At 44.4% G+C, this 72,089-nt stretch overlaps 1 protein-coding gene, 1 long non-coding RNA gene and 1 other non-coding gene across 5 annotated transcripts; 2 read left to right on the top strand and 1 right to left on the bottom strand.

The window, feature by feature from the left end:
• Positions 1-34,079: 34,079 nt before the first annotated feature.
• LOC139178097 (U6 spliceosomal RNA) lies at positions 34,080-34,181 on the top strand. Its single transcript, XR_011562521.1, has one exon. It is a non-coding gene; the product is annotated as a U6 spliceosomal RNA (small nuclear RNA).
• A 5,757-nt stretch (positions 34,182-39,938) lies between these two features.
• LOC109575052 (uncharacterized) lies at positions 39,939-61,824 on the top strand. 3 transcript variants are annotated; one of them, XR_011562401.1, is made up of 2 exons: positions 39,939-40,159; positions 58,694-61,824. It is a non-coding gene; the product is annotated as an uncharacterized lncRNA (long non-coding RNA). The 3 variants fall into 3 exon arrangements; XR_002183177.2 differs by lacking the exon at positions 39,939-40,159 and adding an exon at positions 58,030-58,186; XR_011562402.1 differs by lacking the exon at positions 39,939-40,159 and adding an exon at positions 58,349-58,450.
• A 5,831-nt stretch (positions 61,825-67,655) lies between these two features.
• On the bottom strand, positions 67,656-69,725 carry FOXD1 (forkhead box D1). Its single transcript, XM_070774552.1, has one exon. It carries the CDS (start codon positions 69,623-69,625, stop codon positions 68,204-68,206), a length of 1,422 nt encoding a protein of 473 aa, XP_070630653.1. The 5' UTR covers positions 69,626-69,725; the 3' UTR covers positions 67,656-68,203.
• Positions 69,726-72,089: the final 2,364 nt, after the last annotated feature.

The following is a 72,089-nucleotide window of genomic DNA, read 5'->3' as shown; positions in this document are numbered from 1 at the left end:
AGATTTGTTTTCAGTAGAAAGTATTGGAAAGGCCACAAAATAAAATGCTCAAGGATCTGAAAAGAGAGCCTGCCCCTTATAATTGAGACCAAAGCCAAGTTGTTGCATAAATTTAAGTTCTCACTCCTTTGTTGGAGGGGGTGGGGAGAAGCACAGTCATGAGTTAATGGATTATTTTGCCTTTTGAAATTTAAGGGATGAAGTGGGTTGGAATTTTCATTCATTTTCTCCCAGAATATCTTCCTTTTTAAAATTACTCATTGCCAGTTTAATAGTAAGTCAAATGACAAGGAATCGAGGGTAGTAGAGGAAACTGGGGGCTGGTTTCATGAAGGTTGTGTGGGAGCTTTTTCCTTCCAACTTTGGAAAAGATGGACACTTTATCTGTGGAGACATGGGTTCTGGCCTTATCTGCATTTACCCAGGAGAGGGCCTCCACCCTAATGGAATTACCAAAGATCTCTTTAACCCCTAGGACTAAAATTTGGGTCTTCCTTTGTAGAGGAGCCCTTCATTGATCTTATGGCCTTCCACAGACTCTCTGGTACGGAAGTTTAAATGATCAATGGATGTTGCTCCTCTAGTACCTTCTTCAAGTCGACCTCAGTCACATTTTGTACTGTGTGTAAATCACTACCGTTTTTTTCGTGTAACAACTAGTCCTCCCCTTGAAAGAGTAAGTTAGCATGGGCTGCAGAGGAAATGGCTAATTTCTACCAGGACACTGGGACAATCGCCCAAATAAAGGCGGCAGAGTCTGTCAACAGCTTCGTTTTCACATTCCTTTTTCAGTCCTCAATCCATGGGCCAAAGAAGCCCCAACGTCGGACTCACACTCTCACCCGGTCACCGCACCCGACGTCCTGCTCTTCAGGCCAGACCGAGAAGAAGCCTGGCGCTGGGAGGTGAGCCTGCCACCAACCCGAGGCTTTTCACCGCCAGCGTGGATTAAGTAACACCCGCAAAATCAGCATTTGCACACATGCCAAGGGCTGATTACGGGCCTCTCAGCCAAGGCAGCCGACACTACTTCAGAGCAATTTCTCCAATTACTCAGCCCCAGGACAGCCGGGGCGCGACTCCAGCGCACTCTCCCGGGCTGCGGAGCTTGTTACTAGGCCACCTCACGGCCTCCGGCGGGTCTAAACCACGAGACCGCCACCCACCCGCACCAGTGCCGGCCGGCGCTTCACGCTCCATTGACTGGATCCCTTTTCTCGCCCCGGCCCTGGGAAGAAACCGTGTTCCTCCTGGGAGCCCCGAACCATCTCCCGCGGCTCCCCAAAGGACTAGGCGGCTTGAGCCGCCTACGCCTCCAACCCAGCCTCAATCCGCGAAACAAGCCGGGAGCTGGGCGGGAAGCTGCGGATCGCCGTATGCAGAAAAGAGTCGCAAACGAGTCTGCGGGGTGCAGGGAGGGAGCTGCTGCGGGGGTCGTTCAGTGTCAGCGTAGCCTAGCCCACCCCACAAAAGTCAGAACACGTCAGAGCTTTGCCCACCGCGACCCGATTGCTCCCGGGCTGCCCCGCCGCCTCCTTCGACCCGTGCGTCTGCGTCTCTGGCCACTGCCGGAGACCAATTGGTTTTCAAATAAGTAAGATAAACCTAGGATCTAAATTTCCTTTATGGGAGACCGACCGAGAGGCTGTGTAAATGTCTCCTGACAGACGTAATGGAGGGTTATTAGCAGTACAAAGCCTGTCCGACCCGTAGCGTTAGTTCAAGGGAATATTTCGGTGTCGCACTGAAATTGCTACGCATGTAAACCAATTTCCCCGACAGAAGGGTAAACACAGACTCGTTTGAACCGCGAGATGAAAACAGATGGGATATCGCAAACAGTTTCCCAAAATACAACAGACTTCTGGGCCAATTACACGTGGTTAGCTCTGAATGGCAGAGGAAATAGTTTTCTTTGCTGCTAAATGTCACAAAAGTCACCTAAAGGCACAGAAGGAAGCCAATCTGTTTTTGAGAAACTTACTAGAATTAATCTGTGCTGGAGTCACTTGTGAAAAACAGAGTCACCCTTCTGCCCCGCCCCCACTCCCCAGCCCCGACTCCACTCCCCACGCCACCGGGTTCCAGGCCCTTGGGAAGAGCAGAACAGTTTGGTGATCCCGGCTCTAGAGTTTCGAAGTCTAACCCCCCCCCACCCCCCCCACCCCCCCGTCGAGAAAAGTGGAGGAGGGGAAGGAAATCTGGCAGGCCCTTGCCAGCCTGGTGGGTCCAAGGAGCACGCGGGGGAATTAGACCGTGAGCCCCGAGAAGGGCCACGGTCTCCTCTCCCCGCCGGGACCTGTGCGTCCCTCCTCCCGCACGCACGCCTCGGCCGCTCGAGTGAGAACACAAAGGCTCACAAGGCTGCCGTGATGCCAGCCGATTAAGCCAGGGCTGCACCACGTGCGTGAAGAACACGGAGCCCGGCCTCGGGGGCGCCAGGCCGAAACCCCCAAGAAAACTCCGGAGAGGCCACAGGACCCGGCCCCAGGGCTTCGGGGGCAGAGCCCGGACCGGGCGGCCTCTCCCCGGAGTCCGCGGCAAGCTCTGCGTTCCGGGCCCGGCCGGCGCCTCCGGGGTGGTGCGGGGCGCGGAGACTCAAGGGAGTCGCCTAGGCAGGGGACTGAATCTCCGAGGCGAGAAGCCTGGGAGCCGGCGCCCCAGCCCACCCGAGACCCTCCCAGAGGACACCCGGACGGGGCTGGAGCAGAGAGGCCGGGCAGGGCGCGCCGGCTCCCAGCTCCGCCCGGCGCTGCGCTGGGCCCGGGTCACCGCGCTCCCGGGCTCCGGAAGGCGCGCTGGCTGGGCGGCCAGGCGGGAGGAAGCGGCTCGGGCCGCGCCGCCCCGCGCCCAGGAGCCGCGTGCAGGGTTCAGCCGTGTTTCGGTTGCCCTCTGACCTGACCCTGAGCGCACAAAGGCCTCCCGGGTGCGCCGCCCTGGCCCAGGCTTCCAGTCGCTGCCAAATTAATGAGCCCACGTCAGGTTGGGTTTACAGCTCGGCCGGGAAGCAGCGGAGTGGAAAATGAGCTGGGGGCCGCTCGGGGGGGTCCCCACATGAGTGCAGAGGCTGCCTGGCGTCCCTGCGGCCGGGGACGTCGAGGCCCGCGTGGGGCCGCGCTCAGTTCTCCACGCGCCCTCTCCCACTGGACCTGAGGGTGCAGGCCGCCCCGAGAAACCTGCCGCTCTGTGAGAAACGTCTGTCCTGCTTTCTTCCCAAAACACACACCTCACAGTTAACATCCCAGCCGCACAGGCCAGGCGTGCTCAACATGGGTCGTTGGGCTGCGGCTTAGCGACCCTTCGGTGTCTTTGCGGCGCCTAGAGCTGCGGCCTCGAATCCGTGCCTCCTAACACCGAGGCTCCGGGACTCCGAGCGCGCGCCCAGACGGACTCAGGACCCACTCCCAGCAGCAAGGGTCTGGAAGGCCAGCTTGGAAGGCGTTTTTCGATCTGCGGCTGGTGCTCGGTTTTGAAAGTCAAAGATCAAAGTCGAAAAGGGATTTGTTTGTTTTGAATGAAGATCTATCTGCTAGTTCATCCTGAAATCTTGAAAACTGACTGAAGGTCTGCTCTCTTAATGAGGAATTCGGTTCAAGAAACATGATTAAATTTGAAGCTGATACATCTTTAATTGATTTATAATCACGACATTAATTTATCGTATTTCTTCCAGATTTTACAGGTATATTAAAAGAAAGTGTGCGTGCATGCGCAGTCTTGTCGAACTCTTTGCGAGCCTATGGTGTAGCCTACCAGACTCTGTCCAAGGGATTTTCCAGGTAAAAATACTGGAGTGGGTTGTCATTTCCTCCTCTGGGGGATCTTCCCCACCCAAGGATGGAACCCGTGTCTTCTGCATCTCCTGCATTGGCAGATGGATTCTTTACCCTTTGAGCCACCTGGAGAGCCTGAAAAAAAGCATTTTCATCTAGAAAACATTCAAAAGTTCAGAAGAGACATGCTCTGAAGAAGCAGCCCTCTTTTTCTGCAGCTTTGTTGCTGTTGAGAACCAAAGTTGGGAGCAACTGGTGTGACATTTACCTTGAATCATCTGTCACTTCTGCATCTTCCTCATCCTTGCTTCAAAGAGCACCCTGCCACAGACCCCTTTTCTTCTGATGACCTGAGTAAGGATAGCCTTAGGTCACCTCTCATGACACCCCAGTTACTCATTCTTGTCCCTTCTCTAGATTCCACACACATCCCTCTAGGCATTTTCTGGGCACCATCTCTTGCAGACCTTGCTGCCCTGAGTCCACACCTTCCTTTGAAACTTCAGTGTACTTGGAAGGTCAAATTGCCTTTATGATGTCAAGCAGTCACTATCTTTAAAGGTGTTCAATATCTCACAGAGTAGCATATAATACTTGATGTACTATGATTATCGTTTTGGCAAACTGTCTTCTCAACTAAAAATTTAACACATTAGGAACAATGACCAAGACCAATTGTCTCTATTGTCCTACAGAGCAGTGCTGGATCAAGAAGTGTTACTTATGTTGACTCCACAACTAATTAGAATTAATACAGTCCCCTCTAAAAGGCTAGTTACTGGAATGGTAGTGGTGGGTGTTCATTCTGAGATATGTCAATATATCTGTCAATATATATGTTGACATATTTGTTTTTCTTCTGAAGCCAGATTGAGATAGTACCATTAAAGAAATTGACATTTTGGTTGGAGGAGGAGAAAGGGAGGTGGGGGGGAAGAAATATAGGAAGGCAGAGGATCTTGAAAAATAATAGGAATGGGTATCAAGACAAAGTGAGGATACCTAAGAAACCATGAGGGCACCAAAGAATTAGGAAGCAAGAACACTCAATGGTGGGCCTGGGAGAGAGAGAGGGAAAGTGGGCCGTGCTAAGGACAAATTTCACCTACTAAGAGGGTATGGTATTATGATTTAGAGCTCATGTTCATCAACTCCTTGGACAGATTGTATAACCCTATGAGCATCAGTTTCCTCACCTGCAAAATGAGGATGGTAATAATACATAGATCACAGAGTTATGAGGGTTAGATAAAATAACACTCTTAATAAGCATTAGCAATGACTACTCTCAACTTCACCTGGGAGCACTGCATCATAATGTCATTAGGCCTTTGGCATTCCTATCTGCTCTATTACGATGTATCTTATGAGCAGACAGTGAAGTGAGTAAAGTGTTTTTTTTCTTTTATATGTAAGAAAGTGAAGAAGAGTCACTGGATACTTTAAAGAAGATATTTCACCAAAAGACAAAAACCAAATTGGAACAATAAGTAGCTGAGAAGAGTTAGAGAACTTTTTATATGTTCACACACACACACACACATCTTCCAAGTAAAATCCTTGTAGAGACGGGAAAAGGTATTGCATCCAGAAAATGTAAAAAGGATGCTCTAAAAATGAAACATTAAAAGAACAAGAAAGAAATTTTAAAAATTAAAAATAGGGTAGCAAAACAGAAATTCAGTAAAAGAGAGTTAAGATGAAGTTGAAGAATCTGTCAGAAAAGAACAAAAAGACAGATGGAAAATAGGGGGAGGAAAGATAAGAAAACTAGAAGATCGATACAGGAAATCCTACACTCAAATTAAATTCCAGGAAGAAAGTACAGAGAGAATAGAGGGAGATTTTTTCTTTTTTCAAAGAAACAGTACAAGAAAATTTCCCAGAACTTACTAAGTTCTTAGACTACAGAAGGGCCAGCTGAATGCATAGCACAAAGACTAACAAAAGACTTATACCAAAAGGCATACTCACAGAATTTCAGAAACTTGTGAATAAATAGAAACTCCAAAACCCTTCCAGAAAGAAAAACAGTCCCAGACCAAAAATCAGAATGGCATTGAACTTCTCAAAAATAACACTAGAAGTGAAAAGATAATGAATAGAGCAATGTGTTTACAATTCTAAGGAAAAATAATTTCCAGTCCAGAATTCTACAGCCAGCTGAACTACTCATGTGTGCAAACAAAATTAAGACATTTTCAGCCATGCAAAATTCTAAAACTTTTATCTCCCTGTACCCTGAAACAGATGCTGCTGACTCACCCAAAAGCCATCTCCATCTTTCTTTCACTTAATTTTTAAAGGCATCATATAGCCATGTGCTTCCGAGAAGTCAAGCCTTTCCCCAGCTCCAAGGAGTACCTTTGATTAATCTAAGCCAACATGTTATAATTCCTTACCCTTTGCCAATGATTGGCTTAGAAATAGGCATGTAACACAACTGAGATCAATTAACTATTAGGAAAATTCTACTAGGGGTCAGGGAAGATTTTCTTCACATCAAAAAGAAGTAAAAGAAAGGGACTTCTTCATTAGTATGTAGTTGTATGAGGACATGATACTCCAAGTTGAAGCAGTACCTTATCAAGGATGGAACACAAATATCAAGGATGGCAGAGAAGAAAGGTGAAAAGAACCTGCATACTTGATAATGTCATTGAGCCATTGTATTCCTCAAACCTGAACCTAGGCAATATCCAGACTTATTGTCTCAAGAATGCCAGAATGCAAACGCTGGACACTTCAGCTCATCTCTCAAGCTGAATTTATAGTGAAAGCAATAATAATTAATAAAAATGACTACTATTGATTGAGTATACTTAGGTACCGTTCTTTTGATTAATGTCTATGATAAACCTGTGAAATAAGTACAGAATTGCTTCCATTTTGCAAATGAGAGCATATTGGCTCAACAAGTACATGAATTAGCCAGATTTGTAACCATTACTCTCTGACTCTAAGGTTTGAGAGTATTTTATTCCGACTCTGTGCTCAGGACAGATGTGAATGGAGCATGGGAAAATGTTTGAAGTATGCTGAGTTCAAACATGGTCTTAATAACCATTTTTAATTCACTTAGTTATTTGCCAATAGTTCTGATTTGTGGTAACCAACCTTCAAGATGGCCCCCAATGATCTTCACTTCCTGGTATTAACATTTTTGTGTAGCTCCCTTAGTGAATAGGGCTGACCTGTGTAACCAACAGGATATCCTGACAATGTGTGATTTCCCAGGCTATGTCATAGAAGCATCATGGCTTCTGCCTTGCTTTCTCTTGGATCACTCACTCTGGGAGAAGCCAGTTGGTGTGTCACACACACTGAAGAAGCCCTGTGGAGAGGTCCATGTGTCAAGAAACCAAAATCTCCTGCCAATATCCATGTGTGTGAGCCATCTTGAAAGTAGATCCTCTAGCCCCAAACATCTGATAATTGCAATCCTGGCCAATACTTGACTACAACCTTATGAAAGACCTTGAGCCAGAACCATCCAGCTAATCTACTCCTGAGTTCTTGACCCATAGAAATTATGAGATAAGTGTTTATTGTTTTGCAACGTAAATGTCCATCAACAGATTCAAATGGATGAGGACCCTGTGGTCCTGCCCTCCCCTCCATTGTCCTCTGCCTGCCTTTTGTCTGTGGAAAAACTTTAGCCAAAGAATAAATTTAATCAGAAAAGTGAGAAAATGCAGAAACAAAGGAAAACAGTGCAACAAGACTAAATAATAATAGTTTAGTTCCTCTTCATGGGCTATAGATCATATTCTGAGCCATATCCTGTGAGCTGTCTTATAGATACGGAAACCCCTACCAAATAGAAGAAGTTAACCACATGATGAGTAGACTATAGACTATAGCCATGGTATAAGCTGCCACAGTTCCAAGAATTGACCGCAGAGAAATGGGAACAAACCAACCCTAGAACTGAAGACTAACTGTACCTAAAATAATCAACTGAGACTGGTCAGAGCACCACATGACAATTTTAAGATGACTATCAAAGCTAACTGTACTGTCTTTACCTGTAACCCCCTCCTGTCTATGAAATCTGCCCACTGATTGTCAGTTGTGGGGGAGTCAGCCCTTGGACAGGAGTTCACCCTCCCCGTGGTTGCTGGCATCCAAAACAAAGCAAATTTTCCTTTCCACCAACCTTGTCTCTTTAATGGCTTTTGAACAGTGAGTAGCCAGACTCCACTTTTGTTTAGAAGACAAATGGATTAAAAAAAAAAAAAGATGTTTTTATACATATGCATATATGTATACATAGTGGACTACTCCTCAGTCATAAAAAAGAATTAAATAATGCCATTTGTAGCAACATGGAAGAACCTAGAGCTTATCATACTAAGTGAAGTAAGTCAGGAAGAGAAAGACAAATACCATATGATGTCGCATACACGTGGGATCTAAAATATGATACAAATGAACTTTTACACAAAAGGGAAGCAGACTCACAGACAGAGAGAACAGACTTGGGGTTGCCAAGGGAAAAAGGAGATGAGAGAGGCAGGGACTGCGAGTTTGGGACTCAGCACAGCTATTTTATATAAAAGGAGTAAACGGCAAGGTCCTACCATGGAGCACAGGGAATGATATTCACTATCCTGTGATAAACCATAAAGAAAAAGAATATTAAAAAGAATGTATATATATATGTGTATATATATATACAGAGAGAGATATCTGAATCACTTTGGTGTACAGTAGAAATGAACACAACATTGCAAATCAACTGTACTTCAATAAAATAAAAAAATTTTTACAGTGTTTATTGCTTTAAGCGGCTCAGTTTGGGGATAATTTGATATATAGCAATAGATAAATTAATACACTGGGTAATTTAATAACCTTCTTCACTTTAAAGGCAAAAGGAGACTTAGATTTATCAATTTATGTTTTTTAAAGAGACATATGTGGTCCTCACACAACACCACGGAGGAGGGCATGGCAACCCACTTGAGTATTCTTGCCTGGAGAATCCCATGGACGGAGGACCCTGGCAGGCTACAGTCCCCGGGGTCGCAAAGAGTTGGACACGACTGAAGCAACTGAGCACGCAGGCACGCACACAACACCGTGAAAGGAATAAAGTACCAGCTCAGAAAACTGATCATCAGACACATGTGCTCAAGGTACTCAAGTTAGCCAGGGACAAAATTAATAGAAGAACATTCTGGGTCTTTTTCGCCAAGCCTTTCCAGTATCCCTGTTTAGAAGTTGGCTCAGGCAGAAAAACCCAGAATGAATACAAAATAAAACAAAAATGAAAGAAATCCCCAAAGAGCCCCTAATTTTAAAATATCTCCTAAGAGGCAGCCAGCCACGTGTAACACTCCCGATGCTCCCAGCCTCACTGCCCTTGTGGTTCTCATTGCACACAAGAGTTTATAGTCTTGGATCTTGCCCAAAATTGTAGATAGTCATCAGTTTTAAGAACATTCATGTATTCTGAACGGTGAAACTGTTAATGGTTACGGTGTTTATAGCTTGGGTTTAAATAGGAAACTAATAAAGATAAAATCTCTGTTTGATAAGGTGCTCAAACCCCAGTCAATGGAAAGCTTCCTGCTGCACTGTGCGTTCTTTGAGTCTATCATTGAGCCCTGGGTCCAGCCTCAGAAAACGCAATTAGGAGGGAGTTAAAACTCACAGAGCCAATGTGCTTTTCTTAGAACTAATATTGACGTGGTAAATGCTACTTTTGGACAATAATGAGTGAGTGAGTGACTGAGTGGGTCTGCTTTTTGTTAGGCACGAGCCCTATAGGGTTTGTTTGGGTTTCCTGTTTACTTTGAAAGAGCAAGCAGAATCTCTGGGGCCAAAACTGCTCTGACAGAAACCTCAGTTGATGACCTTGGCTTGAGTTGGGCAAACCCTTGCAAATAAAGTCTCCTCTTTGCTCCAGAGGTAGTAAAGTTGTAATGTATGCGGTCTTTCAGGAGTAATCATCTACAGCAGGGAACTTGGCAGAAAGAAAGCCTGAGTTTGTTTCTTAGAAGTCATTCGCATTAAAGTCTAAAATGGACTGCAAAGCACATACTCATCTGCAGTAGATGTTGCTACAGGTGTAGGATGTTGTGGTTTCTAACATCTTACATGTGTTCTCTAAACAATACCTCGAGTGTCTTTTTGTTTCTGGGCTGTGTGGTTTCCTGTATTTCTGGCAGATGATCCCCTATGTAGAAAGACAGCTGCCTGCAAAGTTTACTGAAAATTATGTATAAAGACACACATGCAGAAAATGGTGTTGGCTCTGAGAGAAGCTTGGAGCAAGAGCAGGATGGAGCCTGAGGCACTTGTCCAAGTAGCTGAAATAAGCAGTGTCATTAACGTCCAAGCCTGAGCAGCTTCCCTTTACCTTCAGGAATTCCTCCAGTTCCCAAGCTCTTGAGCCGTGCAACAGACTGAGTAATAGAAATCTGAATTCGAAACACAGGAGCACACTGGAGGGAAAAGATAAAGGAAGGCCCCATTAGATGAGAACTCTTGCCAATACTCCATACCCAAGCAGGAATGTCAAGAAGTTTTTGTGTGAATCATCCAAATCATAAATCAAGCAAGCCTCAGCTCTGGAGTCAGAGATACGGCTGGAACACAGCTATTAAATATCGAAAGCTGACAAATGCCCAGGGTGTGGAGCTTAAGATACTAGACAGCCAGGTGGTATTTTATTTTTTTGTTGTTGTGTTTTTGGCCTTGCTGTGTGGTGTGCAGGATCATAGTTCCCCAACGAGGGATCAAACCTATGCCCCCTGCAGTGGAAGGACAGAGTTTTACCCACTGGACTGCCAGGGAAGTCCCTAGGTGGTACTATAAAAAGCAAACACATAGGCAATCCTGAGGCCTGTCTATATAGTCAGTGCACTCAGACTTTCATCCCACGCTTGCCAAGCCAAGGGTCCTCCCTTCCCCCATCCCATGAACACTGTCTTGAGATTATGGAATTCCCACTTTGAGGATTCTCTCCCATTACAGCCTTGCCTGGTACTCATGTAGGTCTCATTTGCCCTACATAAAAGCATTAAGGGGGTTGTGTGTGTGTGTGTGCACATATATGTAAGTATCAACAGATAGTTGGAAGCCCCACATGTAAACTCACCTACAAAGAATCGACCCTACTGAGAGTTCTTGGCTTTAAAAATCTTTTAAATCTTCATTTTCTTTTTCCCCTTCCAAAGAAGTAATGCAAATAGAAGGCAGATAAGCTGTTTCCTTGCAGCCATGTATTTATCCACTGGGTTTCTGAGAATAGTAATCTGGCAGAATCTAGCTCCTGATTCCATGGACTGGGCAGTCCTTGGTGGATTACTGAAGCATGTGCTTCTCCCTCTGTCCTGGAGTTGTGAAGGTGACCAGGGAAAAGACAGGTCAAGAAGGGCAGCTGGAGGGGCAAACTCATGGTTATGCCATAAAGGAGGAGAAGTAGTGCATTTCTTAGAGTTTCAGGTCCTCCTCTCCCATCCCTGTTATTACTCAGTAATTGGCTGCAGGTGAAGAGAATGGCATGCTAAAATGAGAGGCTGAAATTCTTTCTAAGACTCATGTATCGTTAGTATAGGCCCAATGGTGTGGGACTGCCACAGGACTTCTGGCCAACACGGCAGGGATGTGATTCAAGGATGCAACCTACAGATCAGATATGAGAGAGAACTGATAAAGATATTACTTTCTATTTCACTTAGCAATGTATGGTAAGCCCTAGATTCTACACGTGTCAGGCACAAAAGGGAACCTTTCTCTGTAGAACATTACTTCTATTTTTCTTTAATAAATATATCAGATTACTGAGTGAACTACCAGTTAAAAATAGTTGGTTGGATACACATTTGCCTCCACTTCCTCCATAATTTCCACTAAAGTGACAACTAAGGATTCAAACAAACAAAAAACGAAAGGTAAACGAAGAGAGGAGGTGAAACAATAGCAAGTGCTTTTAGCAGCTGAAAAGCACTTGAAAGAGTGGCAATGACTTAGCAGACCCAAGAAATTCGGGAAGCCCAAGAATACTGGAGTGGGTAGCCTATCCCTTCTCCAGGGGGATCTTTCTGACCCAGGAATCGAACTGGGGTCTCCTGCATTGCACGCGGATTCCTTACCAACTGAGATATCAGGGAAGCCCAAGGAAAAGCTGAGAGGTATGAAATCCCCCAAAAGTATAAGAATTGGCAGTACCAGTTACTTCTGGAAGTGGGGATAATAACGGGGCTAATATCCAGAGGACTTGTTGAGCTTGAGAAGCAGTGAGACCAACCCCATACCACATCTCCTCCAATACTCCGAAAGAAGATAGAAATGTTTTCCCTCAAGAGGATAAGACAAAGGATCTGTTGGGCTGAGGAACACCAAGAAATCAAGGCAGAAAATGTGTCCAAAAAAAAAACAGGGTGAATAAGTGAAAGCTGACACACTGAATGTTGACATTAATCCCACAGTATTTTGACATCCTAATTAGAAGAGACTTCTTTAATAAATCTGGCCAGCTTAGGAGAAAAGACCTAGAAACTGACATCAGGGATTCACCTATGAAATGGCCTACCCAGATCACCCCAGAGTGAGGTGAAGCTCAGAGTCTGACAAGCCCTGCTTTGCATACAGAACTTCCTTTCAACTTTGTAGCATCCTACTCTTACATACCAATAGATGGCAAGATTACCAACATTTGAAGACGAATTCTAATAAGAAAAAAGAGGCCAAATCAACAATCAAGCAAATATACAACAACTTGGAAGAAAATAATGTAGGCAGATGAAACCTTTAACAAATGACTATTACCTACATGAAACAAGAACACGATATTACATTTAAAAGGGGAGAATTAAATATAGGAAATAAAAATTAAAGTCTCAATAAAAGTTTTGAAAATGAAATTGAAAAAATATCCCTGAGGGTAAAATAAAGAGATAGAAAAATAGGAGACTAGTAAGAAATATTGAGGACCAGCCCTATACGTTGATCATTGATGAGTAGGAGTTCCAGAAAGAGACAAAGAAAACAGATAAGGGGGTAGATCATCCAATAACTCATTAAAATTGACAGAGTTAATTACCTACCAGGTTCTGGCCAAAGTGGATACAAATAGATTCACACCTCAGCTCATCATTATGAAATTTTAACACTTTATGACAAAGAGAAAATCCTAAAAATTAGGTACGAAGTACCAGGAATTGGAATAGCATCTGACCTCTCAACAGCAATGCTAGAAATATAAAAGCCAAGAAGAAATGTCTTCCATTCCTGAGGGAAAATTATTTCCAACCTAGAATTTTATACCCACCCCAGCACTAATCAAGTAGAGTGGTAGAATAGAGATATCTTCAGAAATGCAATTCTCAAAACATTATCACCATTTACGTTTTCTCAGAAAACTCCTGGAGAATGTGTTCCATCAAAACAATTGAATAAACCAAGAAAGAGGAAGACATGAGATCCGAAAAACAGGGAATTCAACATAAGACAGAGGCCAAGGTAACTTTCAAGATAGTAATGCAGGGAAAACCCAAGACAACAGATGTGTAAAAAGCCTAAAGACAAAGTAATCAAGATTGGAAGGGTTTAGAAGGCTTTTGGGGTGACATCTAATGGACTATCTAAAGTATTTGAGCTTATTAAGAGGAGAGTTTCATAACTGGAAGAGAGTGTGGACTCATTTGGTGATAAATATATAGAAAACCAAGCAAAAAAGCAGTAAGGCAATTATTGATGCCAGGGAAAACAGTAAGTTGTGGAGAAAAGGAAAAGCAATCATAGTGTACTACATAGCTCAGCTGACAATAGCATTTTAAATGGTCATAAAATGGGAATATATATATACATATATATGTGTGTGTGTGTGTATATATATATATATATATATATATATCTCGGAGAAGGCAATGGCAACCCACTCTAGTACTCTTGCCTGGAATATGCCATGGGCAGAGCAGCCTGGTAGGCTGCTGTCTATGGGGTCACTAAGAGTCAGACATGACTGAAGCGACTTAGCAGCATATATATATATATATATATATATATATATATATATATAAATATAAAACTAAAAGCATGTAGAAGTATTTGGGAGTGCAGGGTTGGAGACTGATGGATCATGTGAATATAGGGGATAGAAGGGGGTGAAAAAGAGTGTTTGATCCTTGTAGTCTGCTCTAGGAAGTTAAAAGATAATAGTTAAGAGTGAAAGCTCAAAAAGTAGCAATAAAATCACTTAATTTGGAGCTAAATCATCAGATGTGAATATCAAATAATTGTTTGGAAAAATAGAGTGGGTTTGTCTTCAGAAAGTGAGAATGAGGAGAGACAGAGAGCCCAGGCTTTTCTTTTTCATGCAAGCCTTTTAACAACTTCTTGCCCTTTACAAGTGTGCACATGTACCTTTGGTAAAACATCATCACAGGGCTTCTTCATAGCACATTCTTGAAGACTATTGACTTTGAACACAGATTGATAGATGCTGCTTTCTAAAAGCCTTGGTGGTCTCACGCACCCATTTGTTTTAATTCTAGTGGGAAACTTCAATGGTTATTCTTGGTTTCCTAACCCAGCATGACACTCCTCAGAATCCTCTGCAAGGTGAGGCTGATTAATTAGAGGTAGAACTGGAAGCTACAGCACTCACTCTCTTTGGAGGACAAGCAAGAGAAAGCCTCTTCAGGAGAAAAAAGAAGACAGTGACAAGAGTGGTTGATAATATCAAACCCAGAATGTTTAGGAATTCTTTTACTTTTAGTGTTTTGTTATGAAAACTCTGACATTTAGTAATCTTACCCTCAAAATCAGTCTAAGAATTATGGCTATTTATGGCTTCCCTTGGAGAAGGCGATGCCATCCCACTCCAGTACTCTTGCCTGGAGAATCCCATGGATGGAGGAGCCTGGTAGGCTGCAGTCCATGGGGTCACCAGAGTCGGACACGACTGAGCGACTTCACTTTCACTTTTCACTTTCATGCATTGGAGAAGGAAACGGCAACCCACTCCATTGTTCTTGCCTGGAGAATCCCAGGGACATGGAAGCCTGGTGGGCTGCCGTCTATGGGGTCGCACAGAGTTGGACACGACTGAAGAGATTTAGCAGCAGGATGGCTTCCCTGGAAGCTTCCCTGGTGGCTCAGATAGTAAAGAATCTGCCTGCAATGCGGGAGATGTGGGTTCAGTCCCTGGGTTGGGAAGATCCCCTGGAGGAGGGCATGGCAATCCCCTCTAATATTCTTGCCTGGAGAATCCCCATGGACAGAGGAGTCTGGTGAGCTATAGTCCATGGGGTCACAAAGAGTTGGACACAACCGAACAATTAACACACACGCATGTCTTTTTCAAGCATTGTCAACTAGTGTCAGCAGTCCAAAATAGTTCACTCAGAAGCACAGTCCCTGTGAAATTTTCCAGTGTGAGTTGCACAGACAATACAAGTCAGACATTGTCCAGACGACAACATGGTGAGGGCTCCAAGAATGGACATTCCAGACTTATTTCTGGTTCTCTTGTGAGGAAGCAGTCACTGAAAAGCCTCCACAAGGGGAAACATGTCTTTCCAGGAAGTGGGAGCAATAGAGTAAACCATGAGAGGATCCCAATTTAAGAGGAAGGACTTGGGACAAACTGAGGGAGCACTTTCCCCCCTTCTTTTAAAGAGGAAAGTTTCGAGAGAATACATAAAAACAGAACCAGAATAAAAACTTATATTTTCTTTAAGATGTTTCGAAGGGAAACGTTATGCCATTTTCCAAAGTTTACAAATCCTATCTTCTTAACAGAATCTTCCTGACACTAATTTTGTGCAAGGCATTGTGCTAATTGCTATGGGAAATATAAAATGAACTTAAAAGGGGCTTGCCTTAAGAATTTTACCACCTCTGACACTCATGACTACCTACCTCTGATCATTGATTTTCTCTCTTGAGAAAAATCCTTTCTCTTTTCAAGTAATTAATTTAATTGTGTGTATTTTGCATAGGAATCTGTGTCACTTCTGTCTTCCTTGGGCTGTAAATTGAGTCTGATACCAGCAATGCTTAAAATATAATAATTAAGTTTGAATGAACTTTGTTGGTTTGGGAGACGATGAAGATGATTATGACCATGAAAAACAATATTTTTTACAGTGTACTAAAGAAAAAGACGAAGTTATTATTCTTCAACTGCCCATGTTATAATTTACATCTGTATAAACTAGTAAAGAGTTTTGCAGGATCATTTCTATAAACTAGCCCCTAATTTCTCCCATTGTCCTTCTGAAGGCTACCCTGTAATGCTATACAGTTGGAATGATCTCAGGATCATTTCTATAAACTAGCCCCTCATTTCTCCCACTGTCCTTCTGAAGGCTACCCTGTAATGCTATACAGTTGGAATGATCTCAGGATCATTTCTATAAACTAGCCCCTCATTTCTCCCACTGTCCTTCTGAAGGCTACCCTGTAATACTATACAGTTGGAATGATCTCAGTTGATCACTTTCGTTCTAAATTTCAAGTCTGCTGAACCACTCTCCCTCTCAGTTAAAACGAATTTTCACATTCACATCCTTATTTTTAATTAGGTGGTTAGATACAGATTATAACATACACAGTATAAGCCAGAGATGCATGAATAAACCTCAGACTTGCTGTTCTTTGCAAGGACAGGACACAACACTGTGCTGTTTTGAGGTCTAATTTGCAAAGGCAGAGCCTTCGAATATGTGGGTCAGATTCTCTTCTTCTGCCTGTTCATCTTTCCAAGATATCTCTAACTTTGTGACCTGATGAGCAGGCAGTGCAGGGTAAAAGCATCTAGGCTGATTCACCTAAAAATGACAAGTGAAAAAAAAAACCCAAAAACTCTGGCTGGGATATTTCCTGTGAAAACCAACAACGTAGAGGAAAAGAGGGTTTCCTCCGTGTTCACAGAAATTTTCTCTTACAGCCTCCACCACCTACTCTCAGAAAGGACTGCTCTGCTCATCCCCAGCTCTGTCAGCCAAGATTAGATGCCACCTGTGCCTCCAAATTATAAATGAAATGCTACTCCACCAGAGGGGTCTGGAGCACAGACTGAGACCTTCCGTTTCCAGGCCATGGTCATTATTGCTGTCTTCAATTTTAAAAGGCCAGAAGAATTCTTAGGTTTTGCTTTGTCCTCTCTCTGTGCGGTCTGAACTCAAGTTTTTCTCTTCAGGAATCTAAATCAATATTAGTCTGGATTTGTTAAACAAAATTTGTCAAGTTATTTACATTTTTAACTCACCAGTTAAAGATATGTGCCACATATCATCAGAGCAAGGAAAATGTAAGAAAATAGCATACATGCTTAGGAGTAATTCAGCATTCACTCCTAATTTTAAATGATTTCTTTAAGTCTCAAGCCTCTAACTCCAACTTGTTCTTTTGCCTAAGAGACATTTTAATCTTCTAACTGCCAGGGCTGTTTCTGAAGGACCGGAAGTTGTTTTACTAGAGTTTCTCCCCAGGTGCTATGAAAGTGAGCTGGGTTTTTACTCTCCCCAAAGCTGATGAGTTTAGGGAACTCACTTCTGCTTAGCAAGGAAGACCTGTGTGGAATTTTCTGCTGATGTGTATTATAATCTGATGTTAAAGTTTAAGAGCTATCAGAAAAAAATTTTTTTTATTAAGTGTTAACAGCAGTGCTGTGGGGTTGAACTCTCAGAAAGGAATTTTTCAAAACATGCAATAGGAAGCTCACAGGAAGTTCTTCAAGTGGACCCAGCAGTCAGGCAGCACTGACTTGGTCAGGATACAGGTCAGGATACAGGCAAGAAGCTCAGGCAGAGGCATCCGGGACAAGGCTCGGGACATGACCGGTTTTCTTAGGAAAGCTTGCGAGCAGTGCCAGTCAATATTTAAACCAACTCGTATTATTTGATGTTGGATGCTTTTTCGCAGAGATGTTATTTCTGTTCATCACACTCAACCTGAGACCTCCCGGACAAGCTTAGGAGTTAGAGAAGACCAGAGGCCTTCCTACTCCATCATAGGCAAAACAAACATCCAAACTGGAGGGACACATCTCCCAAGGCGGTCCCCCCCACCTCCCTTTCGACATGCGTCTGCTTCATTCTCACGCATGCATTCACTCATTCATCAAACACTTCTAAAGCATCTGTCAGATTCCAGACAACATACTAGGATTGGCATTCAGTGGTGATCAAAACAGGCTCAAACTCCTGCCCATAGGGCACTTAGACTCCAGTAGCATGAACTCAGAGAATATCAGAGCTGGGGTCTAGGATTTCAGAAGATACGAACTCAAAACGGCTCCAGGGGCCAGACTGGGAATAAAAATGCACCAAGGGTAGGAATGGGTGGTGGCTTCAGAAAACCAGAGAATGTGTGCCCCAAAGGCATCCGCATTCAGTCTTTTGGAACGCTGTCTAAACAAATCAGCGTCCTCTCATAGTTGCTATTCAACTCTCCAATGTCCTCAGACCAAAAATAAGGTCCAAAAGGGATCCGTGCCTTGCTCAAGGTCACACAGCCAGCAGTGGCAAAGCTAAAGCTGGAACTCAGCTGCCCTGGCCTTGGCCCAGAGCTTTTCTACTACCCTGTACTTCTTCTGGGGCTTCCCTGGTGGCTCAAATGGTAATGAATCCGCCTGCAAGGCAGGAGACCAGGTTCAATCCCTGGGTTAGGATGATCCCCTGGAAAAGGGAATGGCTACCCACTCCAGTATTCTTACCTGGAGAATTCCATGGGCAGAGGAACCTGGCAGGCTACAGTCCTATGGGGTCGCAAAGAGTCAGAAACAACTGAGTGACTAATACTTTCATTTTTCTTTCATACTACCTCTGGGCCCAGAGTTCAGCTCCTTGAGGTATCTCAGAAAATTTCTGACATGAGCTTGGTGAACAACTCATTCATTCTCTCAGTGATTGTTTATAAAGCTCTGTCATGTGCAGAACACCAAAGAAAGCTCGAGAGTGCTGAGTAAGACCCATGTCAGGAGCTTCCCTAGTGGTCCAGCGGTTAAGAATCCCCCTTGCAAAGCAGGGGATGCTGGTTTGATCCCTGATCTGGGAAGATCTCACATGCCACAGCGCAACTGAGCCCATGTGCCACAACTGCTGAGCCTGAGCATCTAGAGTCCGCGCTCTGCAACAAGAGAAGCCACCAGGAGAAGCCCACACACCACAGCTAGAGAGTGGCCCCTGATCCTGGCAATTAGAAAAAGCCTGCACACAGCAATGAGGACCCAGCGCAGCCATAAATAGATAAATATAGAACCAATCCCTTCGTGTAAAAAAAAAGACTAATGTCAGAAATGGGCTTTAACCTCCCAGAGCTCAATAGTGTATCGCTTCAGCAATCTATATATTTAATTAGTAGGAAACAATAAATTCCTTTTTTCCCCTTTGAGCACTTCTGAGGCAGTAGTTACGACTCCAGGCTTGGATATACACATGAGCTTAACCTGAACAAGAAATAAATGTAATGTTATGTAATTAATGTCATGGGTCCTTAAAATTAGCTTAGCTCAACAATGGCATAAAAAGGTTACTGTGGAATAGGAACTGGGTACATAGTAGCTGATCCATACAGTCTTGTTGGATGGAAGTGGTCACGTGCTAAGCAATCTCAGCTGCTGGGCAGATGCGTGAACTTCTTCTGCATCAGGCTGCTTTCTGACGGGCTCAGCAGTAGCACGGTCCAGGTTATCCATCCATGGCACTACCATGTATAAGACTGTGTTACAGTGCGTATGTAAGTGCTGCAGTATCCAAGATCAGTGTTATGAACCAAGGCAAGCTGGAAACCACTTTTCGCTAAGACTTTCCCAGGAGTGTGGCGAAATCCTTTGGAAATAGCCAAAGTTAGCTCTCCTAGGTTAACAGCTCAGCGAGTACCACCTGCTATAGCTGGAAGGAGAGATGTATGATCACAGTGATTCATGGGTTGTGGCTAACGGTGCAACTGAATGGTCAGGGACTTGGACAGAACATGATTAAAAATTGGAGTCAAGGACAAGGAAACATATGTGGATAACTTCTCTGAATGGGCATGGAGGGTGAGGCATTTGTGTCTCACGTGAATGTTTACAGAAAGATGCCCAGGGGGAGAGGCAGACCCTTCTGTGGAAATCAATCAGCATCCTTCTCTATCTACTCTTGGCTTTGCCCAACGGGCTCATGAACAAAGTGGCCGTGGTAGGGATAAAGGTTATGCAGGGACTCAGCAACATGAACTTCCAGTCTAGGCTGATCTGGCTACAGCCACTCCTGAGTGCCCAAACTCCCAATAGGCTTTGCATTCCTAATATGGCACATTCCCCGGGGGATTAGCCAGCCGCTTGGTGACAAATTTATTATATTGGATTATTTTCAAAATAAAAGGAGCAGAACTTTGTTCTTACTGGAATGGAGGCTTTCAATTCTTGCCTTCCTTGTCTGCCATGTTTCTACCTAAACAATTATCCGTTTAGACTTATAGAATGCCTATCCACTATCATGGTATTCTAAAAACAGCATTGTTTCTGAAAGGAATTCATTTTACAGCAAAGAAGTTGCAATAGTGGGTCCATGCCGGTAAAATTCATGCTCCCCATTATCTTAAAGCAGCTGACTTGATATAATAGTGGAATAGCCTTTTGAAAACTCATTTGAGTGCCAGCTAGGTGACAATGCCTTGCAGGGCTGGGGCAATGTCCTCCAAACGAAGATCATGGCATCCGGTCCCATGACTTCATGGGATATAGATGGGGAAACAGTGGAAACAGTGTCAGACTTTATTTTTCTGGGCTCCAAAATCACTGCAGATGGTGACTGCAGCCATGAAATTAAAAGATGCTTACTCCTTGGAAGGAAAGTTATGACCAACCTAGATAGCATATTCAAAAGCAGAGACATCACTTTGCCAACAAAGGTTCGTCTAGTCAAGGCTATGGTTTTTCCTGTGGTCATGTATGCATGTGAGAGTTGGACTGTGAAGAAGGCTGAACGCCGAAGAATTGATGCTTTTGAACTGTGGTGTTGGAGAAGACTCTTGAGAGTCCCTTGGACTGCAAGGAGATCCAACCAGTCCATTGTGAAGGAGATCAGCCCTGGGATTTCTTTGGAAGGAATGATGCTAAAGCTGAAACTCCAGTACTTTGGCCACCTCATGCGAAGAGTTGTCTCATTGGAAAAGACTCTGATGCTGGGAGGGATTGGGGGCAAGAGGAGAAGGGGACGACAGAGGATGAGATGGCTGGATGGCATCACTGACTCCATGGACGTGAGTCTGAGTGAACTCCGGAAGTTGGTGATGGACAGGGAGGCCTGGCGTGCTGCTATTCATGGGGTCGCAAAGAGTCGGACACGACTGAGTGACTGATCTGATCTGATCTGATATGCATCAAACTGATGTCCAGTATATGGTGGGTTTTCTCCTATAGCCTGGACTTATGGGTGTGGGAATCAAGGGGAGGACACGGAGCTGACTCTTATCACTAATTACCCCCTAGTGATTCACTAGCAACATAGCAACATTTTTTATTCTCATCCCTGCAACTGACTCTGCTGGTTTAAAAATGTTAGCTTCAAAAGGCACTAATGGTGGAAAATGCTTCCACCAAGGGATACAGCAATAATTCCACTGAACTGGAAGCTGAGATTGCCACCTGCACACTGTTCATGTCAATGAATCAATGAGCAGAGAAGAGGATCTGGTACTGGCTCTGGGGATTGACCCTGATAATCATGGGGAAACTGGAATTACTACACAATAGGGCTAAGGAACAATAGATCTGGAGTACAGGAGATTCTCTGGGCCACCTCTTACTATCTCTATTTCCTAGAATTAAAGGAAAACTACAACAACCCAATTGAGGCAGGATCACAAATAACCCAGACCCTTGAGGAATGAATATTTGAGTCCTCCCACCAGGAAAGGAACCATAAGCAACTGAAGTGCTTGCTTAGGGTAAATGGAATGGGTGGCAGAAGAAAGGAATGCTGTATGCCAGCAATGATCATATGACCATTGGGTAAATGAGGACGGTCAGAGTTTCTTTCTCATTTTAATATTTATATGTTTATATATAATATATATATTAACCAACAATTTTTGTTTTCTTTCCCTTCTAATCTCCATATCACCTAACCCAAAAGGTTTTATATAGTAACTAGCTTTATACAAATATTCAAAGCATAGAGATTGTGAATCAGTTAGAAGAAAAATTAACATCAAAAATCAAAAAAACTGACTTTGTATCCTCTTCTGGGGAAAGAGTCACTGTGTTTTTTGGTTGTATGTGTGATGGTTGCATCCCATCTGGCTGAAGCACAACTGTATCATGGTTTTGGAGATAAAATATGGTTTAAACAACCGTGTATAATGTAAGCTGACAAGGGTTGACTGTGGTGGCTTTGTCATGTGTCAGCGTAGCTAGGCTGAATTCTATTTCCCAGAATGTTACTCCCTGTATGTTTCCAGTTAGAATGCATCACAAGAGAGATTCTCACGTGAGATTTGGAAGGCCGAAGAGAAGCGGCAGCTGCTGTGACTAATCTCCTGGTTCACCCTGATGGTGTGATGTGGGAGTCCGGCCTGAGCTACTCCTCCTTCTTCCGGATGTGCCTTCGGCTTCTCTGACTCCTGAGCCGGTGTGTGTTGGGGCTATGATGAAGGATTCAGCTTCTTCTGAAGACGCTCGTACCATCCAGGGCAGAAACAGCCGCAACTCCAGCCGGTGCTGATGGGTTCCGCTTTATTCTTGCTCTACCCGGTTTTGCCCCACCTTCCCTCCCCACTGCCCGCCCCGCAGACTTTGATTTCTAGCGTCAGTCACAGAGCCAGTCTAACAGAAACTTCCACCAGCTACCCCAATTGCTTAAGATAAAAATCTCTGTAACAGATCCCTGATCACATTATATTTCCTTGTGCTTTTGCTTCTCCGAATGAACCCTGATTGATGCAATGGCTTAAAAAATTGGGGAGTTTATTTCCCTCTCAGTTCAAAGGTGAGCAATCCAGATGGGCAGCACAGCTCTGCTCCATACGAACATGCAGGGACCCAAGTTCCTTTCACTGTGTTGTACCACCATCCTAGGGCATTGTCTTTACCAGCTGGGCAAAGCTGAGTCTCCACATCCAAACTCCAGGAGAAGGGTATGGGGGGGACTTCCCTGGTGGTCCAGTGGTTAAGACTTCACATTCCAATGCAGGAGGTGGGGGTTCGATCCCTAGTCAGGCAGCTAAGATCCCACATGCGTCAAGGTCAAAAGAAAAAAAAAACAAAACACCCCAAAGCAATGTTGAAACAAATTCAATAAAGACTTTTAAAATGGTCCACATCAAAAAAACAAAAATCTAAGAAAAGGGGGAGGTGGGTATGAAGGAAGTATATTTCACATGGAAAGCCTGGCCCTTAAAGAGGCAACCAGTACTTCTGTTCACATTCTGCAGATGAGAACATGACCTTACCTAACTTCAAGTATGATCATAAATCTGTTCTAGTAGGCAGCCATGTGCCCAAAGGGAAAAGGCATTTTAGTGAACAACTAGCTGCCTCAACCATACATATACAGACTAGTTTTAATAGTGCGAATATGACTATGTATAATATATAATATTATATGTTACTATAAAATAATATATAATGTTATATGTTATAGTTGCTATATAATAAATATACAAACTATATATCATGCTAGATATAACTATAGTGTAGTATATAATAGGTAATATTATATACTATGATGCTGCTCCCAAAGTCCTAAAAATAGCAAACAGAACCACTAAAAATGAGCTGAGTTACCCTGCAAACCAAAGCCAGAAGCAGCCCGTGCAATGAAAAATTGAACTGAATGCTTCCAGATTTAAGAAAATTTTTGTGCCAATAAATAAATAAATAAACTACTACTGTAACAATAAACCCCAGGAACTTCCCCAACTAAAAATCATAATTGATTACAAGCTGTTGCCTACAGTATTGAGTTACATTTTGCCTTACCAACTAAATGCTTCAGTAGTTAAAATGATTTTGTTTGAGATTCACATGGATTAAATAGCCTAGAACATATCCACTCTAGACTTAATCTAAGAGAGAGGAGATTTGGTTCAAATGTTGCTTCTCAGCATGTCAGGAAATGTTTTCTTCAATTAAGTAATCTTATTTTAGAGTTAACTCTGTGCCAAGAAAATAAACAATATATCTTTCATGAACACATCCACTCTGTTGTATAAAAACTTTTATTTTCTGGGAGGCTGCTCTTGGAATTTGTACATATAATGAGATCAGAGCTGGAAAAATCCTGTTTTCTTTAGCATTTAATGGCTTTGGAAACTATAACGGAGCCATGTGACACAGTATAATGACAGAGCTCTGTGAACAAGTGAATATCAAAGATCAACAGATAATCTCCCCACCCCCCCAAAACCCTGCAGTTTTACAGGAACCCTGTATTAAGTACAGTGGGATGTTTCCACTCAATCTTGAGCTGCATAAAAATTAGTTGCAAGAGAGTCTGTTGCTGATCACAGACCAAATGCTGTTATGCTTTCAACACATTTTAAGGGATTAGGCATTACGGCTATGTACTTCCAAGATGGAGTTGCAATAATGGGAAGTCAGGCAAAAATCCCAAAGAGCCGGCTGTCTAAAGGACAGTATCATAGAAGGTAAAATGCCAGAGAGCTCTTTTTTGGAGGTCTCTGCCCACCCTCACCCCCAGAGGATGGCTCTGGATGGAGGCTTGGAGCAGAAGCTGTGTTCCCAACACCTCGGGTTATGCTCCAGCAATACCAAACGACTCCCACTTCCCACAGGCGTGCTGTGCTGCTGCTCTCTACCATGATTTTGCATGTGCTGGTTTCCACCCCTTACAGTCCTACAAGACCCAGTTCCAGCATCACCTCTTCTATGAAGCCCAGATAGTTAATTACTCTCTTTCCCACTAAGTTTTCTTCTTACTCTTTTCCCTGGTGGTGAGCTTCTTGAAAGCAAGAAGACTTATTAATATTGTTTATCTTACATTTCTGTTGCCTAACAAATCCAGATTCATGGTGAGTACATGATACATCTTTGTGAAATAAAGAAGTAAATGTTAAATCTAAAAAAGGTGGGATAAGGAAACTTTCTATTAGTCAAATTTAGCTCCCTTTCTGACATATTATGGAGAAAGTGATGGCACCCCACTCCAGTACTCTTGCCTGGAAAATCCCACGGATGGAGGAGCCTAGTGGGCTGCAGTCCATGGGGTCGCAAAGAGTTGGACACGACTGAGCGACTTCACTTTCACTTTTTACTTTCATGCATTGGAGAAGGAAATGGCAACTCACTCCAGTGTTCTTGCCTGAAGAATCCCAGGGACAGGGGATCCTGTTGAGCTGCCGTCTATGGGGTTGCACAGAGTTGGACACAACTGAAGCGACTTAGCAGCAGCAGCAGCAACTGACATATTAAGGGGCCAGTCCCACAGTTTAGTGGAAAAGAAAGGAAGAGAGACTCCTCTGGTCTTTCACATTGTCCCCTCAATCTGTACCTGAGTCAACCAAGACCAACAGTTAACTTCCAGCAGCCAAAAGACCGCTGTGCTCCTTCTATTTCCCTGATCATTCATGGAACGCATGGATGAACATTTGCCAGTAGGAACTACATGGTAGATTCTCCACCCTTAGAACCTCGGTGGCACATTCCCTTTCTGCATGGATACTGCAGCAAACACCAGACAAAGTAGCAGACAGGAGACTTCCTCAGATCTGCATGGAAGAGCTTTCATCTCTTCAAAAGGAAGAGCTGACTTTTCTCTGCTTTCGTGAGCAGAGTGTAGACGGACAATGGGCTACAGCATGCGGGCTGGGGGGCTTCCCTGAGGGCTCAGACGGTAACAAATCTGCACAAATCTGCATGCAGAGCAGGAGACCTGGGTTCACCTGTGGGTTGGGAAGATCCCCTGGAGAAGGGAGTGGCTAACTACTGTAGGATCCTTGCCCAGAGAATCCCAGGGGCAGAGGAGCCTCGTGGTCTACAGTCCATGTGGTGACAAAGAGTCGGACATGACTGAGCAACTAACACTCTCACTTTTACCTTCACATGGGGGTCCAGCCCTGATAGATTCGTCAGACTCATATATACTGTTTCATCACTCCCAACAGTTAACCCATGGGCCTTTCCCGGGCACAGAGACCAAGATGAAGAACAAAGAACCCTGGGGTGGGAAACAGAATGGTGCCTAAGGCCTGCCTCTGCCACTGTTCATGAAGCCTTCTGCGATCCTCTTAAATGCTTGAGCCTCAGTTTTCTTACCTTTTAATATTGGGGGCTACAATATCCACCCAAGCACTTTACCACAAAGTCCTAAGCTTTGAAAAAGTTAGTTTCCACAAAATCTTTTAAAAGCGGTTAGTGCAATGCTCACCTTATCTCCCTCTGCTCCCTTGTGAGTACTCTACCCGTCAGCCCACCTGGACTGCTCACAAGTCCGCAAACACACCTTGCTCACATAGACCCTTTTCACTGGTGGGTCAAGTTCCCTCATTAAAATTCTTCTTCTTGGCTGCGATGTCTTGTGGATATCGGGTACTCCCTGACATAGTGTGATAACAAAGGCACTTCTCTGTGATTCCCCCCAAACCCATAGTCTAGTCTGACCATGAGAAAAACATCACACAAATCCAGATTGGGGGACATGCTTTGGGTTACGTGGCCACTGCTCAAGACTGTCAAGGTCATGAAGACAACCAAAGACTGAGAAACTTTCATAGACCAGAGAAGTCTGAGGAGCCATGACAACCAAACGCAATGTGGTTTCCTCAAATGGATCCTGAAACGGCAAAAGAACATTCATGGGAAAACTGGTGACACTCCCAAGGGGTGGAGTATAGTTAATAGTAATGCATCGATGTTGGTTTTACTTTTAACAAGTGTTCTGTGGGAATGCAAGATGTTAAGAATGGGGGAGGGGGAACCAAGTGAGAAATACATGACAATGCTCTAATATTCTTTTAACTGCGTATATATCTAAACTTATTTCTTGGCTATGATGTTCTGTGGATTTTGGGTACTCCCTGACATAGTGTGATAACAAGGGCATTTCTCTGTGATTCCCACCCCCGCCAAACCCATAAGTCTAATACTTTGGCCACCTGATACAAAGAACTGACTCATTGGAAAAGACCCTGATGATGGGAAAGATTGAAGGCAGGAGGAGTAGGGGACGACAGAGGATGAGATGGTTGGATGGCATCACCGACTTAATGGACATGAGTTTGGCAATCTCTGGGAGACGGTGAAGGACAGGGAAGTCTGGTGTGCTGCAGTCCATGGGGTCGCAAAGAGTCGGATGTGACTGAGTGACTGGACAACCACAAAACGTATTGCAAAATTTTAAAATATATTAAATAAGATTCTGCTTTCCCTTCAAGCTTCATCCAAAGATCACCTCTTCTGTGACGCCTTTCTGAATCTTCCAGTTAGCACTTTCTTTTTTCTAAATCTTCCTAGCACTTTGCTTCCTCCTTAAGATATGTAGTGATTGTGTACTGGTCAACCCCGTCAAATACATGCATATACACATACTGGTATCTGAGCAACCTGGAGGTGATTGATGTCTTTGCTCTGCAGGTGCTAGTCGAGTCACTGACATAAGTATCCAATGAGTGTCTTTGAATGGGTGAATGAACGGGTTGCCGAAGCCTGTGCTATCACAGTGTGGAGTTACTGCAGCATGTTTACCCTCTCCAGGCTTAGTGGGCCAAGACATTTTCCCCAAAGAGAATTTATTCTGTGGGCTGAGGCAACGTCTGTTACTAGAGGCATTGCCGTACGTTTGCAAAAGACCTTGCATATCTAGATTTTTAAAGCGGTTTAGAAACCACGACTTCTTAATCTTCACACCCCCCTCACATGAAATGCTTTTGGCATAATTTAGTAATTCAAACTCTACATACCACAGGAGATTTGAAAAGTGCCTAATTAAAGACACAATGCTATCCTCACCTTATCCTGGGCTAAATCCACTGAAATTAATGGGCATTTGAATTCAGAGGAGAATTGAGGCATTTTTATAGCTATGGATTTGAAAGGATTGGAGGCATCAGTACACTAGGCTTGAAAAAGAAAACTAGGCTAAAAATCTGGACTAAATAAGACGGTTGTAAGCCATACAGGATGTCAGAATTAAGAAAAATTGTAAAAGACTGAAATTGAACTGCTAAATGAAGGGTATGGGGGAGGCCAGTGGGGGTGGGGTGGGGCAGTTTGAAAAAATGTAGGAAATGTCTTAGCCCTATTTTCTTCTTTCTAAAAAAGAGCTTTTTGAGACTTGTGTTTGCATGGAGGTAGTTTACTTTCAGAAGTGAACTCAAGCCGTAGGAATGGAGAACTGGGGGGTAAGGACTGGTTTAAGTTCTCAATGGGAAGAGAACTGAATTTTGAATACAAGCTATAGGAACTGGGAAAGCCCATGCTTCCCAGGTGGCGCTGGAGGTAAAGAATCCACCTGCCAATGCAGGAGACACAGGAGACTCAGGTTCAATCCCTGGGTGGGGAAGATCCCCTGGAGGAGAGCATGGCAACCCACTCCAGTATTCTCGCCTGGAGAATCAATCCCATGGACAGAGGAGCCTAGCAGGCTACAGTCCATAGGGTCGCAAATAGTCGGACACGACTGAAGCAACTTAGCACACATGATTATGATAAGTTGCTATCGTATTCATAGAAATAGTAACGGTTAATCATGGTTTAGCTAAATTTTGCATATTTCAAGGAAAATTCTAGAAAGCGAATTTTGTAAGTTTGAAAATCCTATGACAATGAGTAGATGGAAAGCCATCCTTACTATTCACTTTTCCAGGTTAATTAGTGCTATTTTAAAATTTTATGTATCTATAGACCTATAAGCGCTTCCCAGGTGGCTCAGTGGTAAAGAATCCGCTTGCCAATGCAGGAGACACAAGTGATGTGAGTTTGATTCCTGGATCAGGAAGATCCCCTAGAGAAGGAAATGGCAACCCACTCTAGTATTCTTGCCTGGAAAATCCCATGGTCAGAGGAACCTGGCAAAGAGTCCGTGAAGTCACAAAAGAGTCTGACACCGCTTAGCGACTAAACAACAACAATCTATAGACCAAACAGATCCAAAGGCTGTAACTACTTTTATAAAGAGCATCATTTTCTTTATTTCTAAACCAACTAAATGAAAGCACAATCTTTGGTAAAATAGCAGTTCCTAAGACTATCATGTTAGTGGGAGGGGATTCATTTGTCCCCCCAAATTCCCGTGACAATGCCCTCCTCTGTGATAGCCACCTCGTAGGTGATTTCACACATGCTGCTGCTGCTGCTGCTGCTAAATTGCTTCAGTCGTGTCCGACTCTGTGCGACCCCATAGACGGCAGCCCACCAGGCTCCCCCGTCCCTGGGACTCTCCAGGCAAGAACACTGGAGTGGGTGCCATTGCCTTCTCCAGATTCCACACATACAGGACTGTAATCATTGCTTGATTATGTGCTGCTTCAGCCTCCTTCTCTGAGCTGTTCATCCAAACGTAGTCAGATTAAGAGGCTGGAGGTTTCTGAGGTCAGAAAAGAACTCCAAGTGTAGGAAATAGAACTCTTTGGGAGGTAACTAGTCTGGACCTCACTTAGCATCACTGCTATTGTTTGGCAGTGATGGCAGTCTGGGTATGGCAACCCAGACTCTCAAAGTAGCCCAGGGCCATTACCTCTCTTTCTTTGTTACCCCTTTGCTGTCTGCCGCTGTGGTCTTGGTGTGGAGTGATTTGAGAAAGGTGCTGTGAATAAGTTCTCTGTATTCAAAACCCCAAGCCAGTTCAGAAATACAACCCCAAGATACACGCTTCAGGCTGTCAAGGCTACAGGAGTTAACACCACTGTGCCTCAGAGACCCACTTCCTCTCCCCAGAACTTTCCAGACTTAGAGTTCACCCAAGCTGCACACTTTGTAAAGAAGACTTCCCTCGGACCTCAGGTAATTCACAATTTCCCCAGACCTCAGTTTTCTCATCTATAAAATGTGAGTGGAAGAATAGAAGGTCTTTCAGCTCCAAGATGTTATAATGTAAAAATCCTCCCAAGGCAAATCTTACCTTGCATTTCCACCTCTCCCTCCTCTATACTTGACCTGCATGTGGAAAATATGTGCTGACTCACCCTTCCACACCCTCACCAGACATTTGACAAAGTTGGGAATGTTTCTTTTAAAAAGAGCTTGAGCTATACTTTCTATACTTTTGGCTCCTCTTTGCCAGTAAAAATCCATGACACCACTTCAAAACACACCAACTAAGCATTACATTAGAAAGAGTGCACATTCTCATTCCGGTTCCTTCGGTCTGGGATCAACTTTGTCTGTTTCACATGTCTTTTTCTCTGTCAATCAGGAGGTGGGCGCCTGTCTAGATATTCATCCTGACTTATACCAAGAGGATTGAAATAGGATGTCTCTCATGAGGGAAAAAATGGGTTTTGAGAATTCCTTTGCCTATTCCGTTCCAACATAATTCCAGTTGACAACCTCTGGGCAGAGTTGCAAACCTACATTTTTTTATTTTCATAAATGCTGTTCATCATCAGAAAGTTATAGAGAGTTGACTGGGAGGATGGTACTTAAAGGGGCTGCTCTGGTGGCTCAGCAGTAAAGAATCCTCCTGCAGCGCAGGAGACATACGAGATACCGGTTCAAGCCCTGGGTCAGGAAGATCCCCTGGAGAAGGAAATGGCAACTCACTCCAGTATGCTTGCCTGGAGGATTCCATGGACAGAGGAGCCTGGCGGGCTAAGGGCCATAGGGTTGCACAGAGTCAGATACAACTGAGCGACTAACACACGCATGGTGCTTAAAAACAGCTCTTTTGTTCCAGTCTTAAAAGAAAGCTTAAAGACCAACTCTTAAATGTAGCTTGCTTCATCTAGAATCCCCTGAAAGCATGAATTCTGATAGCCATGTCAGCCTAAACATACAGAAAGCACAATTACAGGACGTTTCCCAGTCGAGTGCGAAAGCTCCCCAGCTTCCCTCTGAGTTTGGTGCCCTTCTGGAAGACAGGCACTGGCCCAATAACACACGAACTCAGTTCTGATTTGCAGTGTTGTTTGTTACTTGGCTCATGTCGGATGATTGTAATTATCTTCCTGATCATGCAAGAAGAAAAGTGCCTCATTATTAAAATTAGCCATCAGTTTTCAGTGGGACAGCAGCACGGATGAAGACGCATAGAGAAGGGCTGTCAGCTCTCCACGGCAGGAGAGTAGTCATCATTTGCTTAGATGTACTGACAGCCTGGCTGTTTGGGTCAGAAGACAAGAAGTATGTGCCAGGATTCCCCGACTTCAGAGGATCTGAAAAGCTGATGCTGAAGGGAAGGATATTACTATGGCAGCCAATGTTTTTTCAAAGAGAGATGGGAAAAATCAATGTGAGGTCTTCCTAATTTGTGTTCCAATTGGGTCCAGAGCTTTCTTTCTTTTGGATTCTTTCAGTGTTTTTCTTGGCTCATTTGTGGTGCATGAAGAAGCTTCTTTTTAGTATGAGGGTGAAAAGCATTTCTCTCTGTTTAGACACTTAAGATATTAATTCTTTTTGCAATGCTGAACCAGAGAAACTGGTTCTATCCCCAGCTCCACCAGGCAAGTCATTTATTCTTTCTGGACCTCATTTCCTCATCTTAAAAAAAAAAAAAAAAGAGAGAGGTTTAGAACAGACCATCTTTTGTAAAACTAGCTATGTAATTTGCAGGTCCCAGGCAAAATTAAAATATAGGGTGTAAAATTCCTATATTCCTATATTTATATGTAAAAATATGGGGTGTAAAAATTATTAAGAATTTCAAGAGAACAACAGAGAACATTAAACCAAGGGCAGAGCTCATGTATACACAGGGCCTTGTGGGGCTGGACAGGTCACACACACAGCCTGAAGGCTGGCCTGCATCTCCTCTGCGCCTTGTTCAGCATCAAAATTCTCTGTTATCAAGGTTTTTTGGTCAACTCCACAAGTACATTCCTCATGCAAAAATCAAACAACAACAAAAAAGCAAAACCAAAAAATTTGAACTGCATTTTTTGCCTGAAGTCTATCTCACTTTTTTCAAGTTGCTTTGACCATAAGCCCTTCTTGACTTCATTTTATTCTCCAAGATGGATATTTCTTCTTTCCTGTCTAAAACATCCAAATGACCTCTGCTTTGGTCTTTTTCTAAATCACCATATGTTAGGTAATTGTGCCCAGAGGAATTACTTCCAGAGTGGCCTAAACACAAAAGAAAAACACACAGCCAACTTTTTCTCTAGAACAGTACAAACATTTCCTTAAACCTAAGTGTCTCCAGAGGAAAACTGACAGAATAAACCTTTCACGCAGCAAGTCCACTCTGCATAGGGTTGTAGCAAATCCTTCTTTTTGCATTTTTACGTCTCTGATTTATCTACTGCTTTGCCAATAAAAGCAGTCATGTCCTTTGATTTCAGTTTTTTTACAATGGAAAAGTGGTTCGAGAAAAATGACTCAGTTGAGTGTTTTATTAATGGAAAGAACTGATATGCCAGCAACAGTCCAAGTTCTTTGCCCCTTCTCTATCATGTTACACCATAATATAGCACCTCCCTGAGAACTCAGAGATTGCAAGTTAAATGCTAGCAAATCAATGGTTTGTCAGATGTTAGGTTCACTAAAGTACCAACCACAAAACATAAGGAACTTTCAGCATTGAGAAGTAAAATCTAGTCATGTAATTTACAAAGCAACTATCAAAGAAGAGAGGATTTTGTTAACATGTCTTGAGATATGTTTGATTTCCTGCATGAGTTTTTCTGCTATGTTCAAGTTACTGAAGTTTCATCCAGGTAGTTAAACTCACTGAACAAAATTTTACCATGACTTCAAACAGATGGAAAATCAGATTTATTATTGAAGTTAACTTCTAGAATTTTAAGAGGAGAAAGTGACTACTTCAAATCTACTCATGCCTGACAACTGAACCTCAAAATGAATTTATTTTCTATTATGAAATTTTGAAGTGTTCTGTTTATTATAAAAAACAAGTACATTTATTCTTCTTTAATCTTATTTTAAAAAATCAAACACCTGTTTGTCTCAAATATTCAAGATCATGTATGGTTCTGTTTTAGGGAACAATTTAAGGCAAAGATGTTATGAACTATAAAAAACCACTGTGAACATATCAGTCGGTCAGTCACATCCAACTCTTTGTAATCTGATGGATTGTACCCTGCCAGGCTCCTCTGTGCGTGGAATTCTCCAGGCAAGAATACTGGAGTGGATAGCCATTGCCTATTGCAGGCAGATTCTTTAACTGAGCCACCAGGGCCCACTGTCTAGGTCATGACAATTCCAAATATTTGAATTCCAGTATCCTTCAAAATATAAGCAAACAAGTCTAGAAAACAATAAATGCCTATATCGAGAGCTCGTCTACTTCTCTAATGGCAGGATTATTTCTGAAACATTATATTAGTCACTTAGGGCTATCACAACAAAGTTATGTGATAACAAAGTTATCACTACAAACAGTGTGCCTTCAAACAACAGAAATATATTTTCTCACAGTTCTGGAGACTAGAAGTCCAAAATCAAGGTGTCCATGGGCCTTGCTCCCTTGCTCTCTCTAGGGAGAATCCTTCCTTTTCCCTTCTTAGCTTCTTGGTGCATGCATGCTAAGTCGCTTCAGTCATGTCCAACTCTTTGCAACCCTTTGGACTGTAGCCTGCCAGCTCCTCTGTCTATGGGATTCTCCAGGTAAGAATACTGGAGTGGGTTGCCGCGCCCTCCTCCGGGGGATCTTCCCGACCCAGGGATCGAGCCTGCATCTCTTATATCCCCTGCAGACAGGTTCTTTACCGCTAGTGCCACGTTGGTGGCCACTGGTAATCCTTGTATTACTTGGCTTGTAGTTGTATCACTCCAACCTCTGCCTCTGTTGTCACATGGCTTTCTCCCTGTGTCTCTCCTCCTGTTCTTACACAGACCAGGTTTATTAATCTGCCTGAACGGCTATAACAAAATATGACAACTGTATGGCTTAAGCCACAGTCATTTTTTTTCCCTCACAGTTCTGTCTATAAGAGCTAGAAGGCCAAGATCAAGGTGCTAGCTGATTTGGAAGGTCATGAATGTGAGAGCAACACCATTCAACCTGGTACATTCCCCTAAACAAATAATAATCTCTTATGTGTTTAAATGAAATAAAGAAAATGTCTTTATAAGGTGTACCAGAAAAAGAAAGCTCAGTGAATCCCTTAAGACTCCATCCTATTCAGTCATCCATCCCATCAGTTCTCAATGTGCGATGTAAGGACCATTTAACCCAATCCAACTTTGGGAGGGGCTGATTAAAAATGTAGGTTACGTGCTTGCTCCTGCAACAAATATACTAAAATTGGAATGATACAGAGAAAGCTAGCATGCCCCTGCCCAAGGATGACATGCAGATTTGTGAAGGGTTCCATATATATATATTTTAATGCAGATTATTAAACATAGTGTAAAGTGAGAGATTTTTCTGGAAGGAGATTTCTCTAGGTGAGAAAAATGACTGTCCAAGTGAATCTTATTTTCTATCTCTATCACCAAATCTCAGCTATTTCCAGAGTTATCTTTCTCCCGTCTTTGCCATGCCTGGCCTCCTGGAACACCCAGTTCCTCCTCAGTTCAGCCTGGGCACAAGTAAACCCCCTTTCTTGAGTGTCTCTTCATGCAGCTAAGACAGGCTGGCATTCAAAAATGACTTAGCTGAATATGATGGGAAACCAAAAGAAAATATAGGCAACACAATAATAGTCACTAGGCTTTCAGGTTACAGAGAGAACTCTGAGTCAGTGTCGACAGCAATGGAAGGACTAGAGCCCTATCAGAAACACCTTCCTTCCCTGCTCCCTAGAGATCTCTGCCAGGTGGCCTCAGGCCACAGCTTGATTTCTAACCTCAGGAGCTGGCCCTTCCCTACCAAACTAGAGTTTCTAAAGACTAACCAGGGGCCTCCCTGGTGGCTTAGTGGTAAAGAATCTGCCTGCTGATGCAAGAGACTCAGGTTCAATCCCCAGTCCAGGAAGATCCCACATGCCAAGGAGCAAGTAAGCCCACGCACCACTATTGAGCCTGTGCTCTAGAGCCAGGGATCCACAGCTACTGAAACCCGCTCACCCTAGAGCCTGCGCTGCGCAGCTGGAGAGGCTACTGCAGTGCAGCGAAGAGCAGTCCCCGCTCGCTGCAACCAGAGAAGAGCTCATGCAGCAGCAGACTCAGCACAGCCAAGAACAAATACACAAATAAAAAGTACCCAGAAGTCACTCGTCTCCTAAGTCAGGCACTTGAGGTGGGGGCTTGGGGGGTGGTGGTCCACAATCATCCACTATGAGCAGAGGATAGAGTCTGTTCTTCTTTGTTGCCCCCTTGCCCAACGCCGTACCTGGCACATCCTGGGGCTCAATGTAATGTCTCTTGGGTGAGAATTTAAACCTCTGCCTCACACAAATGATCAGAGCAACCCAAAATCTTCCCACTTAATCCCGGCTTTGGATCTGAGGGCCGCACTTTCTTCAAGTTGTTGGGGTTGTCATGGCGGGCTTTGGGGATTTGGTTATCTGCCCCACCCACTTCGGGGGCACCTTAGGGCCTTTCTCTCAGGAAAGTGTAAAGTCTCTTCATGACTAGACAACTCTATTCACTAAAGCTCTTCAACCACATGTTGAAGAGTCCTCACTCTACTAGATGGGAGCTGACCCACCCTGACCTGGGATCAGCAGACTAACCTCTTCATTTTGAAAGAAGGGAGCTAAGGCCCAGAGAATGTTCAGGCACTTTTGCAGGCTCTCACAGCCATTCCATGGCAGAGATGTCCTCGGAACTCAAATTACTGAATGCCCAGATCTGGACTTGTTTCCCTCATCGCTCAGCATTCCTCTGCCCCTCCACCCGTTTTCTCTAGAATGGTGACCTCCGAGAAGCCGTGCGAGGCTGCTCTCACCAGGGGCCCTCTGTCCCTCCCCTGCCCTCGGAGTCTGGCCGGCCTCTTTTTGGTTCCCAGATGCTGTACCACACCTCTGTGTTCACCCCGAACCTTCACAGTTTAAGATGAAAAAGCAGATGCTGACCTAGCCCGGGCTCCCCTGCACAAGTCCCTTGGCGCTGGAAGAAGACGGAGTTGTTTTCCAGCATGTGTCATAAATACCAGAAAGCACCTGTTGAAAGGAACGCTATCTAATTCATACGTGTGTGTGTGTGACTCTTTTTTTCTGTTTTATTTGCTTTTATCCTCCATCGACCCACCTTCAGCTCCCTGAATAAATGCAGGCAGACCCTCTGAATAGCTGAAGATTTTGAACAGATAAACCAGACAGTAATTTGGTACCTTTGCTGAGTATGCTGAACTGAAATTAGTGCGTATCTCAAGAGGACCAACATTGCTTAAGAATAACCTTGTTAAAAACTAATTTTATCTCTCTCTAAAAATAGCTACACTTCTTGAACCAAACTTGGGGGAATGTGACAGGAGGAAAAGCAGAGAAATAGAAATATATTTTTTCAAATGTAATCTTGCCACACACACACACAAAATCTCGCCACCACTGCTAATGTTTTAGGGCAGTAGTCTTCAATCTTTTTGGCACCAGGGACCAGTTTCGTGGCAGGTGATTTCTCCATCGATTGGGGTGGGAGTGGTTTGGGGATGATTTAAGCACATTGCGTTTACTCTGCATTTTATTTCTATTATTATTACATCAGCTCCACCTCAGATCATCAGGCATTACATCTTGGAGGTTGTGTGCTAAGATACTTCAGTCATATCCAACTCTTGCAGTCCTATGGACTGTAGCCGGCCAGGCTCCTCTGTCCATGGGATTCTCCACACATGAATACTAGAGTGGGTTGCCATGCCCTCCTCCAAGAGATCTTCCTGATCTAGGGATCAAACCCCACGTCTCAGCCTCCTGCATTGACAGGCAGGTTCTTTCTCAGAGGTTGGGGACCACTCTTTTAGGATATATCTTTTCTATCTTAAAAAAAAAAACCACATAAAACTATTATATCATTTCAGGAAAAGTAATGGTTAAAAAAGAAAGTCTCCACTCACCAGAAGAGGCATAAGAAGAGGCCTGCCTGCACACCCCAGGAACTGCTGACACATGTCTAAAGATAGGAAACGAGAAAGCTACATTTTTCAACTTGGGAAAATAAAAGGTCATGTGGTATTCACAGTATCATCGTAACTGATCCTTTTCTATTAAAAAAATGATATTAATGAATTTGTGGGTGAGGATGAGAATAAGCTTTCACCGTTTTCCCGAGAACAGTCAGTTTCTGTTCTGCTGCTGATGCTGCATGAGGTATCCATCTTCTGGATCCACGTGCTTGTTGGCTGGGGCTGTGGCAGAGGCGATGGCAGCAACAGCCTGAACACAGGAAATCACCTTCTAAGGGGAAGCTCTGGGCTGGCAGAAGTGTATTAACCTTTCATCCATGTCATTGGGTTTAATATGTTAACTTCGTAGTAAAAGCTTCTTCTTTGAGTTCAGGGTTCATAAAAAGTGTTACTGGTCCTTGATGTTCCCAGTTGAGGATAGTAAGGAAAACAGAACCCTGAAAGCTCACATTGATTGAAGCAAAGACAGAGCTAGGGGGTCAGCCCAGTGCCCCAGCGCCTCCCTAGCCTGACAGAACTGAACGGCTATTCATAGCCGCTGGAGCACTTCCAAGCTGTGAGTGTAAATTTACTTGTATCATCTCTGCAGAGAGGAACTGTGTAGTCCCCAGTGCCTCCCGGTTGATTCGGATCGACTGTTTATTTGTTTAGTCCTGTAATGATATTATCCACAGGGCTAGAGCCACACAGGGAGGATGAGGAATTCCTGGAGGAGGGAGGCTGCATGTGTTTATTGCCCTGTCAGCCCTTCACGACAAAAGACAAAAGTTGCTCTAATTTGTGTGTTCCCACACACGTGATCCATATGGACAATATCGAGTATAGGTGCTGATGAAGACAAAGAAAAAAAAAAAAAAGGGATTACCAGGAATCAAGATGCCAGATGCCCTGTGAGGAATGCAGAGAAATGCTCTCTGATTAAACCCCACAGTTCCAAAGCTGGAAGGAATTCTGAGATGTTATCCATAATCAGAAGAAAAAAGAACCTCCAGCTCTTGACTGACTTATGCCCTGTGTTGTCTTGAACCTTAAGCCTAATTTCTTTTCAAGCTCAGTGGTTAGCAGGTTTCTCATGGCCATGCCTATTGGGGGGAGGAGGGACCATCATTTCCCTCATCCTCAGCACATTTATTTTTAGCTCAGTTTCAATGGAGTTCCTTGCTGTGGGCATATTATCGGCGCCAATTCTAGTTCATCTTCTCAGCATCAGACTGAAACCCCTGAAATGTGTGGCCAGTAGGTTCCTGATTGTTTTTCTGGAAGCTTGCAGCTCTGAAAGTTTTTAACCTCAGGAACGTGCCCTCTATCCAAGAAATACATGACTTGAAAGGACAGAATGAATCAGCAGAGTCCGCATGTCACTCAGTGGGCTGGCAAACCCTGATCTGCTGAGGGGCAGCAGTGCCCAACTTCTCACTGACTATGGGACCATTATGGCCCTGCCACGTGGATGGAACCATTGCACAGTTCGATCCCTGCCACCTAAGGGTTTCGCATGGTTTACTGATGCCAAGATGGCAAAGGGTGCTGCAGTAAGGGCTGACTGGAAAATAAATGCAAGTAGGATGGATAGCTGCCACAGGCCTTGAGAAACAACACTCAAGGACCCGCCCAAACCACCCCAGCAATCTGATGCAACAATCTGATCTTCAGCTAGATGTTAGTGAGGAATGATGGCACAGCGGGTCAAATCAGACTGCCAGGGCTGACTGACAGGACAAGGCAACATGTTTGAACCTCCAGTGGCAATGGTCCCAGAAAATAGCCACTTGTGGTTCCCAAACAGTGGAGACATTTCACGACCAACAAGATGGAAAGGAATATGAAGATCCATCTCCACTATCCTGGCAGCAGTATTCACTATAGAGTCCCTGCCAACTGACACAGATACTTCCAACGTATATTTAATGAAAGCTAAACTGTGCCTGGAGAAGGCAATGGCACCCCACTCCAGTACTCTTGCCTGGAAAATCCCATGGACAGAGGAGCCTGGTAGGCTGCAGTCCATGGGGTCGCTAAGAGTCGGACACGACTGAGCAACTTCACTTTCACTTTTCACTTTCATGCACTGGAGAAGGAAATGGCAACCCACTCCAGTGTTCTTGCCTGGAGAATCCCAGGGAAGGGGGAGCCTGGTGGGCTGCCGTCTATGGGGTCGCACAGAGTCGGACACATTGAAGCGACTTAGCAGCAGCAGCAAACTGTGCCTATGTAATTATAAAATAGTAGGATTAAGAAGGGTGATGCTTACCAAGTAGACCAGAGGTCCATTAGTAGTCCTCAGTGAGGGCAAACTGGTGGAAGAGGCAGCAGTTTCAAGATAGATGCTGCTACGCTTTGTATTTGGGCTTCCCACGTGGTGCCAGCGGTAAAGAACCCCCCGGCCAATGCAGGAGACATAAGAACGCGGGTTCGATCCCTGGATAGGAAAGATCCCCTGGAGGGAGGGCATGGCAACCCACTCCAGTATTCTTGCCTGGAGAATCCCGTGAACAGAGGAGCCTGGCGGGCTATTGTCCATAGGGTTGCAAAGAGTCTGAGCGACTTAGCATGAACGCATGCTTTGGATTTAACTTCAGGCGGGTTGGTACCCATTAGCCTCCAGTTTGACTTCTCAGTTCTTCTAAGTAGGAAAAAAAGCCTAGAAGAATCGCCTCACTTTGCTTATTGGGTGTGAATGGGAGGCGGGGATGGGAGATGAGGGCATAAACTTGCCCTAGAACAAAGCAAACAGCCATATTAAACAGAGGGGCTGTTATAAAAGCAAAATATAGACAGTGCATGTATTTTTAATGACCAGGACTAGGGTGCCCTGTGCAAACATAAACACCTCCCTGCCTGCGGAGGGCCAGAAACCCTCCAGGCATGGAGTTTGGGTTCCCTGCCACCCCCTCCTAAGGGTGCCTGGCCCTGCCAAAAATCATTTACAAATAAAGAGCTCTCAGAAATGTGCCCGACCTTCGGCCAAAGAGAAGAACCTCTTTTCCAATAAATATTTGGCCGGGAGCGGGGGGAGGGGAGCCAAGAGTAACAAAGGGAGCCCGCGGCCGGGTTTGTTTGGATTGCCCGGGCGGCGCGGGAGCGGCCGGGCGCAGCTGACCACGGGTACAGATAGGTTAATTTCCACATGGAGCGGCAGAAACCCAATCCGCGGGTTGCGAAGCGTGGGTCAGCCAAGGCACGTTAATCTGTTTAGCATGTGCGCCGCGCGGAGGAGCCAGACCACCGGGGCGCAGGAGGCGCGGCCGCAGCCGCGCTGCTCCGGGGGAGTTAATAAAGAGCTTAAGGCAAGTAAGTGTAGCGAGGTGGCGGCAGCCCGGAGCCGGTCGCGCCCGAGGGCCCCGGGGAGGCCGAGGTCGCCTGCTGCCCGCCGCCCGGGCCCCGCGGGCCCTAGGCTCCGTGAGCCCCGGAGGCCGGGCGAGCGCCGGGCGGGCGAGGATGGGCTCGGGGCGGGACGGGCGGGGGGCAAGGGAGCCTCTTCTCCGCGCTCGCGCCGTAGGGGAGAGCAGGGGCGCGGGGGTGGGGGTGGGGGGGGGTCGCCATTTCGAACATTTTTAACTAATCAAAATATTTGCTGATGAGTATTTATTTTTACAAGAACTCGGTTTGGCTGGAAACTTCCCGAGCAACAATACGGGCTGCCGTATTAGGTTTGTGACGCAGCCAAGTGCGGTTGGGCTTATTGAATCTGCGCGCCGGAGATCACTCGCTCCGGAGACGTTTCTCTTTTCTGGGGAGGAAGCTTTCCCAGGACATCTTTCTGCAGATGGCGTTTAGAACACAACCACATGTTCCCCCAAAGCACGGGAGGCTTCGTGTATTATGTTTTGTTTTGGTTTTTTTCGTGTATTATGTTTGGGCTGAGTGAAAAGAGGAACGCACCCCCTTTCCTATCCGAGCAACAAAAGGGAAAATAGCGGGAAATATCCCAGTCTTGAGACAGGAAAGCCAAGCTCAGAGGTTCTGTCGTAAACACTAACAACACAATTGGATTCATGCAACACGTCTACCTCACTACATCCTTCCAACGTGCCAAGTTTTCCTTCCTCCCTGTCGTTCTTCCTCCCCAATACTCAAGACTCGTTTTTAACTTCGATGAAGTACAGTTATTGAGTCTAGTCGAAAGCATTTACTGAAGCAACGACATACTTGAATTCGAGTCATTGCAAAACCACTGATGACTATCGAGGAAACCCTATGAAAGATGAAGTTGAATCAAGTTTGAAAACGGACAAATGATGGTGCATAGTAAGCAACCTAGGATTACTGGATGATATTAATAATTTTTAAATGATGTTTACTGAAAAAGAGATTTAAATCTCCTAATTCATACCAGTAATGGTCATTAAGAGAAAGACTGCTGTAGCATGAATTAATCTTGAACAATTTAACAAGGGGTTAAAGAATGTTTCCTAAAGAAGGACTTCTCCTTGGCTCTGCCTTGAGAAAGCAGGAATTTGGGCAGGGGTTCTTCTGAAAGGAGGCCTGCAGAGCATCACAGTCAAGGAGTACCTGCAGAACGTGTAAATGAGCAGATGTGTAAAATATGAAATTGGATCAGAGGAGCAGAAACTAAATTTACCTATCACAAAAAAAGAAAATGTATCAAGTGCAAGATGAGACAGGACAAGTTCAAATACATACAGAAATAAAATACCTAAAAAGCTCTAGAGATCCTAAGCCAAATATCACTCGGCAATTCGATCTGGTCACTTTCAAAAGCAAACATAATACTAGGGTAAGGAAAATCAAATGAACCATTGGGAACCACGAACCCACTTCTCCCTTTTTTCAAGCTTTTCACTCAATTTGGGGAGCCACAACTGAAGAGATCTAGAGAATTAAAACAGCTTCCCTTCTGTCCTGTACCTCCTTCACTTTCTTGGTATACGTTGGTCATTGAGTGTCCAGATCTTAATGATTTAGTGACATTTGCTACTTGTCTAATTTTGGCCCAAACACTCCCCTAGATAAACACTAAATTATCTGTGCCTCCATCAAGTGTGAAAAGACCTTGTGACTTCTTTTGATCAAAGAGATCGATGGCCCTGAATTTTAAAAGAGAGGAAAGACAGCATTAATAAAAATCGCCCACATTTCATATTATTTTGAAACCAGTTGGCAGAGATGAAGGGACTAAGGAAAGCAAAAGTTTGAGAGAGCCAAAAAAAATCATAGCTGAGAAACTTAAATTCTTTGGCATCAAAGAAGAGAACAGATTTCAATATTTCAAACTCAAATTTCCTTTACTCAGTGACCCCAGCCAAGAGAGGACACTTTGCTCCTGCCAGTCAAAAGAAAGACATCAATAAAATGCCTGGATGTCCAATAAACCAAGGAGACTGCCTGTCTGGAAGGCGACACATTCCCATGCCCAAGGTGTTTTTTGATACTCCTTCACCTCCATATGAGAGTGTCTTCACTCAGGCCTCTGTAAATAACAAAATACCACAGACTGGATGACTTACACACAGACATTTGTATCTCAGAGTTCTGGAGGCCGAGAAGTCCAAGGTCAAAAATGCTGACAGGTTCATTTCTTGTGAGGGCCCTTTTCTGGCTTGTAGACTTGTCCCTGTCTTCACACGGACATAGGGAGGAAGCTCCAGTCTCTTCCTGTTCTTATAAAGGACACCAACCCATCATGGGGGTCCCATCCTCGTGATCTCATCCAAATCTAATTATCTCCCAAAGGCTCCACCTCCCAATACCATCAGGAATGAGGGTTTGAACATATGAATTGGGGGCAGACAGTTAAGGACACAAACTTTCAGTCTCCAACAGGGAGGCACTACCTTGTTGGTTCAAGGCAGCTATAGAACTGGCAGGACAGGACTGGGTGGCAGACCCCACTTCAGGGTGGAGACCAAGCCCCCACACGGGGCCTACTTCCCACTTTGAAGCTTTGTCCATCTTCCTTTTTCAAAACCCCTTATTCCTCTGTTAAAAAGCATTTACTTTTGCCGTCCTTGTTTAGTTCCTAGCATAAGCTGCTTTGGATTAGTTAAAGCCCATGCCCCCAGCTGGAACGTTATGTCGATAACTGGTGATATGATGAGGCCAGCAGCTGACGTTGATTCAGTCTGTCTCCTGTGCGAGCGCTTTGCATGCATCATATATAATGGGTTCACGACACACCTGTGAGGTAGGTATTACTAGTGCTCTTTTACAAATGACAAAGTCGAGGCTTAGAGAGATCAAGTAGCATATTCACCAGGTTAATAAATGCTAGAGCTGGGTCTCAATCCACTGGCCTTCCAAGACTTAGCTCTTAATCTGTGCATTGTCATAGGAGCCCATCCTTAGGCACACAGTGCCCGCCCCACCCCGACCCCAACAAATGCCTGTGGAGGATGGTAATATAAAATTTCATTTCAGTGCCCCTGGGATTCAAAGAAAGGCTAGAATTTTGCATATCAACATTTTTTTTTTTTACTGAGTGGAAAAATTATATTTCCAGCCTCTAGAATGTATTCCGGAGAAGGCAATGGCACCCCACTCCAGTACTCTTGCCTGGAAAATCCCATGGATGGAGGAGCCTGGTAGGCTGCAGTCCATGGCGTCGCTGAGTCGGACACGACTGAGCGACTTCCCTTTCACTTTTCACTTTCATGCATTGGAGAAGGAAGTGGCAACCCACTCCAGTGTTCTTGCCTGGAGAATCCCAGGGACGGGGGAGCCTGGTGGGCTGCTGTCTATGGGGTCGCACAGAGTCGGACACAACTGAAGCGACTTAGCAGCAGCAGAATGTATTCATTCTTGGCCCCTTCCATTTTTAAAACTAAGGTCTTTCTCTGTCACTTATAACCAGATTCAGTTGTGTACCTTCTGAGCCTGTGTCATTGTTTGCTGCAACGAGTGATTGATAGCTTTAATTTTTAATGTATTAAACACCAGACTAGTGGGAAATTTTACTTATCCCATTTGTTGTTCTTAAAAGAAAATCTAAGACTGATGAGATATATGGGAAAAATCAGGCTTCCATGAAACTGAGTTTCCCAGGGCCCCAGGAGGTAGCTGGACTCGGGGCAGGAAGTGAACCCAGAGCGTATGAAGAGCTCCAAGGGAAAAGAGTGCAGAATCCCAGTTAAAATGCTCAAGGGGTCTGGGAATGGCTCCTGCTGTAACAGTCCCTGGGGTTAGGGTTGGACATTCATCAAGTGGAGAAAGAGAACAGGGCCTGGGATCTTGAATAGCTCGTGGGTCTCCTGCCTGCACAAGTGGAATTGGTAATAGTGGTGCTTCTCTTCTAAGTAAATATGCTGTCAAGTTGAGACGCAAATCTGGTCAAGTACCTCCGGTGCCTCTGAGGAAAGCACTGCAGGAAAGTTCTTTTTGAAAATGACACTGCGTTACTCCATCACCAGAAAGTATTTTTTCTCTGATAATGTGATTGATGAATAGTTCAGTTCAATTCAGTCGCTCAGTCGTGTCCGACTCTTTGCGACCCCATGGACTGCAGCTCTCCAGGCCTCCCTGTCCATCACCAACTCCTGGAGTTTACTCAGACTCTTGTCCATTTAGTCGGTGGTGCCATCCAACCATCTCATCCTCTGTTTTGATGAACAGAATTGCTTTCAAATCATGATGGATCCGTGTCATTTAGATAAGGCTCTGGGGCTCCAAAGGGAAAAGGGGACCAGTCCCCCCAGAATCCCTCAAACACCAGGTGCCCATATATGGGCCAGACTTGCCTGAAAAGGAGAACAAAGTGATGCTGCTGGTGAATCCCCCAGGCTTCACATTCCAAAAGTGTCCAGTTAAGTGAGTCTGAGCAGTTGCTTCTGAAATCATAAATTCCAAAGACAATGAGCATTGCAATCACAAGGGGTAACAGAAGCCAAACACATTAGGAACATGTTCTTTGAGCAAATAGCATAATTCCGGACACGCGGGAACACATGGTTTGCTTCAAACATGTTTCATTTTGTCATCGCACTGAGTCCACAGTATTTCTCTTTGGGTGCAAGAGTGATTGATTTCGCTGGAAGAATTGTTTGTAAGAACATGAAAGTTGCCAAAGCAAACACGTTGGAGGGAAGTGTGGAGAAGGGGAGTGAGAGTATTTGGAGTAGATTGGGGTTTGGGAAGTTCATGCAGAGGTGAGACAGTGCGATGTAGAACAAATAAAAACATTCTGCACACTTCATCTACATAAATTATGTTCAGAAATTCACTCTGCGTAGACATTAGCTGTGCAGCTACAAGTCTCCCTAGTGTGCCTCTAGAATGTGGGCACAAAGCCAGTTTTTAAGTGAATGATTTGTAACTTTTCCTTCACATAAATTAATCTATTAATTTAGATCATCCTGATTTTAATCTACAGAAGTCATGTAGTCACTATAAAAAAAAAAGCCCTATAATCTATTTGTCTTTCACGATAAAATTCTATTACAACTTGCATTAATAAATGGTCTAAAGATACGTTGACAAAATGAATGAAAAACATTTAAGAATGTTTTCTTTGATCTGTTTCTCACCATGGGGAAAAGAAAAGAAAAATCTAAGACTCTACCTAAATAATACACAGCAACATTTATAATCATGTGAGTTGAAATGTTCCTTTTGGTCATTTGCTTTACATGTAAATTTTTTGTTAGAAATGAGAAATTTCTTAGCTTTTACCTGTCTATGGGTATTAGCTTCTAAAAGATATAAATTTGTTATAAACTACTCATGATTCTTAGATGCTTAAGTGTGCAGTAACACCACAAACTAACGGAGTTTTGTATACTCCGTTAGCATTTTTTTCATATAGCAGTCCTTAGAGTGCAAAGAAAAAGCTTCTAAAAATTAGCAATAGACTATCTGAATAATAGTCTCATTTAAAGATGATACTCTAAGAACAAAATAAGTTAAAACGGAGAGAATAGGGACTTTTAAACTGGTTATACAGTACCAGCGTAGCTCGGTGTACAGGAAGGGTTTCATCAGTCATGCTCAGACACAGTCTCTACCTCCCACTCATGTCCTGCCGCCCATCTAGTACTTCATCGAAGGGCAGGAGGTCACTTTATTAGTTATCTATTGCTGTGTAACAGATTACCCCCCAAACTTAGAAGTTTAAGACAACAACATTTATTATCTCAGGGTTTCTGTGGGTCAGGAACTCTGAGCACACAACTTAACTGGATCTTCTGGCTATGGGTCAATCACGTGGCTGCAGGCAGATCTCATGACATGACTGGGAAGGATCTGCTCACTAGCTCACTGATGTAATTCTTGGCAGGATTCAGTTCCTTGCTAATTGGTGAACTGACACCTCAGTTCCTCCAGAGCTATTAGCTGGTGGCCTCCCTAGGTTCCTTCCCACATGGACCTCTGTGTCGAGTGGCTCCCATGTCAGCTGGCTGCATCAGAGTGAGCAAGTAAGTCAGAAAGAGAGACCAGCAAGATGGAAGACAAGGTCTCATACCTTGAGCATGGAAGGGACCTCTGATCACTTTGCTGCATTCTCTTTGATGGAAGCGAATCACTATGACCGGTCACACTCAAGGGGAGGGAGTTACTTCCTTGGGAACCATGTCAGAAGCTGCCGACAATTAGGAGTATGTTTCCCTGGCATCCTAGGTCCCATTTCATGTGCTGACAGTAATATTCACAGTGTGATTCCTACACCAGCAGCATCACTTGGAAAGTTGTTACAATTGCTCATTCTCAGGCCCAAATCAGATTTACTGAATCAGAAACTCTGGGAAATGGGGCCCAGCATGCCAGCAAGCTCTCCAAGTGATTCTGAGCATTATGAGGTTTGAGAAGCATTGCCTTCAGAGCTGATTGGACCTTCCCAGTTTCTCTCTTACAAGACCAAGACCTCAGTCATGGGAAGCTCTACCCACATCATCAGTGTACTCATGGTTTCTGATGGTTTGTAATGATGGTCATGACTTGCAACACAAATCAAGAGCCATCTCTCAGCAGTACCTCATGTGGCATGTCTGGAAGAGAGTTTTGATTTTTTATTTACCTCAGATTTAAGGTTTTCAACATAATGGAGCTCATGGACCTAACCCCACAAGCTGGTGCTTTGTAGGTTTGGGGGCCAAAGGGAACTTTATCACTTGAACAAAACTTCAAAAGAGCTATTTTTTCAATAGGAAAAAACTCATCCAGTCATCTCCATGCCCGATTGTTTGCGTACCTTGAGTCTCTAAGAGGTTTCTTTTTAGATTCTGTAACTGATCTTAAAAAATTTTTTTATGGCCACAAGTGTGCTTCTAAAGTGTGAAGTGGCTAAGAAAGCTAATTCTATGTATTAGGTCCTTCCATTAGGAATGCAAACTGGAGTTGCATCATAGCCACAGAATGCTGTAGAAAATTCTCTACTCCTTTCCAGTTATGTCCCTTTGGTCTCTATACTATCCTCTCAAACTCATCTCGGGAGACCTCCATGATGCAAATACAGATTCTGGGGTTGAAAGATCTGGGTTCAAATCTAAACACTGCCACTTAGTATTTCTGGCCTTAAACAAGTTTTAACCTCTCCAAGCCTTGAAGAATGTGGCCCTACTTTGGCAATTCTGTGGCCAAATGCTAAAGCAAAGGCCCGTGTGTTAGTCGCTCAGTCATGTTCAACTCTCTGCAATCTCATGGATTGTAGCCTGCCAGGCTCTTCTTGTCCATGGGATTCTCCAGGCAAGAATATTGGAGTGGGTTGCCATTTCCTTCTCCAGGGGATCTTCCAGACCCAGGTCTCCTGCATCGGCAGGTGGATTCTAAATGACAGCTATTCCAGTCATCCTATTAACTGACTTCAATGACTTCACTAAAAGGTGCATGTTAAAATGAACAATTCAGAAGGAAATGTAGCAAATATTCTAGTGCAATTTTATAATATTCTTTCATTTAAAAAATATCTTGTTGGATCAACTCCTTGCCTTATAATTAAAAGAACTTTAAAATACTATAATGGCGCAAAGACATATATTGAATGTTTGTTTTTCAGTTATTGATTTGTAGATGTGAAAGTATAACTTTTGTTCACTTAATACAAATCAACTTTTAGCAAGCAAATAAATGAAAGTAGGAAGAAAAAGAATCTGCTCATTTTGAATGGGAAGAGCTTTAAAAATTCTTGTACCCAAAAATGATAAGAGGTCTTCTTTCCTGTCAGGTAAATGGAGAAGTGGAAACATTCATATGACTTTTGGTCAAACCACTCAGTAGTAGTAAAAATGTCAGATACCCAGGGATAAGAATCATCATAACCCTGTGCTCTAGTTGGATAGTATGGATCCTTTAGTCTAAATGTTACGGTTACATCAGCTTTTTCACTGTTTCGCCTCAGTGCATGCGTGCGTACCAAGTTGGTTCAGTTGTGTCTGACTCTTTGCACCATATGGACTGTAGCCCACTAAACTCCTCTGTCCGTGGGATTCTCCAGGCAAGAATACTGGAGTGGGTTGCCATGCCCTTTTCCAGGGAATCTTCCCGACCCAGGGATTGAATGTACCTCTCTTACATCTCCTGCATTGGCAGGCAGGCGCTACCACCTGGGAAGCCCTTTGAATCAGAGACAAAGCCAATCAATTCCAAATGATTCTACCCAGATTTTTCGATTGAACGATAGATTAGTCAGTTTATTCATCAGTTGGAAAATATTTATCAAATGCTAATCATGTACAAGACATTATAGGAATACAGAGAATTACAAGGTATATGCTTTCTTTTAAGCAGCTTAAAACACAGTGGATACTTAATAGAGGACAGTGCATATGAACACATCATAATAGCTCTTAATAGATATCTCACCAGGGTGATTCTCCCTCCCTGATTATATAATGTATTAAATTTGTTAATCTAAATAGTTAATTCAACAGCCCTATGTGATTTATTGGTGATGGTGTCTTATAGAATTAATGCCAATTAAGTAGTACATTTAATAAATTCTTCAGGGTTGGAGAGACAAGTCCTTCTCTGGGAGCAATGAAGACTAATGGAGCCCAGGTTCTGAAATCACAACCTCACCCTAGCTCACCTACAGACTGCTCAATGTTATCATGCTTTACGTCTCCCCTGTGAAAGCCAGGGATGTACTTTATAGGATGGTTGTGAGAATTAAAATGAGATTATTTGCATAACATAATTAGCAAAGCACTCAGCAGAAAGTGCTCCATACATGTTAGCTATGTAGTAACAGCATTCATGTAATAACAGTATTTGTGTAGCATTACTTCTCATATAGTAGTGGTATTCTTGGAGAGGAGAAGTATCTCAGCTAGGTGTGGAGACCACAGAAGAAGAAAAGATAGTACAGGTATGGAGAATAATAGTGTGAAAAGCAGGAAGATTGTAGTGTCTGCTGAGATAGTAAGTTTGGCCCAGTTGTGAAAGATCTTGTTTATAAGGTAAACTTACTACTCCATCATGCAACCTATAAAGAATGACTTTTGATTCTTGAGCAAAGTGTGACATGATAAAGAGGCTTTGGGAAAGGTAATCTGCAGCATATACTAGACAGTGGGGAGACTGGAGATAAGCCCAGAGGAAAAAAATTATTTTAGGGGTACAGGCACAGGGTGATAGGAGCTTGATATCTGACTGTGAGAGTGTAAACAGGAGAAATGAGTCTTTGCAGAGGAAGAATTGACCAAACTTGGTAGATGAGTGGCTGTGAGAATTAATGTGAAATAAAGGAAGACTGTGAAAAGCCTGGGTTAATGTGAAAATGGAGTACTATTGTTGGAAGTCAAGCAGTTAGAAAAGGAAGCCAGTTATGGAAAGAGGCTTATTTTAGAAATGTTAAAGTTGAGCCTTACTAAATCCTGGCGATGTCAACAGTCATTAGAAAACCAGGACTAGAGCTTGGAGAAGTTGGGGATGACATCTGGTTATCCCTCGAGTAAGAGAAGGCCTGATGCAATGGCTGTGGGCGGTACCACACTGACCCATCAAAAGGATCCCCCGGGGGCTGGCCGACTCTTCACTCTTTCCAGCAGGCCCCAGGTAGTAGTCTCGCCCCTTACCCTTGTATCCCTGTCCAGCTTTTATCAAGGTGGACATTAAGAACAGGCTCTAGAACAGGCTGAGACTCATCTCTGGAAACACCCTTCTCCTTTCCTGATTCAGAAAACCATACGCCCCATAGAACTTTTCCATTTTGGAGTCAGGGTAATAGAAATATGCTGGAAGTGTTAAGTGTATAAGAATTAACCACACCCTCAAGTTAAGGGATCCCTAGTCCACCCTTTCCTTGCTCTTCACCTCTGAAGTGATTCTAGTCCCTGTCAAAGAAACCTCAGATTTTGTTGACCAGACTAGGAGTATCCATTGATTATAGGCATTTGGTTGACTCCATGTGATGAGGTTTTAGTGTTCAATTATCTGCTCACTGAAAACATCCTGCTCTTTATCCTGCTCTCTCATGCTGCTATTTTTTATAATTCTCTTCCCCTGTGTAATATTCTTTCTTCTTTAAGTCTCATCTCAAACATTCAGTTCAATTCAGTCGCTCAGTCGTGTCTGACTCTTTGCGAGCCCATGGACTGCACTACGCCAGGCCTCCCTGTCTATCACAAACTCCCGGAGCTTACTCAAACTCATGTCCATTGAGTTGGTGATGCCATCCAACCATCTCATCCTCTGTCGTCCCCTTCTCCTCCCACCTTCAATCATTCCCAGTATCAGGGTCTTTTCAAATGAGTCAGGTCTTCGAATCAGGTGGCCAAAGGATTGGAGTTTCAGCTTCAGCATCAGTCCTTCCAATGAATATTCTGGATTGATTTCCTTTGGGATGGACTGGTTGGATCTCCTTGCAGTTCAAGGAACTCTCAAGAGTCTTCTCCAACACCACAGTTCAAAAGCATCAATTCTTCAGCCCTCAGCTTTCTTTATAGTCCAACTCTCACATCCATACATGACTACTAGAAAAATGAAAGCTTTGAGTAGATGGACCTTTGTTGGCAAAGTAATGTCTCTGTTTTTTAACATGCTGTCTAGATTGGTCATAACTTTCCTTCCAAGGAATAAGCGTCTTTTAATTTCATGGCTGCAATCACCATCTGCAGTGATTTTGGAGCCCAGAAAAATAAAGTCTGACATTGTTTCCACTGTTTCCCCATCTATATGCCATGAAGTGATGGCCCAGATGCCATGACCTTAGTTTTCTGAATGTAATCTCAAACATTACTTCCCCTACAAAGCCTTTCTTGATCCTTCTTTCACTGTGATCTTACACGAATCAATTCATACTTCTATTGAAGCTTATATTTGAATTAGTATACATGTCTTCTCCCCCAACTTCTCCAACCAGATGTGTTATTTTTTCTTTGTATCCACAGCACATCACACCATGGCTGAAACATACTGAGGTGTCCACTCAATGCAAGATGGGTAAATGAATGAAAAATCAAATGTAGGTCTTTGGCTAGCCTTGATCATTTGTTTTAGTTTTAATATCCATATTTTAATATTATCTTTATTTGTACTTTCTTTAATCTTTAATATATGTTATGCTTGTAATACTATATAGACCCAAGAATCTGGTAACAAATTCCCAAGTTTTGACACTTTTATAGCATTTCATAAGAAGTGGTTTTAGTTTGTTATTACTTTTTTCATGTATTTTATTATAGTTTTAAATGAAAATGTTTGCATTCTTTTCAAGAAGTTTGGTTGAAATGATGCCAAGTAATATTTCTTAAGTTGCTTTATTTTTAAAATAATAAACTATTTTCAAGTAAATCAATAAGTGAGAAAAATTTTTGGATAAAGTACTAGAGATTTTTCTATAATAAAAGTAAATTTTTGTCAGATACTCACGACCAAGTTCTTCTGCTCAAGTCTTAGATTCTGTGTGGTCCCTTCTCCCTTCTTTAAACAGATGGGAGCCCATATATGTGAGCAGGTAGATGAATGGATGGAATAAAGAGGCCAAGCTCTCTCTCCATATATAAATCTCCAAAAATAATAGGATACATGTGTGTAAAAGTGGTAAACCACTAATAATATTTAGAACTCCACAATTCCTAGAGGAAATAAAATAATAAAGCAATAAAACATTCAAGGAAAAGAACAAGTACCATAGTTAAAACACTGGCATCAGGACTCAAAACTGGTGTGTCTGAAATCCAGTCACTCATGATTTGGTCTGCTTACAGTGGGAATTTAAGATTGTTTCTATGTCATGGTCCACTTACCGATAGGCAGACCAGATCTCCTGGGCGGGCTCTGCATTGAGTCCGAGCCATAATCGTGCCAACTCTTGATTATGAGGACTGAACACACTCTTCGTGTTGACAGAGATGTTTAACACCGTAACTAGTGGTAGTACTGGTTGAATCACCTTTAAACACTGTGGTAGAGGGAGTAAGAGTCACAGCCATGTCTCGAGTTAATAAACGTTAACATTTCATTGGCCATAGTTCAATTACAAAACAGATAAGGTAATGAGTAGCGCTTTGCTTAAAGAGGGATTGGTAACTGCTATGCTTCGAACACTCCATATTTTGTTTAACATACTATTTTTAAAATAAGACACACATTTCCAAGGACTTAATTTACAGCCATGCTCTAGAAATGAAACCAGATTTTTAAGCCGTCATCAGATCTTATGCATGAAAATGAGTGTTTCCTTTTAAGCAGTCGCCATAGGAGGTCACGTGATACCAGTGATGCTCTTGCTCCCAAGGCCATTTTGAGGACTCTTTGTGACCAGTTTACGGTAGATGATAACTCTTCAGGTACACTTTGGCTTTGCAAAAAAGCTGTTTCACCCCATGTAGTCACCTGTCTTGTTCATGGTATTTAACTCTCAGTGGCATTTGGCTATTTGCAAAAATCAAATCCACCCTCAAAGACTGAAGCTTTTTAAACAAATGGGCAGATTGTTTTAGTTTCCAAGAAATTTTCAGCATTGGGCCTATCAATAGAAAATACAGTGTTAAATGATGTCTTTTAAGCATTGCTTATAAAATATCTGTAGCAAGGACAGGACTAAATTCATTGTTATTAATTATGAGAAACCAACCAATGAAAGCTCTTGTCATCAACAGGGCCTTCTACTAATAGGACATTGACTAAAGCATCTCTTACTTATTTTTAAACTTTTTATTGTGAAATAATTATAGACTCAGAAGTTGCCAAAATAGTCCCTAGAGCTCCATGCACCCTTCTCTGTTTCCTCCCCTCAGTTTCCACCACTCAGTGGTGACATGTCGTATAACTAAGTGCAGTACAATATAAAAGCCAAGAAACTGACACTGCCTAACACCATTAAGTAGCTTACAGGTTACAAGAGGACTTAATCTTCACCAGTTTTACATGCATTCATGCGTGTGTGTGGTTCTATGCAATTTTAGATTACATAAATTTTAATTTGTAGTTACGTGAACCTATCTATAGATCATGTAGCTGCCACAACAAACAAGGCACAGAACTCTTCCATCACTAGAGCTCCCTCCTGCTTGTGTTGCGTGTGTGCCTAGTCGTGTCTGACCCTTTGTGACCCCATGGACTGTAGCCCACCAGGCTCCTCTGTCCATGTGATTTCCCAGGCCGGAACACCAGAGTGGGTTGCCATTTCCTACTCCAGGGGATCTTCCCAACCCAGGGGTCAAATCTGTGTCTCCTACGCCTCCTGCCTTGCAGGTGGTTTCTTTACCTCTTGAGCCACTGGGGCATCTAGAGATTCATGTGACAGGTCACAGAACTCTTTCATCACTACAGTTCCCTCCTGCTACACTTCTATTTATGAACCCCTTCCACCCTTTCCCCTGTCCCATGACAACCAATTTGTTTCCATAGTTTTGTCATTTCAAGAACATTATATAAACAGAATCATCCAATATACAACCTTTTGAAGTTTACTTTTTTCACTAAGCAAACACATTTAAGATGTTGTGTTTTTTTGTGTGTTTTTTTTTTGCATCACTAATGTGTGTGTGTTTGTCACTCAGTTGTGTCTGACTCTTCGCACCCCGTGGACTGTAGCTCGCCAGGCTCCTCTGTCCATGGAATTCTCCCGGCAAGAATACTGGAGTGGGCTGCCATTCCCTTTTCCAGGGGATCTTCCCAACCCTGGGATCGAACCTGGGTTCCCCGCATTGAGGCAGGTTCTTTACTGAGCCACTAGGGAAGCCCAGTAGTTAACTCATTTTCATTGCTGAGCAGCACTGCACTGTATGAATATCCCAGAATTTCACCGCCTGAAGGACGTTTGGGTTGTCTTCTTTTTCCCTCTCGCTATTACAGATAAGTCTGCTGTGGACATTTATGCACAGATTTTTCTGTGAACATAAGTCTTATTTTCCTGGGTAAATGCCTGGAGTATAGTTGCTGGGCTGTATGATAGGTGCATATTTAGTTTTGTAAATAACTGACAAACTCTTTTCCAGAGTGACAACCATTTTACAGTCACACCCGTAATGTATGAGAGATCCAGTTTCTCTGCATCCTCACTAGCAACTGATGTTATTGTTCTTTTCAATTTGGGCTATTATAATGGGAATGTAGTGTTTTTCTTTTTTGCCTATTTCTGGAAATTACTGATTCAATTTATATGACTGGTATGATGAGAATTCAGTAGAAATGACTTTTTGTCTTCACAGTGCCTTCCTGAATATGTAGCTCATGGCTTATTTTATATTTATGTTAACTTTTTAGATTTAACATTATAAAGAGATATGTTCTCTACTTCAACTTTACCAATATATCCACTAATAAGCAATCAAAACCTCACTTTAGTCTCTTCTATCCCATCTCGTAATTTATCCCATGGCACAAACATGCCCCTGCCTAAAAATGCTGTCCTTCCTGGGCAAAAAATCAGTAGTGGCTGCATTCTTCTGTTTCTTTGGAGGGAAGGAGCACTAATGATGGGCTCACTGGTTGTCTCTGGTTGGTCAGCCTCATGAATTCGTGAGAGAGCAGTCTCTGTGGCTGGATTGCTGGGGATCCTAGGGGACAGCAGGACTGTCACAATCCTATAGATTGGCTGTGCTGCTTTCATTCATAGGGTGCAGAGCTAACTGGCTTGTATGATGACCCATGGATGAGACCCAAGTATAGATGGCTAGGTTAGTTGCAAAATGAACACTTTCAAGCAAAATTCAAAGTGCACTTGACAGCCTGTTGCACTAAGTACTTGCATGTCTGGGATAAAACAAGCTGGATGCATTTATGTTCCCCCCTCAAGTTCATGCCATTCTTTGTGAAGAGGCCTAAAGTACTTCCTACTGTTGAGATGGTGAGTAGGAAACAGAATCCGATGACAAAAGCAGCCTGTGGCTTCTGCTTCCTCTACATTCACCCACAATTACGTCTTGATATGATGTAACTAACAGTTGTTGCAGGTAAACCATTTCATCTTATTTGTTTACATATGTACTTGTAATCATAAAATTACCTCTGCTGGTTGATAATGATGTATTTTGGAGGAGGAGGGGTAGAGCTGGGAGGGATGTTTGTTTTTCATTTAATGTTGCTTGTTTTCAATTTGGGAGTAAGTTAAAGCTTTCCAGTGTCTGTCTGCCCTTCTTGATCTATATAAATTGACTTACCATTTAAATTGTCTTATAAATAGGAGTTTTACCAGATGAACCTCAAAAATATATTGATGAGTAAAAGAAGCCAAACAAAAAAACTATATACAAACTGTATAATTCCATTTATCTGAAGTTCAACATTTAAAAACAATCTGTGGTGATAGAAATGAGAATAGTGGTTGAGGGTGGGGTGGTATTGACTGGAAAGGAACATGGAAGAATCTTCTGGGGTGTTTAAAATGTTCAATAACTTGATCTAAGTAGTGGTTTACCAAGTTGTATGCTTAGGAGTTGAGTACTTTAGCTGCTGTTATTTAATTAAAATTTAAATTAGCAACTGAAATGAAAAAAGTAAGAGGTTTGATGATTTAAAATCACAGACAGAATCAGTTTGGGCTTCTCACTTCTATGCTTCCAGGAATTTAAAATTTTGCAAATTATAATTTTCCCCATTGGAAGTGAACCACTTTGCTTGTCTCTTTTCGTTTTCTCTGCCCCTCCCAGCTTCTTAACAAGTTAGATTTTTGTTACAATGTCATGCATATTGTAACTGTTAAAATATTATAAAGCAGGGTGTGGAAGCAATAAAAATTTATTAAGATCACTTTAGGCCTTTAAAAATTCCACAATTCCTTTCACTCACATGACATCCTTCATTCCTTTTTTTGAAATTTGGATCCAAGGAATTTTGCATGCTGTGGGTTGACATTTAGTTAATAGCATCTTTTGCTGAGGTTCCACTTTTCTAAATTAACAAGATCAAGAACAGTGACCTGATGATATTTCTTTGTATACCTGGCACTTTTCCAAAAAGGATTAGGGTAACAAAAAGGAGTGGGGGGCGGGGGAAAAAGAGAGAAAAAGGAAGGAAGAAAAGGAAAAGAACTCAACTCTTCTCAATCTACTTTATTCTAGGGCAAAATGTGTTTCAAATTTTTGTAAAAATATCAGATATCACCCTCTCACCAAGAAAATGAATAACCCTACACACATACACAAAATCTGTAGTTGAAATGTGTCTGCTATTTCACATTTCTATCACTTGTTCCTCGAATACCTTGGGTCTTGGTACCTTCCTACTAAGCCATGAAAAAGCTAAAAGCTGCATATAAACCTGGGGGCGGGGTGGCTAGAATGTACAACTTGCTTGAAGAATTGAACGAAGTCAAGTTTAGCTTCCTAAGGCGTATATGAAGCGTTAGTCTGAGTCCTGTCTGCCTCTTTGCGAGCCCACAGCTGGGGACACGCCCCTGTGCGTGGAATTCTCCAGGCCAGAATACTGGAGTGGGTAGCCTTTCCCTTGTCCAGGGGATCTTCCCAACCCAGGGATTGAACCCGGGTCTCCCGCATTGCCATTGCGGGCAGATTCTTTACTGTCTGAGCCACGAGGGAAGTCCCAAGGCGTGTCTGGGGATGTGCCAATAGGGAAGGAAGAAGGCCGACGTGTACAGTAAGAATCTGGCTAGGCACATAATACACGTTTATTTAAAAGCCGGGTAAGAGAAAGTACAAATAATTATGTGAGTGAAGAACTCCTGTAACAGCGTGCCACTATGCTAATATAGTAGATCAAAAGGGCACCTGAGACTCCCATTCCCAGAATCTTGACTTGGAAAATTCATATTTTAAAAGTAAGGGAAAGAGTAACCTATACAGAGGCCGTGTGAAAACTCCCTTGGATGGGGGCGGGGGGGGGATCTGGAGCCTGCCAAATGCTACAGGGTGCTTTTCCACTAGGCTGCCCTCAACTTCTCTGCCCCGCTGCACGTCCTACCGCAGTTGTCTGGGCCCCCAGCCTGGGCAGAGTAAGGGGCGAGCGGTGCGCGGGAAAGGCAGGCCAGCAGCAGGTGGGGAGGTGGCGGACTTCTGTCTCTGGGAAGGAAATGGACTGAGATGAAAGGGCGGAAAGCAGTGGCGCTCAGGGCTTGTGTCTGCGGGATCCCGACCTTCTCGAAATCGCCCCGGGCTCCTCTAATTAGAGAAGGGATGCAGGGTGGGCGTTAGTGCCCAAACGTTTTAATCGAGCCTCTTTTCAATGGCCAGGGATAAATGTTGCCACTGTTACTCTGTGCTGAATGGGTCACGAAGACCCCCGCCCGGCCCCCAGCGTGGCCATTCAGGGCTCTTTTCACAACCTCTAAGCGTTTCAGTCCCTGGGCCTAGCGACACTCCGGAGCGCTCCTAATTAGTCTAATTAGAAAGGTGGATTGATAGATGGGAAGAAGACAAGAGTTGGGTTAGGAAGATGCGCAATGCTGCCAATTTCGGCTGGGTAGCCGCTTATTCTCTCCAGAAAGAAAAGGCCGAAAAGGAGGCTGGAGCTGGAGCCAGCCAGCCCGCCCTGCAGAGGCTCGGCTCCCGCGGGATCCGCGAGCTGGGCGGTCGCTGACCCCGCGCTTCCCTCGCTCTGCCGGAGCAGACAGCGGGCACCTCCGGTTTCTCCCAGAGCGAGTCTCAGGGCCTCGGGACGAACAGCCTTTGCGGAGAGAAGCTGGAAGGAAGGGCCGAGGCCGAGAGCTGCACGGCCTCGCGCCCCGGCCCGGAGCCTCTCCGGCCCGCTGCGCCCCGCCGCCGCCCCTTCTTCCCCCGGAAAGCGGTGCAGAGGCGCGGCCTGGGCGGCCGGCGGGCCGGGCAGCGGGGACTTCGGGGGTCACGACCGGAAGGTCGGTGCGGGGCCTCTGCGACCCGCCGCGCCACGTGGCCACTCCCCGCGCCCTCCCGCCCCGGGCCTTGCGGGCTGTCCAAGCTGCGCTTCGTCTCAATAAAGCCGAAACCCCAAGAAGGAAAGAACTTTGGCTTGAAGAAGGAGGCTTAACTGCGTGCGGCCGTACGCTTGGTGCGTGCGAGGTTCCTTTGCTCTGCTCCGCGAGCAGGCCCCTCACCCGCGCCGCCCGGCGGCCGCGCGCTCCGGGTTGTCGCGCGCAGAGCGGCCGGGTCCCGCGCATTCCTGCGCCCGCCGTGGCCCGGAGCAGCGCGGGTGGCTTCAAGAACACTGAACCTTTAATTGGGCCATAAATCAGACAGGGGAGTGCGGTGGAGTTTGTGCAGGTGTAAAAACAGAGGGGAAAGCCTGGGCTGAGCAGCCAAAGCGCCCGGGCAGGTCAGAACCTCCAGCAAACTAACATCTTGATAAGTCCGCTGACAACAAAATAAACAGTGGAGAGGGCCGGGGGAGGCGGGGAGCGCGGTCGCCCGCGGCCCGCGCGCAGCAGCACAGCGGCCGTCTGCTGGGAGGAGGCAGGCCTCTCCTGGGTTTGTGTTTGGGGCTCTTTTTCGGGGTAGGGGGGTACTTAGGGAAGAAGGAGAAGCAAAATTATCTCCCTTTTCGTCCTCTCGCTTTCAGCATCGCGTTCTGTTGGACAGAGAGCCCCAGGACTGTCAGACGGCGAAGGGTTAGGAAGTGCGCGCAGCCTCGCCGACCCCTGCCCAGTCCGAGAACCAGAGCTGTTGTCGATCGAGGGCCCGGCCGTTGCGCCCGGGGCGCGCGGGCCTCGCTGAGTCGCGACGAGTCCCTGCGCCTCCTCCCAGACGCGGCGCCACCGAGAGAGAGACCACCGGCTCCCGCTTCATTTCAGGGGCTGACAAGGGGAAAACACTACTGCGCCCCTGGCCGAAGGAGGTAAACCAAGTAGAAAGGGCGATCAAAAATTAATTTGGTGCACTGCTCGGGAGCAGCACCCTGTCAAAACCCTACGGAGACGTTGGCACAAGCGGCAAACGGATTCACAGACAAAGGAAAACAATACAAGTCTCGTTAGATCATTTTTCTGGACATTGTTTAAGGTCTGAAAGGGACCAAATCGTTTCAAAATGTTGCCAGTAAAAATTATCCTATGTGGAATGCAACTAATCCTTTTAGGTTCCTGTCAACTGTTTCCACAAAAGGAATCCGATTTTTCAAATCAAAGATCCAAAAGTCTTTGGGGAGAGATTTATTACATGCCAGAGCTTTAGTTACAGAATAGAGTTACAATAACAACTCGCACCCACCAACTCCCCAAAATAAGGGATCCCATCCCACGCAGTTCTAATGACGTGTGGGGGATGGTTGCTGGAGTCCTGCTAAATATGCAGATAGGAGGAGAGTGGGGGAAGGGGGAGGAAGGCAAAGAAATATTAAATTCCTTAAATAGACCAACAGAACACAGCGCCTCAACATTTTATTTTTGTTCTCCGTACCCCTGGTTCCTTTTGAAGAGGAAAACAAGACCCAAACTTGGTGACCTGCCCCCTCAGTTTAGAACTTTAAGGTGAGCTTAATGCTTGAGTACTGAAAAACTCTTCCGAACCCTGACTTCTCTGAGTTTGCATAGTAGTGTGTCTACAGTGTCTGCAAGTGGAAAATATTTAAAAGTGAGAAAAGAATACAAGAAAATATTTTTTCTTTAAAATTTAAAAAAACTTATTTTAAAGTTTTTCTTTGATTTGGAATACAATGTTTAAGAACAAGAAAAAAGTGCCCCAGGGCTTTTCACTGTGCCTCCGTATCTGAGTCTTTCCACAAACGCATGTGAACATAAACGCATTCCTTGCAGATCACAGTCTCAGTTCACCGTAGTGTGAGCATTTTGTGCTGAGCCTGATCATGAAGATCCTCCGCCTCCTTTTCAGTTCTTCACTGATTAGAACTGGTGGCTAGGGTAAGACTGATGGGTAAACGATTGGTAGAAAGCCTTAAAAACTTGAGAAGAAACTCAAATTCCTAGTTCTCTGAGTGGAGGAATTTTGTGCCTCCATACCACATAGGCACCTATCTCTTTTAGGTGCTTTGTGAGTGAACTGCCACACCAGAAAGATAGTTTCAAGAAGCAACCTAAGTTTAGTTTACAGACAATTGAGTTTGGGTTTGTTTTTTTTTTTTTAATGGTTTTGTTAAGTGGAGAAGTGAAAAAAGATCTTCCTAGCCTTCCCTCCACCCCATTGTTTGCTGCTGAAATGGCTCGTTCCTCTTGCTGCGTGAGTGTGTTTCTGTTATTAGAGGCAACTTGGTGGTGGGAATTCTTGCGTTTGTTCCCTGTATTTAAATTGGGAATAAAGGGATTTGCAGTGTAGCAGGTGCTCAATAAATACTGCAGACTAATCCCACTTTTCAAAGCTTAGAGGTTAAAGAGATGATCAGTAGGTAAATAATTAGAGAAAAGAAATAGAACAAGAGACCAGAAGAGGGGTTTAAAACACCATTGCTTTGTTTATTTTAGAAGGGAGGAGAAAGTTATCTGTCCAAATATACATCTGACTGAGGTAAGAGAAAACACAATGTCCCCTCTTTTTTCCTCATTATTTCTAGAAAGGGTTAAATAATGATTTATTTCATAGATAGGGTGGGAATGTTGAAGAAAGATGAGCTTTACATGAAGCCAAAAGTTTCTCTTAACTAATATAAGGATTTGGGTATACTCCAAAGTTTAGAGGTTTTTCATTTCCTGGAAGAATATGGATGTGGGACAGAAGCCACAAAAGAATCATCGGTCTACACATGTGTGTAGGTTTTATGTTTTCCAAAATATTTTCATATAAATTGGCATATTGATTCTCAAAACCCATCACCACACTCCCCGCAAATATAAATGAGTGTGAAGAAAACTGATTTAATATTTATTTTTAACTGAGTCTTATGTCTTCTGTTGCAACCTCTGGAGAGTTTTGTGTTTTTTTTTGGTTTGTGATCCCCCCCCCCACCTCATTTAACAGAATACAGTCTTGTCACAGTCATTTTCATATATATGAAACTCTGCATAAAAAATAAAAATAGAAATAAAAAACCAAATTATTGTTCATTCATAATAATCCTTCATTATTGACTTGTCAGAAAATGCGTCACATCTTTTATTGCTGAAAATATCAGCCTTTTAGTTATATTAAAGGAAATTCCTAAGCTAGTGCTCAAAGAAGCTTCTGCTCCCTGCCATAATTATTATCTGCCCCCCCCCTTTCTTTGCCAGTCTGTTATTGATCAGAGTTGCAATTAAGAGAGACTCTGTAGTTTGTTTCTGTCTCCCTCTGGGACAGACAGACCCGGGCAAGGCCCATGGCCTCAGATCCATCCTTTCCTGGTGCTCCAGGGACTCGCTGGACCTATGGATGCATTACATAGAATTGCATTCTACCTAATGGACCAGATAGATTCTCCTTAACGGTAGCATCTTACATAAAGGGAAACATCCTATCTTGAAAAATAGAGACACTCTCACTTTAAGATTAGAAAATTATCTTTCCAGACCTAATTTCAAATTCAGAATTAGAATTTTCCACGTTCTCGAAGATTCTGATTTCAATAGACTGCATTTCTTCCTGAAATGGGGTTTTGTTGTCTTTTACAACTTAGAATTTAGAAGGGGAGAAAAGCATTTGCAAAAACCCTTTCTCTGATGGATGCATGTGTATGTTTGGCTGAGTCCTTTTGCTGTTCACCTGACACTATCATAACATTGTTACTCGGCTATACCCCAATACAAAATAAAAAGCTTAAAGAGATTATGCATGTATGTGTATATGTGTGTGTGTATCTCTATAGGAAAAAACACTCAGGCTAATCTAGTGAATCCAGACTTGGCATTTCCTTGGTTACCCATTTAAAGATGGAAGCATTAAATATAGTGTGCCTTAAAACAAAAAAAGACACTTTTTCTCTGGAAAATCAGTGTTATCTTGCATTAAGCACCGTTTCTTGAAAAAATCAGCACAAACACTTTCCTTCCTAGTCTGCAGCTCACAGTGAGACGAAATCCCCACACTGGCTCCAGCCTGGGTGGCCTCATAAGGGACAAGGAGTGGCTCCAGAGCCTCCTGGAGGAGGCTGGGCTTCACTGAAGCTTCTGGTGGTGACTGGCAAGGATAAGCTGGTCACATCCAGGGAAAGATGTAATTCCAGCAGGTGGTCTGGAATTCCCTTCCCCCTCCCCACCACCTCCAAGGCATTTCAGGGAGACTAGTGGCCAGAAAGTTTGGAGTTTGAGGTAGGATTGTCCCTCAAGAGACTCCAGGGCCTTGTGTTCACTGCGCAGGAGCTAAAAGAACCCACTCAACACCTGATACGCAGCTGTTCAAAGACAGTAAAATCGCTAAGAGGGTGCGGGATGGGCATATTCTCCGGAAAAAAAAAAAGATTTGCTTTCTCACTAAATGTTGAGTCAGTTGATATGACTCTTAACATGCTCATTTCCACATGAAAAGGATGAGACCCTAAGTCTGGTTAAAAAGACCTACTGAACAGTTTAGCAAAAAAAGTTCTGCCAGTTTGGTAGATTTCAAGCATTAAAAATCAGTAAGAAAAGCTGAGGAAATGGACAAATAGTACAGTAGTGAAAAAGATAAGTCATCTGTGTGTGTGTTGTGTGTATATGTGTGATGTTTTAAAGAAGATTGCTGATGCAAAGAAACAAAAAGTGATGCTAGGAAAAAAATATACATAACTAGGTGGAGGAAGCTGATATTTCTGAATAATTGACTTTCAATTCCAAATGCATCCAAAACGGGCTGGGTATCTCTGGGAAGCCCTGAGTACAGGTGGCAGGGAGGAGAACCTAGCAAAAACAAAAACAAAAAATGTATAAGAAATAAATGACTCTTCTACACAGCGACCTCTAAGGCAATTGCCCTACCAGGGTGGACGTTTAATCGATCACAATGATGGTAACACGGTGGCAGTGTGATGTATTGGAAATAAAATGGGATTTAAATGCTGCTATCTCAGTAGCTGTGACCTTGGGCAAGTCATATCATTTGAGCCTTTATACCTTTATTTGTAAAGTGCGGTCAATAACAATTATTGTCCTCACTATTTCACAGTGTGGTTGAGAGAAATATTAGTGAAAGTCCTTTAAAAAGTTAATGTGTGCTGTGGGTAGTAAGTGGAATAGACAGGAAAGGGGTTCTGGGGTACTGGTAACATCTTCTTGACTTGAAGCTGGTTACACAGGGGTGCTCACTTAAAAGTTAGACTAGCTCAAAACAGTTTGAAAATTACGATTTAACGCTAAGGACAAGGAAAATTAGAAATATGAAGCTTACATGTTTTATCCTCACTTCTCTTCCTTCCTTATCACACCCAGAGACTGGGGACTCAAAATGGGGGTTCAATGATAAGAATCAGCTGTTTTCTATGTGTGTTTTTTGCTTGTTATTGAATAGCATTTTCCTGGTATAGAAGCAGGAGTGAACCAGGAAGTTTCCTGCACAACAGAGGGGCCAACAGTAAAAAGAAAGGAGCCCCAAACTGTTCACATTAAAGGAAAGATGTGATTAGAGAGATGTGACATGCAAAGAAATTATCTGAAAAGTGAATTCAGTTGGGAAAGTATAAGACCGAAAGAGCCCTGAGCAGCTGGTCATGATCAGATTCTCCATCTTTCTGTCAAATGTAATTGTATCTGAGTTGGCAGGGTATTTATTGCTAAAGTCGAAGGGCCAGATTTTACACTAAACATATTTACACATTTACATTCGTGGCCCTATAAACACTCCACGTTTCACTGGCTGTGACATCAAACACATTTACCAACAAAAAGCATATGCCTAATTACCAAGTCATAGGGGAAAGGGAGGCAAGTGGCAGCTGATGGGCGATGAGCATGCGCGCCTGTGTGCGTGTGTGTGTCACCCAACTGTAACACTCGGAAACCAGTAAAGACAAAAATGGATGCTGACAATGCCGGCCCGCTTCACTTGTCCTCTGCTCCCCAGAACTACCCTCGTCTGGTTCCGTTCGAAAGGGGGAAGGGGACCCCTGGCATTGCAATTAGTCCCAAGGTTACACCCTGACCCTCTTGGAGGAACCCAGAGAAACCAAGGTGTTTCCTGGGCAGATTTCTGACTTGGATGGAGTTTGATGCTGATAGGGCCTTTAACTGGCCCCCAAATGACTTCTCAGTCCGTAATAAAAACAGGTGTGAGCAAAATGTGTAGTCAGCGGAGAATTTCTCAACTAAAACTAGAGTTCTTAATTCCTGGCTTGAGATAGTAACATCAGATCCCTACCCATCAACAGCAGTTGTAATAACACCGTTAGCTGCTCCAAGCTTGGTCCTTGGTCAAGTACGGAAATCAGAACCACCAGAGCTAGAGAGAAAAACAAAACAGGCACAACCGCTGGCCTCAGACAGCCTTTAATAAATGACACGGGCTGGTATTCCATCAAAATAATCACCTTCCATCAGAATAACCACCTCCCCCAGTTCTCTCAGAGGACAGGCGAGAGGAAGAAATGGTGGATTCAAAAAAAAAAAAAAAACCTGTGAAGGGCAGAAACCTCCAGCCCCCTTCGGATGGATTCTTACCACACTGTAAGAAGTGTGATAACAAATATATCCCAAACTCCAAGTCTGTCAGCAGAAAGTTTGGGCAGGAATGGGCCACTGAGTAGGGGGCAGGGAAGGAGAGATGTGCAAACAAGATGCCTTAGTAAAACATGAAGAAAGTCTTCGTGATTTTTTTTTCCTTCCCCTCCTCAGTTTCTTTTCTAAGAGGAAGGGAAGGGCCTCTTAAATTCACAGGATGGGGATGGAGGGGAAACACATTGTTGAGCAGAAGCACTAGTTTCTTATTTTAAAGAAATAAAATAATTACCCAATAGAGAAAAAAAGAAATCGACCAAGAAATGATCTAAGGTCATGACACCATGTGTGATACAAGGCACAATTCAATCCATAAGGGCTTCATTACCCCCGCAATAGATAACATTTGGCTAAATCTAGCTGCAGATTAAATCTCCGCAGCATAACAGAGTCCTGAATGGAGAGGCTCCTTTTTGTGTGGTCCTTCTCCGGGAGCTGCCTGAACCATTAGCCCCAATATATCCCTCTCCCTATTAACTGCAATTCCCTCCCGACTGCGCTTCGGTCATTTGTCTCCAGGCTCTACGGGGGCGTTTGATGAGCAGAGAAACAAGGAGAAGGGGAGAAAAGCCTCGGGTTAATGAGTTGTAGCAAATCCACACTTTGTAGTCGGGAGGAGGAGAGCTGGTGTCCAATGTTTGTCCAACTGGTTTATTTTTCGAGACCCAGCCTATTGAGGAAGGCTTGTTCAAGCCGGTTTCGTCCTTACAAACACACAAACATCCTTCTGTTTGCCTTCAAAGAAAAGGGGACCAGAGCTGGATTTGCATGCGAATGAGGAGCCCCGGGAGGAGACGTCCTGGCCCATCAAAGGCCGCGGTAGCCGGGCGGCCTTTGTTCCAGCACCTGCTCGCCCCCGCGGCCTGACGGGGCGCGCCCCGAGCTCCTGGCTCACCGGGCCCACTGCCGTGGTTCACTCCTCGCTTGCCCCGCGGCCCTCGCCTGGCGGCCCACGGCCAACCCCTCGCCTGTCTCCGCGGCCTTCGCTTTCCCATAGGTCGGCCAGGCCCGCGGAGCCAGCAAAGCCGACGGGGGAACCCCAAACCCGGCGGTAGTGGAGGAGCTGCACTCGCAGGACGAAAAACTCGAGACTGAGGCAGGCGGGTCGGCTTCACCTTTTCTCAGGATTCAGGACTCACGACGCACTTGCGGGGGAAGCGGGACCCCGGCTCCCTGTCCCGGACCGAAGACAGCGCTGGATCGCCCAGGCTTTCTTGCCATTCTCTTAAAAGCACTGACAGCCTGGGAGGCGGAGCGCGTCCCTGCACTTTTTTAAAGATGCGGAAATTTGGATAGAGAAAGGGATTAGCCGGGACTCCCAGGTTCAGGATACCCAAGCATCACGCAAATAGTGAGATACACGATTTTTATTTTCGCGCGCTCTCCCTAATTACTTTCAGATAAAAATTCAGATCTATGCGTTACAGAAGGCTTTGAGGCCCGCCAGCAGTGCTTGTGCGGTTTGGGCTCCGCCTGCTAAAGCCTGTCCACTCAGGGCGCCAGTGACATCCGGACCTTCCGGGTTCCAATGTCTCCTCTTCCTTAGGTGGGCTAGGGTAAAAGTAACTTTTCAAAAAAAGACTTTGGTCTAACGAATTTCAACTTGTATCTAGGTATCAGTGATAAACTTGGGGGTGATTGTTTACTTTAGCCTCTTATTTTCCCTCTTTCAAATATTCCATAGGGTAAAAAACGTAGAACTTAATTTTGAGGCTATGAGGGTCAGTTTTTTTCCCTCCCCAAAAAGGGAGGGAAGGATAGGGCATCAAAGAATTAATGGCACTGCAAAACAGTGGCCTACAATGTGGCCTTTGTTAATTTGCCAGGTTAAATCGCCAGCTCTTCAGATATATACCTGTCCAGATATTTGAAAAAACAGTTCACTGATATTAAGTATGAAAATTACTATCCCTTCGTTTTATCTGAAGCCCACGTTACTGGTAGTAGCCAAAACTAGTCTCATCTTTTTCAAGAACTATAAACTACCTGCAATAACTAGTTAAGGAAAATAAAATTTGAAAAAAGATATCCTAGATCACCTAAATTTTTAAAACATAAGTAGTTCAATAAACACCTGATGCATTTTCATTCTTTAAAGAGTATCTGAAAATTAAAGATTTTCTTTACATACTCCAAGTTATTCATTCCAACTAGAATTTTGAAGTTAATACTGACTTTTAGAATAAAAACTTCTTTATGCAACTACTGGAATTCTGTCAAAGAAAACAGCTTTAAATACTAGAGCTTTCAGATACAATTTATTTTATCTATGTATTTTCTTGTCTGATTAAAGCTATTTAACTGATGATGAGCTCTATGAAATTTTTTCTAATAAATTTTTAATTCAAAAGTCACAGATTTGTTTTACTTACTCCCATTAAAACATAACCTTATGTTGCAGAGTTTTTAGATTTATAGGATATTGTGCTCAGAAGGGAGTGGAAATTAAATGGAGTGGGAAGCTCCAAAATAAAATTTAAAGTTCTATAAAATTATCTTAGAGAACTGTGGCTTTTAAGAATCCTCAGTGCTCTTCAAAATGGAATCAAATAAGATTTGGAAATGTATACCAAAGTAACTTTTATTTGTAGTCATTTAAAAATAATTTCTGATCCCCTGCAATGGTTTTGACTTAGTATAAATAAAAATCATGGCATGATGTTCTTGTTGTCTCTGAAAATATTACTTTTCTCTTCTGATAATGGGTTCCTACTTTAGCCCACAAGGAAACTTTTTTTAACAGAAAAGAAAATAAACTAAGAAGGGGATGACTAAAGTCGATTCTTTTGGAGAATTTTCTTTGAAAATTAAGTATTTATTTCTGAAAAAGTGTAAAAATCTTACATTAGAATAGTACAATAATTGCCAGTCAAAATTTACAATACTCCTTGTAAAGAATACGCAGTAAGTACAAAATAAAAATTCCGCATGTCTATTATGATACAAAACACAGGTTAAAATAAGAAATGATAATTTTGACTTTTTTCCGTGTGTAAACATGTTAATCATTTTTTCCTTTTCATGAAAAAGCACACCAGACAAATATCCTCAAATAAAAACTATTGCTTCTCTGGCATTCTTCGGGACCTCTACTATTTTTGCATTACTCTTCTGTTGAACATTATTGTTTTTCGTTTTTTGTTTTTTAACGCCTGGACCTGAGACTCTCTAGACCTCAAAAAGGCTTAGATTTTTAAAAAATGTTCCCAAAGTCAAGGAAGCCCCTAGTTAAGGAAGCCTAAACGGAGCGGATCTCCACCAGCACCCTCTTCCTCCCCACCCCAGTTTGGGGGGCTGCTGCATAGGGCGACTTTGCATAAATAGAGGGACCTGCAGAGCCGAAGAGCGCGCCCGATAAGTTGCCAAACACAGTCTCGTCTGAGAATCCCAAGCGGCGAAATGGGGGCGCGAGGTCGGGAGGGGCCGCGCCGGGAGGAGGGAACAAAACACAAAACCACCCAGATGAAAATAGGAGCCATGATTCCTACCTTCTCTTTCTCAAGCGCGCTAACATAGCGTTATTAACAATTTGAGATCCTAGCAGTAAAGTTCTCGACACTGGACAGGGCAGTCCCTTGGTGCAGAGTCCCCAGGGCGGCCGACGAGGAGACGGAGGAGGCGGCAGCGGCGGCGGCGGCCACGAGCGAGCGGGTGAGAGCGGCGGCCGGGCCCACGGCCGCCTGAGCCGCACAGCCGCCGCCGTCGCTACCGCCGGCCCCGAGCGCGGACGGCGTCCCGGGAGATGAGGAGGGCGAGGCCTGCACGGCCACGGCGGCCTGCGCGGCGGCGGCGGCGGCGGCCGGGCCCAGGCTGCCCCCGATGATGCTCTCGATGGAGAAGGGCGAGCGCGCCAGCGCCGAGGCGCCCGGGCCGCCCGCCTTGGCCGCCGAGGCCTGCAGGGGGCCGGGCAGGGCGGCGCCGAGCGGGTGCGGCCGGTAGCCGAAGGCGGTCCGGGCCAGCTCGGCGGCCGCGCCGTGGGGCGGCGGCGGCGGCGGGGGCGGCGGCGGCGGGGGCGGCGGCGGCGGCGAGTGCGGGTGGAAGGCGGCGGCAGCAGCCGCCGCGGCGGCGAAGAGGGCCGAGGGCGGCGCGTAGGGCGGCAGCTGCAGGCCGTAGCCGCAGCCGTAGGGGCCGTAGCCGTAGGCGTGCGGGGGCGGCGGGGGCGCGGGCTGGAAGAGCGCGGCGGCTGCGGCAGGGTCCCCTGCCCCCCCCGCGCCCCCCGCGCCGCGCAGCAGCAGCGACTCGGCGGCGGCGGCGTTGGGCGGGAGCAGCGGCTGCCGCTTGAAGCGCTTCCTCCGGCGCAGGAAGCTGCCGTTGTCGAACATGTCGGCGGACTCGGGGTCGAGTGTCCAGTAATTGCCTTTGCCGGGGTTGCCGGGCTCGCGGGGGATCTTGACGAAACAGTCGTTGAGCGAGAGGTTGTGGCGGATGCTGTTCTGCCAGGCGGGGAACTTCTCCCTGTAGTACGGAAAGCGGCCGCTGATGAACTCGCAGATCTCGCTCAGCGTCAGCCGCTTCTTGGGGCTCTGCAGGATGGCCATGGTGATGAGCGCGATGTACGAGTAGGGCGGCTTCACCAGCGGGTTCTTGGCGCCGCTGCCCGCGCCCACGCCGCCGCCGCCCGCGCCCGCGCCGCTGCCGCCACCGGCCCCGGCCCCCGCCCCCGGGGCTGGACCCGGGGGCGCCGGGGAGCCCCCAGTCCGCGGAGCCAGCAGGATGTCATCGTCGTCGTCCTCCTCCTCCAGGTCCTCCAGATCGTCTTCCCCAGCGTACGAGCGCCGCCGCCGCCGCCGCCGCGCGGGGAGAGCCAGGCGGTGTCCGCCGCCGCCGCCCTCGTCGTCGTCCTCCTCTTCCTCGTCGTCTTCGTCCTCGCCCTCCCCCACCACGTCGATGTCTGTCTCCTCGGCGAGGCCGGAGGCATCGGACATCTCCGTGCTCAGGGTCATAGCTGTGGCGCGGCGGCGGCGGCGAGGCGGCCCATAGGGGCGCCGGGCTCCGGGTTCCCGCCGCACCCCAACCCAGGTCCCGGGTGGCGGGCCTGGCCCGGGGGCGCCACGCTGGGCGGGGAGGGGGAGGCGGGGGGGGGGGGGGAGACGGTGCTCCGCGGCTGCTGGAGCTGCGGCGCTGGTGCTGCGCGGCAGCGGCAGAGGCTCGCGCTGCGACTTTGTAACTCCTGCGCCGCCGCGGTGGTCCCGCGATCTCCGCGCTGGTTTGGCTAGGCGCGCAACCCGCCTGGGCGGGGGACTTGACCTTCCTCTCTCCACCAGCAGCCCCTCGCCGCGTCCGTCGAGGAGAGGGTGGCGGGGTACCGAGGGAACAACTCAAGAGTGGCGGGCGCCCGGGAGGGTGCGAGACGGTGGAGAGTCTAGGGACAGAGCTCGGCGAGGAGAGGGCTGAGTCCAGGAGAGGGCGGACCTTTCCCTGGCTTATAGCTGAAGGAGGCCTGTCACATGGTGTGCACGTCAGAGCTCTGCCAAGGCTAGGGAAAGAAAGCCTAGAAAATCAGCCCTACTCCGAGAGAAAGTTCTCTGTAGGAGGGAGCAGCAACTGTGAAGAGGGGGAGGAGGCAGGACCCCACCATTCCTTCCCAAAGGAGCTGAGACCTCTGAGTTTTGCGCAGGCTCGTATTGGTCTGATCAAGGGCCGTGGCACGAGTTCGAGTTCCCAGTCTCCTCTTCAATGAGCCCTCAACCCGAACCCCAGACACTCCTGGGACGCGACAGTTTGACCACTCGATGGCCTATCGGAACCGTCTAGCCAGGATATGACCATCCCTGAGGGTCGTCTGAGGTGGTCCCCGGGGAACGGCCCTGAGATTTGTTGGTTTGTTCCATATCCTCCAGATAGAACCAGCGGCTCCCCACGGAATCTGATGAGAAACCGCCCCCCACCCCAGTTTAAGCGCAATAATAATTGTTTATTGACCTTTTAACCTGTCCCCTTCGGTTCTTCTTCAAAGACGTTTGTTTTCCACCATCTGTTAATAAAAATGCTGTTAGGGTGGCGTTTTAGTCACTATCTGAAATTGAATGCGAGAAATTTGACTGCTAAACTAAGCCACTCTAATGAGAGGATCTGATTTCGTGGGAATTTCGTGGGAATAAAGAAAGTAACCATTGAATGCAGAGAAGAAACAAATTTTTAGTGGAAACCCAAATACACACCAAAAAAACGGCTTTTAGGAGTGACTCAAAAAAGTTCTTTCATAATGGGGTAAGGGATTCTGTAGTTGTAAGTTGGGATGTTCTAATCAACACTCCACAGTATCTAAAAGTGTTTAAATCACTAAAAAAATACACATATCTCTACACAGTCAGGCTTAATAATAGAAACTACAATGATAAATTTGAAACTTTCATGCCAGTTTTTTTTAATGTATTTTTTAATCCACTAAATATTTCCAATAGGTATTGGTGAGAAGAAACGAAATAATTTTTAAAAAGAAGATTCAAGTACTGTTCAACTCAATTTTCCTTTTCGGGTGACAGAGTAGTGTGAATAATCCAACGATGGTATTTTAAGTACACCTATCTTTATCACTGGCTCATTTTTACTTTGGCTAGTGGAAAAATCCTAATAGCTTGTGGACTTCATACTCACACAGCCATACATCTTGGGTTTTGCATTTCCTAAGACACTTTTATTTCAAACTGGGGACTTGCCTCAAATTTTTACAAAATGATGGCTTGACAAGAACTGAGGATCAAAAATGAATGGCTGCATGTAGGAAAAATGAGCTGCCCTTACAAATTAATATATCAATTTATGGACCTAGCAATTTTCATGTTTCCAGATGTTTCATTGCTTCTCTTATTAATTACAGAGTCTCAAAAACAAACTGTTAACCCATCTAAGACTTCTTTTTAAATCGAGTTTTTGTTGCTGAGGACAGCTATCAACCAGTTATAGTTACAAATGACCCATAAAGTCCATCACAGATCTTTGAAAGATCTATGAGAATGCCTCAAAGTCTTAAATAAATTATTTTTCATTGACTCTCGTTTGATATATGGCTGAATCATTTAAGTATTGTAATGGGTATTAACCTAAGCCAACATTAATCAGCACTATTAATCAGGCATTACATTGCTTTGTTGATGTAGCCAGGCGTCCTTACCAAGGAGTTCACTTTTACATTGGAAAGTTTAAGTTTTATCTAAATAAACACCGTGATTTTCTCTGCACTGAGGGCTCGTGTGTGGCGAAGCATTTAAAATTGAAACGGAGAGGAAGAATTTGTTCGCAGACCATTAGTTATTTTAGATGATCAGTTACAGCCGTCATTCCCTTCTGTTACCACCGCTGTGAACGTGTATGACCTAGAAGGGCTCGGGGATTGACTTTGCATTCCATTTGTACTGTCCGAAGGTCCTTCCCGAAAGGGTTAAGAGCTTTTCCGTGGAAACCTTT

This window comes from Bos indicus, chromosome 20 (assembly GCF_029378745.1).
Source record: "Bos indicus isolate NIAB-ARS_2022 breed Sahiwal x Tharparkar chromosome 20, NIAB-ARS_B.indTharparkar_mat_pri_1.0, whole genome shotgun sequence".
Classification (NCBI taxonomy): Eukaryota; Metazoa; Chordata; class Mammalia; order Artiodactyla; family Bovidae; genus Bos; species Bos indicus.
This window is presented reverse-complemented; position numbering and strand designations above follow the sequence as displayed.

Coding starts and splice junctions, on each gene's coding strand:
- FOXD1 (XM_070774552.1), bottom strand. CDS start 69,625: ATGACCCTGAGCACGGAGATGTCCGATGCCTCCGGCCTCGCCGAGGAG.